Source organism: Cervus canadensis, chromosome 18, assembly GCF_019320065.1.
Source record: "Cervus canadensis isolate Bull #8, Minnesota chromosome 18, ASM1932006v1, whole genome shotgun sequence".
NCBI classification, from domain to species: Eukaryota; Metazoa; Chordata; class Mammalia; order Artiodactyla; family Cervidae; genus Cervus; species Cervus canadensis.
Window position 1 is genome coordinate 29,827,081 of NC_057403.1, and position 71,938 is coordinate 29,899,018.

The 71,938-nt window shown below is 40.5% G+C and overlaps 1 protein-coding gene across 2 annotated transcripts; it reads right to left on the bottom strand.

Annotated features, from left to right (window-relative positions):
- Positions 1-1,271: 1,271 nt before the first annotated feature.
- Positions 1,272-39,155, bottom strand: ZNF507 (zinc finger protein 507). Of its 2 annotated transcripts, XM_043436100.1 has the most exons (7): positions 38,983-39,136; positions 37,425-37,518; positions 28,533-30,664; positions 26,960-27,077; positions 23,271-23,385; positions 3,030-3,164; positions 1,272-2,902 (listed from the first exon to the last, which is right to left on the bottom strand). In XM_043436100.1, exons 3-7 carry the CDS (start codon positions 30,660-30,662, stop codon positions 2,533-2,535), a joined length of 2,868 nt encoding a protein of 955 aa, XP_043292035.1. In that variant the 5' UTR covers positions 30,663-30,664; positions 37,425-37,518; positions 38,983-39,136; the 3' UTR covers positions 1,272-2,532. The 2 variants fall into 2 exon arrangements, with proteins under 2 accessions (XP_043292035.1, XP_043292036.1); XM_043436101.1 differs by lacking the exon at positions 37,425-37,518 and having other exon boundaries at positions 38,983-39,155.
- Positions 39,156-71,938: the final 32,783 nt, after the last annotated feature.

Sequence of the window (71,938 nt, forward strand, 5' to 3'; positions counted from 1 at the left end):
GTGGAAAACAAATGCTGAGTTTTGTATAATAAAAGATCGAGTACCAGTAAATGTTATTCCTATATAAAGAGAATTCCTGCTGATTATTTTAATACCTATCTCTTCTAGAATTAAAATTGCATATTTAGTCTTCATCAGTACTTTTAGAAATACTCAATTGTTCTTGGTTGAGACAGTCAACTTAAGGCTTGTCACAAAACTAATGGGAAAGTACAGAACATTTTTGGTATATGGTTCCTCCTACAGGCCAGGAGAAAGCTTTTGGAGATATTTTAGGCTAGAGTCAGATGAATATTTAAAGACTTTTGAACTTCTGGGTTAATTTTTTTCCCATGAGCTAGGGAAATTTAAATTTGTGATTCCAAATGGAGAATTTAAGTAACAACCAATGGAAGTGGTTTAAGGAAATGAAGAAAGTTAATTCAAAAATTCACTGTTGAAATTTTGGGAATGTGTTTTAGTTATTAGTATTTTCCAAATGATTATTTAAAATTAAAGCCAAGGAAAATTTATGAAACAAAAAAAATTCTTCTAAGGTTGTCAGTTTTCAGAATAATAGATTTTTATAAAGAAACACTCAGCCAGAGCCACCAGTAATGAAAAAACTGAGTGAAAACAATATAGTAAGGATGGAACCGTTTAAAATATTTCATTTGAATTTGAAATAAAATTTCATTGTGTCTTAATCCTGAAAACAGGAGAAAATGAGAAAACCCATTGTATGGGCTCTTGGGTAATACAGTTTAGTATATATGAATTCATCTTCTTTCTTAAAACCAGATATCAGAAATGGATTAACTTTCACAAATAAAGCTACCTAAATGAAAGAGCTGCAAGGTTACAATGAACTCTGTTTGTTCAAATATCACCATCAAATGAGATTAAAAAAAAAAAATCAGACAATATTTCAAGTGCCTGGCCCCACTTAAATAGTTCCTAATGCTATCTGAAAAATGTTAATTCATTCAATTCATACCTGGACTTTGGGAAGAGAATTCTTTCCTAAAATGTGTCTATAGAGTATCCTATTCAAAAAATTCTCTTTTCGATGTTTTCTAAGCTTATGAGAGTCACAGACTTAGCTCTAAAGGATGAAAAGTCAAGTTCAGAAAGAGCACCGTGAAGGTGGCGCAATGCATGGTGCACCGGCCGCTTTTTGATTTGTAGGCAGAACTGACATTAACAGAACAATGCATACATAAATGATCAGGATTACAAAAGCAAAACCAAAAAACTCTTGTTCTCTTTACCCTTTGAAATATGCTGTAATACAAAATGTGTCTTTAATGAGAAGATTTCATCTATCTGATGGCGAGTTTTCACTGGCTTCGCATGTGTCCTATTGCACACCAAAAAAATTGCAATTTCCTGGATAGGAGAAACCCAAATGTTTTTTGTTATTTAAAGTTTTGGAAACACTCTGAATTTTTACTATATTTTAGCCACATTTGGTTATAGTTCGTATGCTAAGTATAACTAGATAAAAAACTAAAGGAAATAAAATCTCAATAGTAGTACTCATTTGAAGGGGCTTCTGAATTTCATCCCACTTCCCCTAAATTATTTTTATTTAACAGTTTAAACTATTTCCAAGGTCTCATGGCTAGATACAGGTTCCTACTTTGTTGTTTTAACAGACTTTTTAAGATAACAAGCATGGTCTAGTTTAGAAGAGTGGATTAGAAGGCCTATGTAACTACTGAGAAAACTGGTGTTTCTATCAACACTCTGAAAACAATCTCTGAGAAGTGCACTGTGCTCAACCAGGCACCATTTTTATGAATCTTAAGTTTTGATTTGAGGTTGGTAGGAATTCACCTTTCTCCTCTTTTGCTCACAAGACATTCACTGTAAATTTAAGACAATAATTTACTTTGTAAATGGTTACTTATAATCTAGATTTGGATCTAGAGATCTCTTTTCTTTCTAAAGAGTAAAGTATTAATAATATATCTCAGGTTGGGTATAGATTTATTCCTATCAATCTGGCAAAAGATTTCGATTGATCATCTCAAAGCCCTGTAATCATCTTATTTTTCTTGTTGATACCAAAAATCCCTTAGACACTTGCCTCCCATTTCTCACAAGAGGCCTGTCATTCATGTCAAAATTGAGAATGAAGAAAACTAACGTCTGCTCAAGACTGTGACACTTTAGTAACAGTACGTTTTGGAATAGTTCCTGAAAAGCCCCTTCTTAACTCTCTTGCTTGCATTTCTACACTATAATAAGCTTTTAATAATAAATACACCCAAACTAAGAGGTAACAGAAGGTTATTGTAAGGTTATATCTTGGCTGCCTCCTCAACCCATTTTCCCTCACTCAAAATGCTTAAATATTATTACCCCTTATCTATTTGGAATTTCTCTTATTACATTACAAATTTGGTTCCAAAGTCCCATCCGTCATTTCCTCAAGAATCACACCAACTATTTCTTCTATGTCTAGTAAGTTACTGGACAGCACAAAGGGCAAACTGCAGTTTAAAGGATTCTTCTTCGGCTGGTTTCCTCTTTGGATAACAATTCCATCTAATTTGTGTTTAGAGTTGTGTTGTGGTCCTTATTTAGGATGATGTTTACAATTTCGCCCTCATGCTCTTTCATATGATCCAAGAGATTCTCTTTGCTGGTAGATTCAAAACCACATATACAACAACAGAAGAGTAAAACGCAATACTCCACGCCAGGAGGGGCTAGACTGGAGTTTTTTTCTAAACTGCATGAGGTATTACTTGCAGGGCTTAGCTTCTCATTCTCGTTGGGACCTTTGACTTCACTGGGAGCCTGGGGAATCAGCTCTGAGGATGACACTAAATTTTCTGAACTTGCAGAAGTGAGAGAATCGGCTCTTTCTTCACTGCTGTTTAATACTGTCTTTCCAGAGGATTTCCCCCGAATCCTTAAAACAAAACACATCAAATCTTGAGTTGGTTATAATGCAGACTAGTAGATTTAACTCTAACTTTACAGAAAATGTATAAATATGTAGCCATAATTTATTTGTATGTAACAGTAAGATCAAATACCTGCCACTTTGTGAAATCGCATCATTGATAGCCTTGTTCACTTGCTCGTAGTTGTAATTTTGGTCGCTGGCATGTTTCCACATGTGAGACTTCAAAGAGGGAGGGTGGCTGCACACATAGCCACACAAGGAGCATCTGAAAACCGAGACGGAGGGGGTCAGACGATCCCACGGTTCCGGGACAACCATTACATCTGTCCTCCTGAGGGCTTCAGATACCACATTTCACTGAATCTAAGACGCCACTGATTATGAGACATACTGATATCAGCGGCTAACCCGTCCTAGTGCGGATCTCTCAGAATCAATGAAATAAAAGTATTTTACATTATAAAGAAATTATAACAGTCAGGACAAACATCCCATATTACTTTAGCTATCACAGTATTTGGGAAGATTTCTAATACACTAACATGCAAAATCTTTGCACTAAATTATTTAACCACACAGATACACAAATACACAAAATCAACTCTCTATACCACTCTATTTCATAAGAAAGCAAAATGGAATTAAACAATGTTCAACATTAACTCCATGCTTACTTATAAATTCACAGAAAATGTAAGTAGCAGTCCTGAAATGCTTCAATAATGTAGATTTCATAAGTAAAACAGATACTTAAAGTTTCTAGTCCAAGTAACAATTATTTGACATAATTGGGCACATTCAGTAAAATCTGAACAAATAAACTACTTAAAAAAAATTAACAGATTATTTTCAGAGCATGCTTATGTTTATCCTCTTTTCCCTCTGTACCCAATTCCTCCTATCATTAACATCTTGTATCAGTATGGAATATTTGTTACAACTGATGAACCAATATTGATACATTATTATTAACTAGTGTCTACAATTTATATTAGGGTTCACTATGTTGTACAGTTCCATGTATTCTGATAAATGCATAATGCCATGAACCCATCATAATATCATGCTGAATAATTTCCCAGCCTGAAACGTCCTCTGGCACTGCACCTACTTACCCCTCCTAAGCCCTAACCACGGCAGTCACCCATCCTTTTATTGTCTCCACAGTTCTGCCTTTGCTAGAATGTTGCACGTTTGGAATCACACTGTATTCAGCCTCTTCAGACTGCTTTCTGCCCCTTAGCCATTTGCATGTAAGTTCTTCCATGTCTTTTCAGAGCTTGAGAGGCCCCTCTCTCCATCACTGAATAATATTCCACCAAGCTACCATATTTGTTACTGTTTTCTATTTGTTGTTCTTGTTCTATTGTTTTCTTCTACTCTTTTGCTGCCTTTTGTGGTTTTCACTGAGCATACTATATGATTCAATTTTCTCCTTTCTTAGCATGTCAGTTATACTTATTTTTTTACTTTATATTATTGGTTTTCCTAGTATTTGGCAAATACATTTACAGCTAATCCAAACCCACCTTCAAGTAACACTATACTGGCTTCATGGATAGCTCAAGTACATTATGATAAAATAAAGACATCTAGTTGCTCCCTAATTTTGTCAATTATGAATAAAGCTTCTACTAAACATTCATGTGCAGGGTTTTCTGTGAATATAAGTTTTCATCATTTGTGTAAATACTTAAGAGCAGAATGTTTATCTTTTCAGGAAATTGCAAACACACTTTTAAAAAGTCATTTTTATTAAATAATTACCAATCTAACAAATCAGGTAACTTATCTGAACTCTTCACCACAACAAGAGAGTCAGTAGAGGGGTAAAAAGAACCACTGTGAGACATGCCAGAACATTCTGTTCTGAACAAGGTCTGCTCTCAGGAGAAATTATTTAACCAGAGTCTAACCTACTGGAGTTTTATCAGAGCATAACTGACCTGAGGGAAAGAAACACCCAACTCCAGGCCACTCCAGCTCCAGCTATCTTGTCCACCAAGGGCGGGGGACGGAGGGGCCTGAGAAGTACAGCTCACAGCTCAGAGGCACAGGCTCACTAAAAAACTGAGACCTAGTCGTGGACTACAGAACATTTTCCTTCCCTGTACTTCTAACCATCACATTTCTAAAGTCCTACTGACAGCAGACCCTTTTCTCCAGTACCTCATGCCTGGTCACCAAGAAAAAATTGTAAGACACACCAAAAGGCAAAAACCAAAGTTGGAGACAGAGCAAGCGCAGGAACAAGAGTCAGATACAGCAGGGTGCTGGAGTTATTGGACTGCTGATTTAAAACACCTATGACTAAGAATTCTAGGAGCACCAATGAATAAAATACATGGCATGGGAAAACAGATGAGTAACAAAGCAGAGAGATGGAAATTCCAAAAATGAACCAAGAAGAAATCAAAGAGGTCAGAACCCTACAAAATGAGATAAAAAAACAGATAACAGAAATGAGGAGTCCTGTAAGGGACTTATTAGTGGACTGGATACACCTGAGGAAAGAATCTCTGAGCCTGAGGATATCACAACAGATAGAAACCTCCAAACCAAAAAGCAAAATAAATAAATAAAAGAAAGGACTGGAAAAAACAGAACAGAATATACAACTACAAAAGGTGTAATCTATGTGTAATGGGAATACTAGAAGAGAGAAAGGAACAGAAGAAATTTATTTTAAACAATAATGACTGAGAAGTTCCCTAAATTAACATCAGATATCAAGCCATAGATATAAGCCTCTCAGAGAACATCAAACAGGGTAAATGGCAGAAAGACTACACGTAAGCCTATCAGGTTTGAATTACAGAACATAAAAGAAAAAGAAAAAAGGAGCCAGAGGGAAAGATAAGCAAAGAAGAATTAAATCAAACTTCTCAGAAACAATGCAAGAGAGTAGAGTGAACTATCCAAAGTGTTGAGAAAAATCAACCAATGCAGAGTTCTGTACCAGCAAACTTACTCTTCAAAAGTGAGCAGAAATACAGACTTCTCCAACAAACAAAGTTGTTGCTGGTAAATCTGTCTTGCAAGAAAGGTTAAAGAAGTTCGTTAGAAAGAAGGAAAATGGTAAAATTCAGAAATGTGGATCTCTACAAAGAAAGGAAAAACATCAGATAAGTTATGTTGCTGCTGTTGTTTAATTGCTAAGTTGTGTCTGAATTTTGGCCATGCCGTGAACTCTAGCCCATTCCTCTGTAGGAGGAGCTGTAGACAGGCTCCTCTGTCCACGAAAATTCCCCAGGCAAGAACACTGGCGGGGGTGCCATTGCTCCCTCCTGGGGATCTTCCTGATGCAGGGATCAAACCAGTGTTTCCTGCATAGGCAGGAGGATTCTTTACCACTGAGCCACCAGGAAGTCCCAGATAAGGTGTAAGAGAGGGTAAAATAAAAGTTTTTAATTTTAATTCATCTGAGAGATCACAGTTTGTTTAAAATAATAATAGCAACAATTATTCAATTATGTATGCTTATGTATGTGTGCACACAGGTGCGCACGTGCATGCACACACACACACACTCTATGTATAAGTGAAATGAAAGCAGTAATGCAGGTAATGGAACAGAAGAATTAAGTTATTTTATTATAATGTACCCAGGATACCCATGAAGCCAGTAATGTTACTTGAAGGTGGATTTGGATTAGCTGTATATGTGTATGCCAAACCCTAGGAATCCATTAATGAAAGTAAAAAAAAAAATGAAGTACAACTGATATGCTAAGGAGAGAAAATGGAATCATATAACATGCTCAATGAAAAGCACAAAAGGCAGAAAAAGAGAAAAAAATACAACAAGCGCAGCAAATAGAAAACAGTGACAAATATGCAGCTATGAATTCAACTATTATCAATCATCATTTAAACATCAATGGTCTAAATACACCAATTAAAAGACAGAGATTGGGACTTTCCTCATGGTTCAGGGGATAAGAGTCGCCTGCCAGTGCAGAGGACAAGGGCTCAATCCCTGTTCTGCGAAGAGACCCCACTGCACTGAGAAGCCCGCACCGCACAATGACGAGCAGCTCCCACTTGCTGCAACTAGAGAAAGCCCGAGCGCAGTCCCAGTGCAGAGCCCAGCGAAGACCCAGCGCAACTAAAAATAGAGAGAAGGACAGACTGTCAGGTTGGATCAAAAGCAAGACCCAGCTATATGCTGTCTATGAGAAACTCACTTTATAAAGACACCTATCAAATGGATAAAGAATATCTAGAGCAAACCTATAGGTAACATCATACTTAATAAGAAACTAAAAGCTTTCCTGATAAATTTAAGAACAAAGCACAGATCTTGTCTCACCACGCCTTTTCAACATCATAACTGAGTCCTAGTTAACACGATACACAGTTTGTTCACGTATCACCTGATTATCTACACAGAAAATCTTAAAGCATATACCAAATAACTCCTAGAGCTAATTAACTTTGTGTTAATATATAATTAACAGGGTTAATATATAAAGAAGGTTATTATAAAAGGTTAATATACAAAAAAAGTCAATTGCTTTCCTATATTCCAGCCATAAACAAGCAGTATTTGAAATTAAGAACATTTAATCCCACTTACCTTAGCAGTACTGAAAACAAAATATTTAGGTGTAAAACTAACAAAATATGTACAAGGTCTGTCTTTATGAAGAAAACTACAAAACTCTGATAAATCAAAGAGCTATAAATGTAGAGAGTGTCTATATTCATGGATAGGAAGACTCAATACTGTCAAGATGTTAGTTCTTCCCAACTTGATCTACAGATTCAGTATTATTCCAATAAAAGCCCCAGCAAGTTATTTTGTGGATACTGACAAACTGACTCTAAAGTTTGCATGGAAGGCAAAAGAACCAGAAGAGTCAATACCATATTGAAGGAAAAGGACAAAGTTGGGAGTGTGACACCACACATCCATGGAATCAATAAAAGATGAGTAGTCACCAAGGTCTGAGTCACTGAGGGGGACTAAATAGGTGGGATTCAGTCTGTTTTTTTAGGGCAGTGACACTTCTCTGTATGATACTGTAATGGCAGATACATGTCATTATAAATTTGCTCAAATGCAGAGTGTGCAGTATGAAGAGTGAACCCAAATATAAACTACAGACAGGATTACAATGATGCGTCAATACTGGCTCATCAATTGTCACAAATGTACTATTCTGGTGGGGAATGCTGATAATGGGGGAAGCTATGAATGAGTGGGGCAGACAGTACATGGGAAATCTTTGTGCTTCTGCTTGATACTGCTGTGAACCTAAACTGCCTCTAAAAATTAACCTATTGAAAATAAGCTGACAGTGGGGCTTCCCTGACGGTCCAGTGGTTAAAACTCTGCATTTCCACTGCAGGGGGCATCAGTTCAGTTCAGTCGCTCAGTTGTGTCCGACTCTTTGCGACCGCATGAATCACAGCACGCCAGGCCTCCCTGTCCATCACCAACTCCCACAGTCCACCCAAACCCATGTCCATCGAGTCAATGATGCCATCCAGCCATCTCATCCTCTGTCATCCCCTTCTCCTCCTGCCCGCAATCCCTCCCAGAATCAGGGTCTTTTCCAATGAGTCAACTCTTCGCATGAGGTGGCCAAAGTACCAGAGTTTCATCTTCAGCATCAGTCCTTCCAATGAACACCCAGGACTGATCTCCTTTAGGATGGACTGGTTGGATCTCCTTGCAGTCCAAGGGACTCTCAAGAGTTCTCTCCAACACCACAGTTCAAAAGCATCAATTTTTCAGCACTCAGTTTTCTTCACGGTCCCAACTCTCACATCCATACATGACCACTGGAAAAACCACAGCCTTGACTAGACGGACCTTTGTTGGCAAAGTAATGTCTCTGCTTTTTAATATGCTGTCTAGGTTGGTCATAACTTTCCTTCCAAGGAGTAAGCATCTTTTCATTTCATGGCTGTAATCACCATCTGCAGTGATTTTGGAGCCCAGAAAAATGCAGTCAGTCACTGTCTCCAGTTTCCCCATCTATTTGCCATGAAGTGACAGGACCAGATGCCATGATCTTAGTTTACTGAATGTTGAGCTTTAAGCCAACTTTTTCACTCTCCTCTTTCACTTTCATCAAGAGGCTCTTTAGTTCTTCTTCACTTTCTGTCATAAGGGTGGCGTCATCTGCATATCTGAAGTTATTGATATTTCTCCTGAAAATCTTGATTCTAGCTTGTGCTTCCTCGAGCCCAGCATTTCTCATGATGTACTCCGCATATAAGTTAAATAAGCAGGGTGACAATATATAGCGTTGACGTACTCCTTTTCCTATTTGGAACCAGTCTGTTGTTCCATGTCTAGTTCTAACTGTTGCTTTCTGACCTGCCTACAGGTTTCTCAAGAGTCAGGTCAGATAGTCTGGTATTCCCATCTCTTTCAGAATTTTCCACAGTTTATTGTGATCCACAGTCAACAGCTTTGGCATAGTCAATAAAGCAGAAATGATGAGATATTAATTTTTTTCCCTAAAGGTCTACTATTTCAGTGACTAAAGTCAATAGACTAGCCAGCTTCTTTGGATTTAACTTAGCTTGTACCTTTAAAGTTCCAAAGACCTTTATATCAAAGTTTTTTAAAATATAAAAAGCTTTTATAAAAAGAATATACATATATGCATGGCATTATTAAAATAATACTACTATTATTCTTTTAATTTACTACAGAAGTCTGTTTTCCAGCATTTTATTCATTATACCTGCATTGATAGTCGTGAGTGAGATTGGTGTATAGTTTTCTTTCTGTTGCCCTTGCCAAATTTTAGTATCAATATTATTCTAATTTTATAAAAAGACTTTGAAAGCCTTTTTATAAAGGCTTTAAAGAAAAAAGAAAAAAACTTAAAGGTGAAGGGCTTCCCAGGTGGCGCTAGTGGTAAAGAACCTGCCTTCCAATGCAGGAGACATACGAGATGCAGGTTCAATCCCTGGGGTGGGAAGATCCTCTGGAGGAGGGCATGGCAACCCACTCCAGTATTCTTGCCTAGAGAATTCCATGGACAGAGGAAACTGGAGGGCTACAGTCCATAGGGTCTCTCAAGAGTCAGACACAACTGAAGCAGGCAATGCCATGTTCTTTATGGGAGGCTTATTTTAGGAACACAGAGAATTTAATGTTAGGAAATATATTAGTATAAATTATTATAATATTTAATATATTATATATAATTAATATAAAATATCATAATATTATTATAATATAAACATATTATTATAAATCACTATTTGAAAGGATCAGAAAGAGGCAAGTCATTTTCACTGATGTTATTGAAACTTAATCCAAAGAAATTCAATATCCATTATGGACAACTGAAGCAAAAACTAAAGTAGTAAAGTACAATGAATCTCCATTTCCCAACTCCAGTAATTACTGACATTTTGCTAGTCTTGTTTCATGTATTCCCTCAAATTCCCCTGATTTCTGCAGAAATATTTGAATGAGGATCCAAGTAAGATCTACACAGTCATCCTTGGGTATTTGCAGGGAACTGGTTCTAGGACCTCCCATAGATACTGAAATCTGAGATGCTCAAGTCGCTCCTGTGAAATGGTATATATAGTACTATACTGCATTTGGTTGGCATGTATCTTGAACTCTTTTAACACGTGATAATTCTTTCTTTTCCCCATCCCCCTCACGCCATTTGTATGCTGAAGAAACCAGTCATCTGCCTTCTAGAATATTTCACAAGCTGTCCTGATTCCTTTCTGTTACTGTCAAAAGTCTATATTCCCCACATCTTTTTTTTTTTGGACTGGTTCTAACCATTGCTTCTTGACCTGCATACAGGTTTCTCAGGAGGGAGGTAACATGGGCTGGTATTCCCATCTCTTGAAGAATTTTCCACTGCTTGTTGTGATCCACATAGTCAATGAAGCAGAAGTAGATATTTTTCTGGAATTCCCTTGCTTTTTCTATGATTCAACGGATGTTGGCAATTTGATCTCTAGTTCCTCTGCCTCTTTGAATCCAGCTTGTACATCTGGAAGATCTCAGTGCTGACATATTGAGTACAGCACTTTAACAGCATCATCTTTTAGGATTTAAAACAGCTTAGCTGGAATTCCATCACCTCCACTAGCTTTGTTCTTAGTAATGCTTCCTAAGATGCACTTGACTTCACACTCCAGGATGTATGGCTCTAGGTGAGTGATCACACCACTGTGGTCATCCGGGTCACTAAGACCTTTTTTTGTACAGTTCTTCTGTGTATTCTTGCCACCTCTTCTTTATCTCTTCTGCTTCTTTAGGTTCATACCATTTCTGTCCTTTATTGTGTCCATCTTTGTAAGAAATGTTTCCTTGATATTTACAATTTCCTTGAAGAGATTTCTAGTCTTTCCCATTCTATTGTTTCCTTCTATTTCTTTGCACTGTTCACTTAAGAAGGCTTTCTTCTCTCTCCTTGATATTCTTTGGAACTCTGCATACAGATGGGTTTATCTTTCCTTTATTCCTTTGCCTTTTGTTTCTCTTCTTTTCTCAGCTATTTGTAAGACAACCATCTTGCCTTCTTGCGTTTCTTTTTCTTGGTGATTGTTTTGGTTACCACCTCCTGTACAATGTTTTGAACCTCTGTCGACAGCTCTTCAGGCACTCTATCAGATCTAATCCCTTGAATCTATTTGTCACTTCCACTGTATAATCGTAAGGGATATGATTTAGGTTATACCTGAATGGTCCAGTGGTTTCCCCTACTTTAAGTATGAATTTGGCAATAAGGAGTTCATGATCTGAGCCACAGTCAGCTCCTGGTCTTGTTTTTGCTGACTGTATAGAGCTTCTCCATCTTCGGCTGCAAAGAATACAAACAATCTGATTTTGGTATTGACCGTCTGGGGACGTTCATGTGTAGAGTCTTCTCTTGTGTTGTTGGAAGAGGGTGTTTGCTGTGACCAGTGCATTCTCTTGGCAAAACCCTGTTAGCCTTTGCCCTGCTTCATTCTGTACTCCAAGGCCAAACTTGCCTGTTACTCCAGGTGTTTCTTGACTTCCTACTTTTGCATTCTAGTCCTCTGTGATGCAAAGGACATCTTTTTTTGGTGTTAGTTCTAGAAGGCCTTGTAGGTCTTTACAGAACCGTTCAACTTCATCTTCTTTGGCATTAGTGGTTGGGGCATAGACTTGGATCACTGTGATACTGAATGGTCGGCCTTGGAAATGAACTGAGATCATCCTGTTGTTTTTGAGACTGCACCCAAGTACTGCATTTAGGACTCTTTGGTTGACTATGAGGACTACTCCATTTCTTCTAAGGGACTCTTGCCCATAGTAACAGATAAAATGGTCATCTGAATTAAATTTGTCCATTTCCGTCCAATTTATTTCACTGATTCCTAAGATGTTGATGTTCACTCTTTCCATCTCCCATTTGACCACTTCCAATTTACCTTGGTTGATGGACCTAACATTCCAGGAATATTGCAATATTGTTCTTTATTGCATCTGACTTTCCTTTCAGTTACTAGTCAGTACAATCAGATAACAGAAAGAATACATGTAAATACCATAAAGGCATGATTGAGAAAATTATTTGCAGATAATACAATTATGAACCTGGCAATCCAACAGGAATTAAAAACTTTTACAAGTAATAAGATAATTCAGTAAGTGTATAAAGCTAACATGCTGTATACATCAATAGTTTCCCCACATAACAATACTGAAAAGTAGGAAAGGAAGGAAAGGATCCAAGTTACAAGAGCAACAGGGAAGAAAAAAGGAATAAGCCTAACAACAAGTGTGTGTGTGTAGGCAGTCCTTGCCTTGTAATATTTCTGACACGAATGGGTTTTAGTTACTATGGCATAGTTAGATGAGTCTTCTAACAACACTGCTCAAATTTCAAAGTATTATTAACTGTGAGTAACTGTAGTGTACAAACTTCACCAGGAGTTCTTTGGTCCACTCTGAAGACAGTTAAAAAATATATATAATCAGTGACTAATTTATGTCATTTCTTTCAAAGTCTGTCAGTGGTTAGTCAGTCGCTTCTATTAATTTAGTCACAGACAGCAAAGTGTGTAGTTATGTTGCCTCCTTGTATCCCAGTGATAAATTCATGTAACAATTTACAAAAATGGATGATCCAAAAAGAGAACTGGCCAACAAAATGGAAGAACACACAGCAAGAAACCCAAAAGTGGTAATGCTGGAAGTGAACTTAGACACAAATGTAAATGCAGTTAGGGAACCAACAGCTGACCAGAGGAAAGCTGATGCTGCCACTGCTGAAGCAGCTCTGGGTATGCAGCCAGAGCATCTCCATGACATAAATAAGGAAAGCTGTTCCCAGGGAAAGTTACACCCGTGAAAAATTTCATATAACAGAAACTCTTGGAGATGTTTCATGACATTTAAAGAGCAAAGGATAAAATGTTCAAAGTTGATCCCTACTTAGAAAGGAGTATGGCCACTGGCCAGGGCACAGAAGAGCTGCTCATCCTGTGCTGTAAGGCATACAGTGAGAACACAAGCACTGTGCAGACTATTCTTGAGAAGTTTCTTGCAAAGAAATAAAACACTCATTTTCTGTGTTTCTAAGTTTTAAGCTATAGTGTACTAAGTTACTATTACTTTTAGTATTTTTCATTTTCTTATACATTGTAACTAACAGTAAAAGAGCTTTTAATTTTTAATTTAAAAAATAATAGAACAATTGTAGTTTTCACCATTAATTAAGATGGCTTTGCATAATTTCAGCTTGCCAATCATTTTTATGGTCCCATACTATTGCACAAACTGAGAACTATCTGTATACTTAATGCATACATATATGTATGCATGGATATATATACATACAAAACAAGAAACATTCACAATAATATATATGGAGAAAACTCTGCATGCTTAAGAAGGGACAACAGATGACTTGAAAAAAATGGAAGAGCCCAAACCTTGTTTGTATAAAGTTGTCAATTCTTTCTAAATTAATCTAGAAGTTTACCATGATCCCAGTACAAACAGCAACAGAATTATTTTTAAGAGGAAACTATGACAAGCTGATTCTAAAGTTCATCTGTGCATGTATGTATTACCCAATCAAAACCTCAAACAAGAAACTGAATTATCCACAAAATCTACATACTTCACTTCCTTATCACCATTTCTCCCACAGAATTTGGGATACTTTGCATATACAATTGGAAAAATGATTTTTTCGTTTGTGAAATGTAAAATAGTGGTATAAAGTGTCCATGCAATTCTACAAAATGATAAACACTGGGTTCACAATAATTGCTTAAGGAGAAGACTACCTCTATCTTAAGACCTCTTTGTGGGTTCCTCCAAGATCTAGTACTTGTTCCTCCTGAAAGAGGCATCACTTCTCTGAATTTTGTATATGATTTGTTTACTTTTTCTTAGTTTTACCTTTATGTATCCCAAAAATCTAAAAAGAAATGATACAAATGAACTTACTTACAAAACAGAAACAGACTCACAGAATTCCCGAAGTTTATGGTTGTCAGGGGGAAGGATGGAGGGAAGGGATAGTTACAGAGTTTGGGATGGACAGTGCACACTGCTGTATTTAAAATGGATAACCGATAAGGACCTACTGTCGAGCACAGGGAACTCTGCTCAATGTTATGTGGCATCCTGGATGGAAGGGCAGTGTGGGGGAGAATGGATCCATGAACATGTGTGGCTGAGTCCCTTCCCTGTTCACCTGAAACTATCACAACATTGTTACTCCGCTATACTCCAACACAAAATAAAAAGTCTTTTTTTTTTTTTTTAAAAGAGGAACTAAAGAGCCTCTTGATGGGGATAAAAGAGGAGAATGAAAAAGCTGGCTTGAATGTCAACATTAAAAAAACTAAGATCATGGCATCCAGTCCCATCACTTCATGGCAAATAGAAGAGGAAAAAGTGGATGCATTTTCCTGGGCTCCAAAATCACTGTGGATGGTGACTGCAGCCATGAAATTAAAAGATGCTCGCTCCTTGGGAAAAAAGCTGTGACAATCCTAGACAGCGTATAGAAGCAGAAACATCACTTTGCTGACAAAAGTTCAGAGTCAAAGCTATGGTTTTTCTAGTAGTCATGTATAGATGTGAAGTTGGACCATAAAGAAGGCTGAGCACCAAAGAATTGATGCCTTCGAACTGTGGTGCTGGAGAAGACTCCTTAGAGTCCTCTGGACTGCAAGGAGATAAAACCAGTCAATCTTAAATCAACCCTGAATATTCATTGGAAGGACTGATGCTGAAGCTCCAATACTTCAGCCACCTGATGCCAAGAGCCAACTCCCTGGAAAACACCTTGAGGCTGGCAAAGATTGAAGACAAAAGGAGAAGTGGGCAGCAGAGGATGAGATGGTTGGATGGCATCACTGACTCAATGGACATGAGTTTGAGCAAACTCCAGGAGATAACGGAGGACAGGAGCCTGGCGTGCTGCAGTCCACGGGGTCGCAGAGTCAGACCCGACTCAGCAAATGAACAGCAATCCCAAAATATTGTTTATTCACATATTTTTCAAGCATATAATCACTCTTTATATATTCTTGTGTGACTTGCTTCTTTGTCTTAGCTCAATGTTTCTGAGATTCATTCATGTTGCTAGGATTATTTACCTTACAGGTTATGTGCTTTACTTTGATTTTTATCTCTGTAGTTTCCAAGTTTCCCTGATAGATAAAATATACATGTAAACATTGTTTTAAATATTCACCCAGAATTTTAGTCATCTTCATTGGGACGGTTGTTCAATTTTATCTAGTTCACTATATTGTCTGAAATGAGAGTCTCTGCTTTTGGATGTTTAGTTAAAATTGCGAAGCCAATTCCTGTCCTAACTCAACTGGTCAGCAAGTGTGGTCTTTATTTAAACGTTTACCTGATTATATAATCTATATCCCTTACACTGTTGATGTAGTTGAGGATGAGTATCTCTCAGAGCTGGAGAAAAGCTAAAATTTACTGTGAAATATTGTTCATGGTCAGAAATGCTCTTTTCTAACAATTCAGTGTAATCTATCAGGTAACCTAGGGTCTATCACTTTCATTAACTTTCCTATGTAAACAAGGCATATAGATGAAGCCTTTTTTACTTTTCAAATTTCTCTCTCATTCTACTGGATAAAGATTTATTTCTGTAAATTTTGCTGTTGTTCAATATTCCTTAATATGAGGTCCTTAAAATCTTTTTTAAGAAGAGGAGAGATAAAGCAAGAGCAATGTGCTGAGCAACTAAGTCCTAATTCTATGAATACCTACCTTAGCCTGGTACAAAGGTTATTCTGAAGGAACACTTACAATGGTGAATACTCATTTAAAGATCTAAGTATGAGAAAAAAATGCAGGAACAATCTGAAAATGGTAAGCATTTACTAAAATGATTTTTAACTGATTAGAGGAGGACGAATATGATAAGAGAACCTTAACTTCAAAGTTACGTAAAGGTGGGTTTAATCTATTTTTACTCCCTTTTAAAGAAAATATTTCTATCAGCTAAAATATTTTCTTATTTTCATTCCTTCTCTGCTTTTACTGTATGATTTCATAGGGCAAACCAAATTCTCTTAGTTAAAAAAACAAGTAGAATGAACCAGTATTAATTATTGTCTTGTTTTATTCACTTCACTGCACTTATTTTCTGAAATTCTAGTTTACTTTTTTATTATCTGTATTCTTTCATGAAGGTGTAAATTCCATACTATGCATTTTGCTGAGTCAGAAAAGAACAGAACGTTAATGCATCAATAGAAATCTGTGATATCATGATTTATAACTATATATTTGGTCTTCGTCCCAGTTCTTGGCACAGAGCTCCTATAACCTTTGAATTCCCCAAGAGATAGAGCGATAAGGGTCTTCTGTATGTTAATGAGGTGATTCTCTGGAAAAGTTCCTAGGTCAATGGTCCCCAGCTTTTCTGGCACCAGGGACTGGTTTCATGAAAGACAATTATTCCATGGATAGGGGATGAGGGAGATGGTTTCCAGATGATTCAAGCGCATTACATTTATTGTACACTTTATTTCTATTATCATTACATCAGATCATCAGACATTGGGTCTCAGAGGTTGGGGATCCCTGCCCTAGGTAACCTAAGGATGGAGGCTGATTGCCAGAGGAACCAACCATGTGATTCGAGGGTTGGAACGTCCAGTCTCAGAGGACAGACTACTGAGATTCAGTCAACCATCAATGGCCAATGATTTAATCAATTGTGCTTATGTAATGAAGCCTCCATTAAACCCTGAAGGACGGTTCAGAGAGTTCCCAGGCTGGTGAACACACGAAGGGCTGGGAGAGTGCACACCCAGAGAAGGCACGGAAACTCCACCTCTCCTGGACTTTGCCCTCTGTATCTCTTCATCTGATTGTCCAACCGTATCCTTTCTAGCCAATTAATCAAACCTGAGGAGGCAATCACAAGAATCTTAATTACAGCTGATTTAATACCTGATTTATGGCCAGCCAGTAGAAGCACAGGTAACAACCTAGACTTGTGATTGGCATCTGAAGTGAGGGCAGTCTTGTGGGACTGAGCCCTTCACTGGTGGGATCTGATGCTATCTCTGGGTAGACAATGTCAAGATTGAATTAAATTTGCAGGACATGCAGCTAATGCTGCCGAGAACTGAGTTGTTTGGTGGTATGGAAAACATTTGACATCAGAAAACCCAAGGTTTCTGAACCTGGCTAAAAACCTGAATGGAATTTTTCTACAGGCTTTCTCCCATTGCTAATAGGTCAGTTACTTTAATCCCCAAAGAGCTAAGAATGTGGTTAAACTACCCTATTTCCCCGGCCTGGGGCTTTGCTTGGACATTACTCCAAATCTGATTTAATTAGGAACAACTGTCTTGAGGGGTTAGGCAGAGGAAAGCAGAACCAGAGGTCCTGCACTACTGGAGGTATGACTTGAACATATGTGAAAAGACTGAAGTAGAAACCGTGCAATAGGATTTGTCTTACCACATTCAATTTTCTACGCTTCTAAAGGAATACATAAACTAAGGCCCAGAGAAGAACCACTTCAAATTTTGTGATGAACCCAAGAACTCTTTGTGCCACTGTAAGAAACAAAGTCCATCGGTTCATTCCTTCTTAACGAAACACATTTCTTTTCCCTCCAAATTAAACCATAAGCTAAACTGTTTTCCTTAAAACAAATTCAGGGTTTTGAAAGACTTGAGATTTTTCCCAAGCTAATACAACTCACTAACAATTCAACATGGTTTCAGATTTAAAAAATTTCAGAGATTTAAGAAATCTGTAGAGTGGAAGGTGGGCTTCGCAGAAGGTACCAGTGGTAAAGAGCCTGTCTGCCAATGCAGGAGACATAAGAGATGCGGGTTCGAACCCTGGGTCGGGAAGATGCCCTAGAGGAGGGCATGGCAACCTATTCCAGTATTCTCGCCTGGAGAATCCCACAGAGAGAGAAGCCTGGAGGGTTACAGTCCATAGGGTCACACAGAGTTGGACACAACTGAAGCGAATAAGTATAGCATGCATAGGGTGGAAGGTGGGAGGGAGGTTCAAGAGTGATGGGACATATATTAATATATATCTATGGCTGATTCATGTTGATGCATGGCAGAAGCGAACACAATATTGTAAAACAATTATCCTCCAATTAAAAATAAATAAATTAAAAAAAAAGAAGTCTAAGTTGGTGGAAGTGATGACATGTGACTTCCATGGGTATGTCATAAAAGGTAATACTGCTTTCATCTACTTCTCACCTAAGCATTCACTTCTGGAACCAGCACACTTGGAAAAGTCCATGCGGAGAAATCATGTATGTGTTCCAGCTGAGAGGTCCAGCTGAGGCCCCAGTCGACAGTCCAACTGGTGAGGGAGCCCTCAGATGCCTGCAACCCCTGTCATCTCAGTTATCTCCAGACTTTAAGTCCTCCCTCTTGAGTCCCAGACCTCACGGAACAGAGACAGGCCACCCTTATAATGCCCTTTCTGAAATCCTGAGCTACAGAATCCCTGAGTCGAATAAAAGAGCTGCTGTTTTACACCATTAAGTTGGGGGTGGTTTGGCAGCACACCTCATGAAGAGTTCTCTCTGGCAAAGCAGATACAAGAAGAGTGGCACAGTTGACAGGAGCAACGGTTCAAGGCCTGGCTCTGCCACTTGGGGAGATCGTGGGAGATCGTTTCATCTACCCAGCCTCCTTTCCATATCTATTAATACAACATTAATAGTAGTAACATTCCTAAGTACTGGCTGTCATGAGGATCAAGTAGGCTGACACAGATTGAGTATTCAGCACATTGCCTGGCCCATGAAAAATGTTTTTACAAAAAAATGTTAGATATTATTATTGTGTGTTAGTCACTCAGTCGTGTCCAACTCTCTGTGACCCCATGGATGGCAGCCCGTCAGGCTCCTCTGCCCATGGAATTCTCCAGGCAAGAACACTGGAGTGGGTTGCCATTTCCTTCTCCAGCCATTATTATTACCATTTGTAATATAGCTATATAAAGACCAGACTTTTTACAATGACTGATCACACATGGGAGGCAACTCTGTCATTCCAAATGTCATTTCTGTTGCTTAAAACCTTTCTGGTTTTGTTTTTTTTTTGGAGATTTCTCTTTTACTTTTTGTGTCATATTACAAAACCAGGGTCATTAATACATAAGCACACAGAATTTTTGACCCAGTTAATGTGAATCCCTGAAAATCAGGCTCATTATTTTATAAGCACACATTTTTACCTCTCCTTTCATCATCTATCTTAATTGCATGACTATTTAGAAAAATTGGCATCAGTTTCAGAGTATAAAGATATATAAGGCCTAAGCACAAAGAAAAAGATTAATACATCTGATTACAGTAAAACTAGAAAGTTCTTTTCTTCAAAAGATACCACTGACAGTAGCATTAAGTATAGAAGATATGTGCAATACACATAATAGACCAAAAAAAAAAACCCAACAAACAAAAAACTTGTATTCAGAACACATAAAGAATAGCTGCAAAATCAGTCAGAAAAAAGCAGACCACCAATAAAGAAATGCACAGTTAACACATGAAAAGATGCTCAACTACATAAATCATCAGGAAATGCAAATGAGAACCACCACAACATATGTACCTACCAGAATGATCAAAAGTCAAGACTGATAAAAACAAAGTATTGATGAGGGAATGAACTGGTACAACCACTGTAAATTGGTATAACCATTCTGGGTAACTGTTGACAATATCCACCACACCTCAATGTAGCATGTTCTATTACCCCCATATTCCACTCCTAGGTATACACCCATGGAAAATAACCCGTTTCATGAAAAAATATGTAAAAGAATATTTGCATTATTCATAATGGGGGAAGTCTGGCAATAATACAAATATCCATCAAAAGTAAATAAAAAATAAATTGTGGTATAATCTTAAAATGGAATACTATACAGTAATGAAAAGGAACACATTAATTCTACACTGAATTACACACAATGGTGCTGAATGAAAGAAGCTAGACATAAAAGAATATGTGCTGTATGACTTCACTCGTATTAAGTTCAAAAACAGGCAAAACTAATTTATGATGTTAGAAGTCAAGATGGTGGCTACCTGGTGGGGGACAGGGGTAGTGAGTGGAAGGGCCAAGAAGAGGGTGCTGCTGGGAAACGGGCAATGGTTTATTTCCTGGTCTGAGGAATTACAATGATGGGTTTAATTTGTGACCATTCATCAAGCTGTATGCTTTTTTTAATTTATTTTTATTAGTTGGAGGCTAATTACTTTACAAGTGTATGCTTTTGATTTATGTAATTTTCAGGATATATGCTGCATTAAGTTGTAAAATCTATTTCAAAATTTTAAAAAAGAGAGAGAGAGACTTAAGAAACACATCAATCAAATGCAATGTTTGGACCTCCTGATATAAACAAAATAACTCTAAAAAAAGATACTTCTGAAACATTTAAGGAAATACTGGGTATTTTTAGACTGGGTATTAAAATAGGGTTGGCACTAAAAAATCAACATATAGTAATGTATCTGGGTGACTCTTCTACTTAAGGAAGAATATTACCACATATTTATTTTCAAAACATAATAAATATATAGAACCAGAACCATTTTATAGATGAGAAAAACTAAGGTATACAGATAACTATCAGTCATTAGAGCTCAACACTGGGCTTCCTGGGTGGTGCAAGTGGTAAAAAACCTACCTGTCAATGCAGGAGACCTAAGAGATGCAGGTTCGATCCTTGAGTCAGGGAGATATCCTGGAGGAGAGCATGGCAACCCACTCTAGTATCCTTGCCTGGAGAATCCCACGGACAGAGGAGTCTGACGGTTACAGTCTATACAGCTCAAAGAGTTGGACACAACTGAAGTGACTTAGTACACAAGCACATCAGTCATTTACTAAGTACCTACTATGTGTCAGGTAGTACTTCAGTCCAAAGCCCATGTATGTCCCTCTTTGTCAGGTTGTTCCTCCTACTCTCCGTCTCGTCATGTAGTTTTGGAACCCGAGTACTGATATAATTATGTTTCTAAAGGAAAATGGGCTCAAAGCCACAATCAGGAGGAACCTTGGGGACACGAGGAAAGTGTTTTGTTGTTCCCTCTCTAGCTAGTCATTCATGAAAGTGGGAGGAAGGAAAGCAGCAGTAACTCTAGTACCGCAATATTAAGCTAAGCCAGAGACAATCTAATATCTGAAAATTTTGAATACACCTTTTACTAATTTGGGGGTCAATGTTATAATTATCATAACTGGTATGTGGTTTACTTAGAATGTTCCTTAATAAAGCACTGAAAAGAACAAAGTTTGCTACATTTGGTAGGTCTGGGACAGGATGAGGCCTTTTTCATCTTTGCCTGTCCTAACATGGGAATGGAAAATAGCTCTCTTCTTTCTGCAGTGAGGACAGGGTTTCTGAGATGACCTCATAAGCCAGACCCTTTAGCGCTCCAAGTAACATGCTGTCAGAAATGCATGGTGTATGCGCTCTGAAAAAGCAAGCCTCAACTCTGACCATAAATGTGCTAGGCAGCAAAACCGAATGAAGCATACATGAAATAAGCCAGGAAAACTATGATAACTCAATATTAAATTAGATATCAAGAAGACTATGCTTTCTAACAGAAAGTCCTAGAAACATACTGGAAAAGAATATGGTAACCCATAATGCTCTGTAGAGTGCAAATCTCATGAAGACAAAGGGCAAGTATTTAAAGAAGGTTAAAAGAAGAGTCACAGGATTTGAAAGTTTGAAAACAAGTGTTACGTGAAAGGTAATAATTACATGGAGGGGTTGGCATGACAACATTTTTTCTAAGGCACTCAGGTCAAACCCAGTGAAAGAGTACTGTGTGAACAAGTTTGGAAGATAACCTACTAAGACTTCTCTGATGTAACAGGAAGAAGATTCTCACTACATTTATTAATTATTTAAAACCATATACAATTATTTCAAACCACATATATATACTCTCTATATTAAAACCATATATATATATATTTATATATATATAAAGAGAGCGAGAGAGAGAGTGCCACAGTATGGGATCAAGCAATGGCAATTGAAGGTACAGTCTGCCAGGTTCTCATTTGGATATTAATATAGTAACTTTCCCACAGTGACCTGTGTCACACCTATAAAACCTGGGGAGAGAGCTAAAACAGGAACCAAGTTTTGTCAAGGGGACAGAAAAGCCCAGGGCACTTCCGAGCACGATCAGTCACGGTGACTGGCTTAGTTCCAACTGGAAACCTGATGTTCCCTGATGGCTACCAGTAGAACACACTGCTCTGTAACAGCTGGACAGCCTTTGCAAAAATATCTGTATCTTGACTATACATAAACAACAAGTAGTTTATTCTCCAGAGGCAAAGTTTATTTAAGAAGTAATTATTTCTATTTATCAGCCTATCTGAACTGAGAACACCTATATTTTCTGAATACACATTAGAATGAGCTTTTGTAAAAAATCAAGTAACAAAATTAAATGATCTTACTCTACACATGGTAAGATTTATTTTCAAAAATAGAATCTTTCATGGGGAATTTTATTGCTTTTAAGTTTTAGGAGTCTTCTGCTGGAATACTGAATACTTAACTACCAAATTATTGAAATGTACTCTAAGCAGTGAAAATTGCTATGCTAATTTATACCCACATGAAACTGACAGATATAGGCATCTTCTTTTGTTGCTACTAGGCAAAATCTAGTCAAAAATAAGCCTATCATCCTGAGACTAAAACTTAATAGTCAAATTCTTTAACAAACTACACAATACTCGTGAAACCAGGAAGTGAAAGTTTCCTAGTGTTTAACCTATGCTTAAACAACTACGAATTTTTAATTACTTCCATTTTTTTCTTTACAGTATTGTAACACAAGTATTAAGACGCCAGGACCATCACACTTACCTGTAAGGCTTCTCAGCGTTATGGATCCGTCTGTGGTTTCTGACACCAACGTATGTTGTACTTGTATAATCACACACATCACATCTATACTGTTTCTGGGCTGAAGACTTATTCCCTGGACAAAGCATTTCAGTTTTAGTGATGTGGTTGGATTAGATTAAAACAACAATATTTACATTCCACTGCAAATGAGAATTTATACCACACAGTATTAACATTTCAATGCAGGCTTTCTCACTGGTTAATAAAGTCAACAAGCTCAAATCTAGCTTTACGGGTTTTCCTGCATCTGCACTTTCTGTGGATATAAAGTGAGTATCATCTGACCTGTAAAAATACATTGGGTTAGCTTCTACATAACCTTGTATAAAATTCTAAACTATAATGAACCTGATGCCAGCTGCCCTGCTGACTGAGTTGCAACTGATTTAACCAGAGATAAACTGTGAATCTGAAAGGTGTTGATTTCATCCATATACGATATAGCCGTCAGGAAACACTGATTTACTAACCAGTTGTAATTTAATACTATAATCCAGTACTATAAAGTACAGCTACAAAGCATCTATAACAAACTCAATATATAAAGTCCAAAGCTTTTTCACTCTGTAGGTTTCCTTTGTTTATAACTTACAACAGAGGGAAAAGCAAAGGCAAATTATTAAGTGCTATGTAATGCAGTATAAGTATACCCCGTAAGCTGACAGTTTACAAGGACTAAGGTGAACATGCAGCTCTCTGAAATCCAGGAAACACAGACCCATGGAATTAGGCCCTGTTACTAAATTCACACTGCAACAAGGGGCAAGGTGTGGGGGGTGGGCAGGATTCAAATCGGGGTAAGCTTGAGGCAATACAAGCAGAATGACTTGATCATAGAAAACTTTTTGTTCCTGAAGATATTCAACAATTTATTTACTCTTCTGTCAGCACAGAGTTCACAGGCCACTCATAGCCTGAATGCTTTATATTCAGAAACAGAGCGAGCATAGAAATTGCAGAACAAGGCAGAACAGGAAGAAAGCTTAGGTAGAATACCAGCACACGCTGCAGAAAAGTAAAATTGGTGATACAAAAGAACTCCCATATGGAAATTTTAGCAAAACAAAGAAAATCCTTAGGTTAAATTTAAGCTTTCTAAAATTGCAATTTTCTTTGGCTAATAATTACTTTTGCCAGGCAGAACAAAATGTCCTAATTTCCTGGTATAAATCTGTAACATTAATATACACACTAATCATAATTATAATCTAAGTACTGCTCTTAATTGGTGGGTTAAAAACTTGGACTTGATTGTAAGTGGCACTACTCCAGATAAGAGTTTAAAAAAAAAACCCTGAAAAAAAGAAGTGTGAAATATTGTATAATGGTTCTGTGTGAGAAATATTACAGATCAATGACAACTAATAAAAATGACAGATGGGAAAACTTAATATAGCACAGAATGAGAGGCTGTGCTACTTCAAGCAACTGTTTCCAACGGAAGGAATACTGGATTTAAATTTCAAAAACCTGGGCTCAGTCCCTGCTCTGCCACTTCGTATGAGTGTGATCACGGGCAAATTATTTCCCCTCTTGAGGACCTGTTTCCTCATCTACAAAATGGAAATACTGGAACTTCCCGGCATGGTTTGTAAGCCCAGGAGCATGCTGTACCTCACACCAGTCTGTCTGTTACCTGTGTGCTGGTGTCAACTCTGACCCGTCACTAGCTGGAGCCTCCCTGTGGGCAGGGATCTGCTTGTTCTGCTTACATAAAATCCCCAGGGCTTGGCAAATTGTAGGTTTACAATAAAGAACAATTAATTAAGTTTCATTAAGAAACTCCATATGAAAGCGCTCTGTCCACAGCTCTCTGAGCACCTGTGGTGTTTGTTAATGTACTCGTTAACACTGTTATGTGTTCCTCACTAGGCTGGGCCCCTCAAGGGCACTGACAGCTCTCCTGCATTGCAAGCACTTTGCAGAGTATCCAGCTCACGATGGGCACTCCATGCCTTCTGGCAGAACAAATGTCTGTGGTGCTATTACCCTGGGCCTCTGAGTCAAAAATGAGCTACAAGTTACCTGGGCTATCGTGACAGAGACTCGAAGCCACAGAAGTATACATCTCCCCTCTTGTTTAATAAGTTTATTAAATGGTTAAAAATGTGAATCATTTTCACCTTCTTTGTGAGCTAAAAACTCGTTCAGCCCAACCACCAGATTCTAAAATATCTAATACTGAATCAATAAAGTATCAGTGCAGATTAAGCAAGCAGGAATTCTCAGTCAACTGTTATCCTACCAGCAAACAGAATTGAATGGGGGGAGTAGGCATGAGAAGCAATTTAAAATCTATATATGTCACTCTAAGAAACAAGAGTTTGAGCCACAAAAGAAAGATGCTTGAAAACGGAATGTGGTGGAGAGATGTAATGCTATGAAGCCCAAACTGGTTACTTTAATTTTGAGTTGACATTTCAATCTTTTTAATTCAAATTGTGGGTTTTAATTTGTTAACCCATTTGGACAGTTTTAAATTACTGCTTTTGGAGATGGTGCTAGAAAAGACATATTCCACCGCTGGTAGTAACCGCAGGTGGTACCAGTGAGTAGTACTTACTTTATTCCTTCATTAGGGATTTATGGTCCAAAGATATCAAATGTTTTAATGTCTCCTTTAAAGGGGATATGGAAACATAATGAATTAAAATAAAAGGAGGCAGTTAGGGCTATTTTGTATAAAGGAAACAAAACAGTTTTAGCTCAGCCATCTATCGCAGGAACAGATGCTATGTCATAAACTCCTTTTGTTTTGGATAGTTTTACAGGGATGACATCTGTTTGACAAGGGAATTTTGGTGCTACAGTGGTGTCAAAATCAGTTCTTTCAGAAACATTCTAGGATCAGTTATGCTTTCTGGGGTATAATTTAATGAAACATTATGGCAAAACATTTTACTCTGCAGTTGTTTCTAACTTTAATTCTGAGGAAATCTAAAAAGGAAAGTCACCCCAATATGTTTTATTTCCCATAAACGCTATGTACCACAATTGAGACATTTAAAGTATATCAATTTAAGTGAGCTGATGCAAGGAAGCACAGCTTATTACACTTTATCCCTAATTCTCCGGATGTGGCATCCGCCTTTTCATGGAACTCTAATTAAATCTTTTGATTCTAATATTCCTATTAGCAGAAACTCGGCTGACTGGCACCTAACTGGTACATAAAAAGAGCCTGTGTTTTTTTTTTTTTAAATAATGCAGATGAAATCTGGCAGTCACACTTGGATAAGAATAAGATCACAGCAGGAAGCCTCAGTTAAAGTTTGAGGTAGGGGCCTACCATCTGCAAAAGCTCCGTTCTCAGTGGGTCAGCCGGCACTGAGAGAGGGAGAGGCTTTCCTTCCGTGCTGCAGCTCCCCCGGCTTGCTGGCGTGTCACCTCAGGGCTTCTGCTGAACCTGGCTCTTACAGGAGGGCAAAAATTTCAGAGCACATCTACCTAGACGGTTGAGCCTGAGTACTTACCAACAATATTCACTTAGTACTCAAGAGATAAGATTCACTCACATAGTATAAAAACAGAGGAGAAGAGACACAGCCTTAGCCCTGAAAATAACCCACATGACAACAAAGGGCATTTTTTCACTCCGTATGCTAGTCAATCTCATCTATATATATATTTAAAAAATGCACAGATACCTTCCTGAACACATTTTCCATCAGTTTTATCATTGGATATTCTGGACTCATTACAAGTTGCTATTGACAAGGTATCTGGAAGACTGTGTTGCTCCCTCTCATGGTTCCTCAGTTGACTCTAAAAAATTGAGAGAAATTAATATGTAGTTTTCAATAAACACACTTGCACAGTTACTAGAAGGCTACAGAAAGGAATTAACTGCTTTCATGGCCTAGTACCTAGAACACACTACCAGTATTTAAAAACCAAATGTGCTAAAAGATAACTTGACACATTTGACAACTTACAGGAAGAAATACACTAGAGAAAACACAACCTTATCAAAAAGGCAGCTAGTTCCTCTTTCCACGCTCTCTGAAAGGAAGCCACGGCTGTCTTAGAGGCGGCGCTTGTGCAGAGTGTGTGTACGCCTCCTGAACTACTGCTGAGCCCAGAGGAGGAAGAGAGTGTTCAGAATAACTCAATACCTTCACGAAAATCAATCCAATCAGTTAACTTCTGCACTTCTGCCTTTAAATATCAACTAAATGTGTAAAAGAGACTTAACTGGAACTGTGACTCCAATGACCTCTTCCTCCTCACCCCTAGCCCCATGAATCAAGTGTATCAGCAGAAGAAACTCCTGGAACTTGCCTCTGCAGATCATCCGTATGGACTGCTTGTCCAAGGCCAGAGGCCGTTTCAGAATTACATGAGAGCAATCCAAGTGACGGCGAAAATCTTTTTGACTCAGAGGCTTTTTAAAAAACTCTTGATTACCTATTTATTCAGTGGACCTGGACCCCAACACCGGCTAATCTAAGAGCAAAAATCTACACCTCAGTTACCTGTTTAGGGATACACTCCCTCCCTCACCCCCGCCACAGTCAACTGGCACAGTGAAGAAAAGTTCTAAACCTGTGATTCAATGAATGCGAATTTCCTTTACCAAAATGCTGTTTCATACTGGTTGCTGGTTTTAGGTAGCACACAAAATGAAAATCAGTCAAGGTAATCCTTGGAAGTCCTGCGAACTTCCCATGAAATATAACACACATGGCTCTGTCTCCACTGCACTATCTTTCATTGTATCTCATACAGCCCATTTCTCCCTGTGCAAAGGTATAAATCACCCGTGGCTCGTTGTGTAGCATCTGAAGTGAATGACTTGCATTTAGGGGCCATGTAAGATTAAAAATAGGTATTTTTGTGCATTCATGACATAAGGCTAAATGTGAGTCAGATGCGTGCACGATGTCCCTCCACAGTACATCCCCTTGCAATTTCCTTGCACTTTAAAATCAACACAATTTAAAAAAGATATACACATGAAAACACTAAAGCAATAAACACAGGGTCTGTTAAAGATGGGGCATGCGGGGAAAAAGAATCCTATGCCAGACATCCTGACGACCCAGATTCCAGTCCCAACTTTAACCCCAAGTAATAGGGGTCCCCTGGGCACATTACCGAACTATTCTGGGCCTCAGTTTCCATATCTATAAAATGAGGTGGGTGGACTGTATCTAGAAAGCTCCCTCTTTGCTCTAAACCTCTACGGCTTTCTGAAGGACTTCATGAGCCCATGCTCACCTTATAATGGAAGGAGTCCTCACACTGCTTGCACTGGTATATTCTTGTTTTGCAGTGGTTGATCATGTGGCTCTCCAGGTCTTTGCTGTTGTCAGCAATGTGCTCGCAGATGGGACACTGGTAGGGCTGTCTCTGCCGATGGACCCGCAGGTGCTGCTTGATGTAACCCTTGTTACCGCTGCTGTAGTGGCACAGCCGGCAGCGGTAGGGCCGCTCGGCGTTAGGGATGTACTCCACCACGCTGCTTCCCGACAGACTCGCATCGCTGCTGGGTTGGCACTGGGCGTTATCCTGCAACTCTTTCAAAATATCATCATCGGAAGCATTTTGGTCTGTCCTTTCCCGTAACTTTTCAATCACAGTGAGGAGGGACATGCTGATGCCCGTCTTAACCTGCCCGTCTGCCAGCTCCTGCCTACCCTCTGGGAGTGCTACTAAGGTAGAGTTGCTTTGGTTGAAACTAGCTAACCCCTCAGGAGAGTTTTTCAGTGGGGATATCATTTTAGAATATGCTGCCACTGTCCCATCTACTTGCCTTTGTCCGGTGTCCGGGTCTAAAAGGTTTATGTTCCCATAGTGCCCAAGGTTGGTTCGTGTTAGTTCTGCAGCTCTTATGGGCATTGTAACCAGGGCTTCTGCAGCTAGTGAGTGTAGTCTAAGAGACTCAGAATTTGTCCTTCTTCGGCCCGGTGGGGCATTCTCATCAGTAGCCAGTCCTTTGTTTATTAACTCGCCGTCTTTCTTCTCTGAGTTGCCCCAGCCTATGATCAGCCCCCCGATATCAACAGTGCATTTATCAGCACGATAGACTTCCTCTCTTCCTTCGCACCCAATCTTGGCTTCTGTTGGGCTCAGGCTTTTCCCCTCTTCGATCTCGGCATTTATGAGGAAATGTTTCTGTGAAAGCGTTTCTTCAGCACTTGGCAGACGCTCCACTATCACGTTAACGTGACCTTTTTTATTTGGGCTGCTGCTAATGATTTTCTGTGCTGATGAAAGGAGACTATCAGCAACCAGGTTCTCCTCGGCATCAGAAATCACCTCGAGCATTTCTTCCTCGTTAGTGTCAAGGGTAACTGACTGACTGAGATGAACCCCACCTTCTGCACTCTGTTCTAACGGAGAGGAAGATAACGGCTCTGAGCTGCAAATCTGCACCTGCACTGACGGCCCGTTGTGGATACTCAGCTCATTGTCTCCAATCGCAATGACTACTGCGTGGACGCCGCTGGGTGCAGCAGTCACGGAAGAATCCAGCAGGCCTAGGGGCTCATTCTCATTTTCAAAGATCGGGTAGGAGCAGTCGACCTCCCCGGCATGTTTCCAAGCATGTGTTTTCAACATCCTCTGCTGGCCACAGGTGTAACTGCAAAACAAGCACCGATACATGCCGTACTGCTCGTAGGCGTACCATTTCCTCTTTCCCATTTCTGCCACGGACGCTGTCTGGACGGGATGAGCCTGCGGGTTGTCCACACTTGCTGGGATGTCAGGAATGGTTTCACTGTTTCTTTCTGAGGTTCGGTGACACAAGGGGTTGGTGGGGCTTACGCACTGTTGGCCTTTGGATTGAGTGTGACTGTTGGCATCATTTTCATGGTCATTTACCACGTGAGCTTCAAGTTCCTCTTGGCTCTTTGATGTAATATGGCACTCTGCGCACATTAATATCACTTCGTTCTGCTGACCATGCTGCTTGATATGATCTTTTAACACAGAAAAAGACGATGACAGAAACTTACAAAGGCTACACTGGTAAGACATAGCCTTCCCATCACTCTGGGCAGGAGAGTCAGGGGTAAAATGTATTTGAGACATCTCAGCCCTTCTAACATCAGTAGCAGGTGACTGGGTTACTTTAGCTGGAATCTCACAAGATTCTTGACTTTCAAGAGAGTGCGCTGCAGCACTGGAACGTGACCGTTTTTTGCCAATCAAAAGACATTTTTGTGACTTTTCATGTTCCACTATCTTGCTTAACTTCTGGATAACATGGATTAATGGATCCGTTTTAGCTTTTCTTTGTTCATCAATTTCCAATGATGAACTGATGACAGTTTTGGCAGTCAACATAGCTTCCTGTTCCCCAATATCTGGCACCAACATGGCGACACTGCTGCTTTCTTCCATATCTAAAAAAACAGAATATATGACAGAAAGAAACACCAGGTTACAGGATCATTATAGGCATATAATTCAGGAAATCTAAACTACTCTTTAAGCTGATCTAAGTATTTTCTAACCTGGGAGCTCCATATTGATATACCTGGCTATCCTCAGTAGAGACTTAAATTGCTTAGAATTTTTCTTTGGAGTGTTGTCCCCTATTGAGACTGATGATCAAGGTCTTTCAATGCTTCATTTCTTTCTTTGGAAATGAGTTAACTACATCTCCTCTTTTCTTGACTTTCCCCTAAACATCTAGCTGGACGTAATCAGTACTCCTCTTTTGTACAATGCCAGAAAGGAAAAAAAAAAAAGACTGCTATTCCATTATTAAAGGGCTACCGTCATTCTCAGGGCACGTGGAATCACCTCAAGGATTATGAAACACCATTCTGTAAATTCAACACATGATTGATGCAGTTCTCAGGAGACAATTTCTTGCACAAAGTGAAATTGTGATTTATTACTAAAATCATAAACTTTTTTTTCCTCCCCCATATCTTTAGAATTGTGAAAATATGGGCATGTAACTTTATGTAAAGGGCATAGAGAATTTTGAGAAGTATTATACAAATGAAACTAAATAAAAGCAATGATCCAGTTCCTCCTTTTATTTATTCTCCTGACAATAAACCACAAACTACGCTGTGGTTTTTTTAGAGGTCATATTAGTGGTCAACTATTACTCATACACACACACACTCATATACATATATATACATGTTTTTTTTTTTTTTTTCTGAAAGGGAAAGGGGCCGCAGAGAAGGTAAAAATTGATATCCTAGTTGTGTTTTAGGTCTAAAAAAGCACAGAGGCCTTAAAAGGGGTTATCTGTAGGTTCAAGTAATGTGTCATGGCCAAGGAAGGCATTAATATGAAATGCTTTATCTTTTAGCCTAAATCTTGACTACTTTATTTTCTGGCAGAACTTTCAAGCATTTCCTTTGGCTTAAAGTGAGATTAACTTGTTGACTTGGAACACATTTTTAAGTTTAGGCTTTCTTCCAGCACCAAGTTTTGTTTTTCCACATTTTAGGTGCATTCTGGAATCTTACTCACAACATTCAGTAAATGCCAGAAAAATTACTAGTAGAACTAGCTATAGGCCAAAGATCATATTCTTAAACCTCAGTACAGGCTCTGAATTCATTTCAGGAGGTGAAGCAAGGCTCCTCTTCCTGCAGGTGGCTGAATCACCTTTTAGGGGCCCATTAGCTGCTGCCAAGATGGTACCTGAACTCCTGTAGGGCCTCCCCAGTCCTCTGATCAGTTTCAGGCCCTTTTCTCCCCCATCAGCTGACAGCAGTCACGGTGCTCCCGCTCTTCTTTTCTACTCTTTGTGGCACCCTAACTTTCCATAGCCAGATCCATATCGTGCAAAAAGGCAAGCATTTCACTCTCGGTTTCTTCAGTACCACTTCTCCCCTCCGTCCTGACACAGTGCCTTGCGGTTTTTCTCTCTTCTACTTCTAGCTGCACTCCCAGCAGGGAATGCATTCCACAGCCGTTACAGCAAAGACAGCTCTGCCAGCTCCCCAAGGCCAGTGGCCCTTGGGTCACTGTCCCCCCCCAAACAAACTGAGGGCATTACCTCTCAAAAGACTATTTCCTTTATATCTCTCTCAAGCAGGAAGAACAGAAGTGTTTTTAAATCTCTACAGTCAATCTCAAGTCACTAAAGAAGGGACCAGTGGGGAGAACAATTTGTTTCTTTAGAAAAATCCTTTGTGGCTTCACAGTGAAAATGAAAGTGTTGGTCGCTTAGTCATGTCCAACTTTTTTGTGATCCTATGGACTGCAGCCCACCAGGTTCCTCTGTCCATGGGATTCTCTAGGCAGGAATACTGGAGTGGGTTGCCATGCCCTCCTCCAGGGGATCTTCCCCATCCCGAATCTCTTGTCTCTTGCATTGGCAGGTGGGTTCTTTACCACTAGCACCGCCTGGGAAGCCCACACTGCCTGAGAATTCCACATTTGTAGGCTAAGGGAAGCTTTGGCTCTTCAAGTGATTACTGATTTCCCTATAGGGTCATTCACTTAAGGCTTTATTTCTTTCAGTTCAATTGATTAATGCAAATTTCTTCAATAATAGTTACTAGGACTCCTTGAACATTCAATTTCTTACATAAGATTTGGTGCCCTACTACAGATGGAAGGTCTCCTTCCCAAGAAATGAGACAGCTATGTAGGCTGATTGATAATCTGGAGGTTAACAAGTGAATATTTGCTCACAGACTCTACACACCCACAGGGTTACAAAGGTGACTTGTATTATCCTTCTACTATTTAATGACATAATAGGAGGGAGACAGAGCAGTGCAAATTGCTCCCTGAGGATATTTCAGCATGTACCTTAAAAGAAAGTGAAATGAAGAAGAGGAGGAGCTCATCTCATCGCAAGAAAAAGACTAATACAAAAGAATCTGACAACACATTCAGATTTTAAAGCTGTGTCTGCTCAGGCATTAAGAGCTAATGGAAATTTGCAGCAGATGCTCCAATTTTCCGTGAACATTTATGCAAGTATCTCATTTTAGAGACTGCATACATTTGGGGATAAGTACAGAAATGGCACCTATAAAACAGATATCACAACATAAAGTACATCAAGAAACACCTGAAAAACCAGTTTGGGTCCACATGGCAAAGTCGACGCACAAGTCTCATTATAACAAAAGCCTTGGTTAAAAAAGGTTAGATAAACAGCTCATAATAAAGTATACTAAGAGAGGAAGTTAAGTTGAATACTGGCCAACTCTTAAAATTTTCACAGAAATTTCACTTAGGCCACCAATGTGCATGTGCGTTTGAGATCACATGTCCTGAGGTAAAATCTGCGTAATTAAGGAGATTAAAAATAAGGAGTACAAAAAAAAAAAAAAAAAATGAGTACAAATACAATCCTAGTGGCCCAAGAATGCTGACAACCTGGATTAAGATAATCCGCATACTATCCATGGCCTCCAAGAGATCAAGGTAAATGCAACTTAAAAAAAAAACATTACCAAGGGTGGAGGAGCAGGGGACCTCCGAGGGGGTGACAAACCAAGAACAGCAAATTTTCTAACTGGAATGATGAGTACCTTGGAGTTCATTACAGTATTCTTTCTACTTGTGTAAACTTTAAAGAATTTTAAAACTAAAAAGCTAAAAAAAAAAAAAAGTTATGTACAAGGCATGGAGCTAGGTATAAAGAAAAATGGAAAAAAATTTTACTCACAGTTTAAAACTGAGTTGAGTGGGAAAGACTCAGAAGTTAAAAAGAATTAACCACTTTTAAATAATCCAGCAGTACCCAAGGTGAGAAGGTCAGTTTTCATTCCAATCCCAAAGAAAGCTCAAACGACTGTACAACTGTGCTCATTTCACATGTTAGCAAAGCCATGTTAAATATTCTTCAAGACAGGCTTCAGCAGTAGGCGTACCAAGAACACCCATATGTACAAGCTGGGTTGAGAAAAGGCAGAGGAACAGGAGATCAAATTGCCAACATTCCTTGAATCTGGAGAAAGCAAGAGAATTCCAGAAAAACATCTACTTTTGCCTCACTGACTACAGTAAAGCCTTTACCTGTATGGATCACAACAAACTGAAAAACTCTTAGAGATGGGAGTACCAGACCACCTTACCTGTCTCTTGAGAAACCTGTGTGTGGGTTAATAAGCAACATTTACAACTACACATGCAGTAACTGTTTACAATTGGGAAAGCAATACAAGACTGTATATTGTCACCCTGCTTATTTAACTTCTATGCAGAGTACATTATGCAAAATACTGGGCTGGATGAATCACAAGCTGGAATTAAGTCTGCTGGGAAAAAAAAACAAAAACCCCAGATATGCAGATGATAGCACTCTAATGGCAGAAAATAAAGAGGAACTAAAGAGCCTCTTTATGAGGGAGAAAGAAGAGAGTGACAAAGCTGGCTTGAAACTTAATATTCAAAACACTAAGATCATGGTATCCAGTCCCACCACTTCATAGTAAACAGAAGGAGAAACGTGGAAGCAGTGACTGATTTTATTATCCTGGGCTCCAAAATCACTATGGACAGTGACCACAGCCATCAAGTTAAAAGACACTTGCTCCTTGAAAGGAAAGCTATGACAAACCTAGACAGTATATTAAAAAGCAGAGACATCATTTTCCTGATAAAGGTCCATATAATCAAAGCTATGGTTTTTCCAGTGGTCATGAATGGATCTGAGAGTTGAAGCATAAAGAAAGCTGAGCGCCGAAGAATTGATGCTTCTGAACTGTGGTGTTGGAGAAGACTCTTGAGAGTCCCTTGGACTGCAAGGAGATCCAACCTGTCAATCCTAAAGGAAATCAGTCCTGAATATTCATTAGAAGGACTGGAGCTGAAGCTGAAGCTCCAATACTTTGGCCATCTTATTCGAGGAGCCGATTCATTAGAAAAGACCCTGATGCTGGGAAAGACTGAAGGCAAAAAGAGAAGGAGGTGTCAGAGGATGAGATGGTTAGACAGTATCACCAACTCAATGGACACGAATCTGAGCAAACTCCAGGAGGAGAGAGGAACCTGACATGCTGCAGTCCATGGACTCATGACTTGGTGACTGAACAACAATCACCCAAGGTGAAACAGTTAGAAGGCAACAGTCAATGACCAAATCCTAACAGAGACTGAAAAGCCAATTTCGGTCAGGAAGGGAAACAAAGGCTTCCTGAAGAGGTAAGATGCATACTGCATTCCGAAAGAAGAGCCTTCTGGATGTCATCCATCTGCCCCTGTGGGCTCAATGACTGATTCTCCACTCTGCTCTCTGTTCCAGGAGGAATTACATCATTAGGCTCCGATGACCTCTGGTTGAGTTATACCAACCGGGAGCCATAACAGGAAATCAGGAGGAGGCAGCAAAGGGAGATCAAGACACTCATTTTCTCGGTTCCCTCCCTCGAGGTCACCTTGAACCGGCTGTGATCCTCAACAGAAGGCCATTCTCTCCAGGCAGGCTGTTCTACAGGCCTTTCCTTTCTCCTGATGCTGCTAGCTCCTTGTAACTGAATGATTCCTGGGGCTTGACTATATAGGTCCTACAGCTTTATAATTATCTTTCAAAATACATCCTCCCTGAATTGTCCTAATCTGAGTGTGCCTGCCATTTGCTTTCTTGGAATCTGGTGACAAGAAAGCAACCATAACATCAATAGATTTCAGAAGAGAGAATAAGAATAAGTATGCTATCTAGAGATTAGAGAAAAGACCAGTATGGCTGAACAGTAAGGTTTATGAGAATGAGGAAAGACTACAGACATCAGCAAAACAGGGTGTTTCTCATTTGAAATCTTTAGACATAACATTCGACCAAATATATCAAATTGCTATAAGTAAATAAAAGTTGTATCCCAAACCAGAAATGTTCGACAACCTTCTCCACTTTCCTACACAATAGACGCCCACAGGCAAAAGCTTGTAATTAAAGTCTTTCCCAGGAAAAGAGCCAACTTATATCAGCTGTCTTTATTTCCTTACAATTTGCTATTTGGCTTATTTGTACATCTAATTAGTTCCTTTCACTTATAGCAGTATGGTTATCATAAGTAAAATCAAGTTGAACAATTCATGCGGGCCTGGGTGGGACTGCATAAAAGCTGTAATTTTCTGTGGAAGAAGACGGTTCAGTATGTTATATAAAGCATCTTTTCTTTCAGATTAAGATTGTTCTTCCAATTAGAAAAAAAAATTGTGTTACAGAAGTAATGGTCAATTCCTCCTTCTTCCACATCATTGTAATTCTGAAAGAGAAAAATATTTATTTTGCTCTAGCTAAAAGGTGGCAGGGGGCATAGCTCATGGGTTCCTCTGCTAGAGGAACCTCAGTTGTGTGACCTTAGGCAAGTCATTGTTTCTGAGCGTTTTACATTCTGTAGCTATAAAACTCCAGAGTTGTGCTGGACAAATTTTCATGTTTCTGGGATATAAACTGAAAGTTACTTTGAAAATGCTTACATGTTATTTGTAGATTTAACTTACTAATGCCAGCTTTAACAAACTTGAGTTAAAATCTCCTTAGCTTAATGTAATTAACTGCCCACCAAGAAAAAAATGAGTGTAAATATTACAGTATGTCTAATATTTCTTAGCTGGCATCTAGCCTGAGAGAATATTCGAAGTTGGCAGCTGCAATTAAGACATAAGGTGAAACTAATGTTAACCAGAGATTTAACATTCTCTGAGCACCTATAACGTGCCAAGCAATGTGCTGGAGACTACCAAAATAAGTAAGAGGGAATCTGTGCCCTTGAGGTGCTCACAGACCAGAGAACAATGTCAATACAGATTCTTGTATTGCTAATGAACCTGGTAATACTGGCCTCTTTATTTGCAGATGAGGAAACTGAGGCTCACAGAGGTAAAGTAATAGCTAGCTTAAGAATTAGAATACAGGTCTATCTTATTCTAAATCCATCCTTTCTCAGTTCAGCCACTCAGTCGTGTCCAATTCTTTGCGACCCATGGACTGCAGCACGCCAGGCCTCTCCACACACCAATCTTCCTCTTAATTCTCAGCTTGAACAAAAAATGTAAAGTATAAATACTGAAAACAGCAATTGCCCCTTACAGCTAGGCAGTATCAAACGCATGTTTGAGCTTCATTAAGTCTTTGGGACAGGTTACCTGGTGTTACACAATTGTAACATACTATTTGTACATAATTGTACAAGTAAGGGAACACTCAGTGCAGTTTAAGTGACTTACCCAAGGTTACATGGCTGTTAAGTGGCAGAGCCAGTGTCTTTCAAATCAATTCCTGAAATTAATACAGTCCCTTGGATCAATCTTCAAAATCCAGCTGTAGCCAAGAATGAAAGTATATAGTATCAAACATTTCTCTTTCTTGGTGAAACCAAGTAGTAATTTTTTTTGGGGGGGGGGAGAGGACAGTGAAAAATTACCCAATATTTCCTGTCAAAAGTAATTCAGAGGAATGTTCATTGAACCCAATTATGTGATGCAAATTTACATAATTTACCTAACAAGCAGACTTCAGGATTTGGCACAAGTTGGAAAAAAACAGCTCTGGAAATTTCTCCAATAATCGTATATTTCATGTTTTAGCTCAAAATTTATCTAACTGACTCAAAATACTATTGGCTTTACTGATGTAACTTTCTAATGAATAAAAAGCAATAAGCTGTACACCGCCATGTTAATCTTAATCACAAATACGGTCTAAATGGTTGATTCTGCAAACTTCCAACAGTTCTACAACTGAAAGGCAGCATGAACTGGTAAGTCACAGTCAACTGACCTACCTATATCATCTAAGGCACTTTCCTGCTCCAGTCCTACATTTCTTTGCTATTTTTTATACTAGCGAGAATGAATTTAAAAGATCAAAGAATGGTGTTCATTTCACCTATAATGCAACTTCATCGACGATGGTTAAGTAAACAGTTCATTGCCAGGGCAGAAAGCACATATTTGGCTCTCCCCTGAAATTAATTTTAAAGGAGTTAGTGGGGTAAAGAACGCAGGGCCAGACTTTCTCTTTTAATCAATAATGCAACCCATACACTGAGTCACAGCAGAGAAGAAAGTACAGACTGAAAGAGGTGATAAATCCAGTAATTGCCGGATAAGAGAGATGCAGACCGAAAGCAAATTACAGCCCACTGCGGTAACTAAAAAGATCGCCTGCGGGTTGGGATGGTGGCCTCGGCCTAATTAATCATCCTGGCCTTCCACACACAAACCGTTCACTCCGGATGCCCCCAGGTCTTAACGGTGGGGAGCTTTTCCCAGTGATTTCAGTGACTGATCATTAGGGAGACCACTTACTTCATCGAAGTGGTTCGAAATAGGTGCAGAGACCAGAATTGCTTTTCTACTAGCTCTTCCTACACCAAGCAGTGGCTGAAGCGCAGGGGAGATAGGGGTTGAAAAAAGTAATCAAGAGACGCGGGGAGGACACCGTTTTCGCTCCATCCGGTCTAGGCGAAGCGGTTTCACCTGTGCAAAGGGAGGGACGCGACGGCCGGTGGGCCTGCCTGCGGGCCAGGCCGGTGAGAGTTAAGCCGGGAGGTGCAGGTTCCCCCCACCCGCAACTGCAGGGCAAGCCCGGGGTCTCCCAGTTCTTGCTGTGGACGGGACAAAGGATTGAAAAGGGACACGGAACTTGGGGCATGTGGCGAACACCGGGAGAGTGTCGACCGGCTGAGCAGGAAGCCGGCGCCGGTAGAGGCCTGAGGGGAGGACGCACATGGCCGGCGGCGGCGCTAACAGCGGGCGGAGGGACGGCCCCGGGACGCGGTACCTGCGGTCGGGCGGCAGCTGCTGCTTCCGCGAACCTCCTTTGCCGGCCAGAAGCCGGCCGTGCCCTCGCCCTCGTCCTCGCCCACCTCTATCACGGCTCTTTTCCCTCTTTTACCCCGCTTTCCCCATCCTCATCAGGAGCTCCAAAATGGCGGCGCTGGGGACAGATCACGTGAGCTGCGGGCAGGTCAGGTGACCCGAGTGGCGGGCGACGAGGGCGGGGCGATGTTCAGGCCCCGCCCATGGGCATCCCGGGTCCTGGGGCTGGGCGGGCGCGAAGGCGATGCCACTCCCACTCACTGCCATCCCCGGCTTTTGGGTGGGTTTAAGGCGCGAGTTGTCGGGCTCCTGAGGTCCCATGGCGAGGCCTTGTCAGCGGTGTTTGGTTCTTGAAGTCAGTGAGTCTTCACTTTGGAGTCTCCACACGTCGCCCAAACCCTCTGTGGGCTTTATCAGCCCATCCTCTCCCTCACTGGCTTTCAGCAGTGGGCCTTGACATTCTTTTCAACCCTATACTTCTGAGCTTGTTAGTGCTTTTGGCTGGGCTATACTTTTTTGTGGTGTTCTTGGCTAAAATGTAGAGATCATACCTAGGTTCATGGCTGGACTTGAGTTGTGCCTGGTGAGGAGCAGAGCTGGCCCTGGGAAATCTATTTGCTGGTGAGATTGAAGATTTTCAGGAAAATCCCAGGGGTTGTAGGACCAGACTTGGTAGCTTGCTTAACCCAGTAGCACAGCTGCAGTCCTCTGAGGACAACATGGTGTTGGTCATTTGGATCTGTTTTATGGCATAGCCACCAGCTTTATAAGCAGTCCTGTTTTGTCCCTGGCTAACAGAGTAAAATGCAGTGTGATGAAGCTTTCCACCCAGCTTCAGGAATGCTGGACAGGTTGAGTGTCTTAGCAACTGCACAGCAGGGTGCTTGGATCCAGACTGAGAAAGAGGGCCATGAATAGTAGGAAGGGAGTGAAACTGAAGATTCCAGTCATAGTAATGCACTTTCTCATTGAGATACAGGTGTACCTGGAAGACTGTGGATTTGACCATTGCACTAAAGTGAGTCACATGAATTTGACATGGATTGGTTTCCCAGAGTATGTAGAAGTTATATTCACACTCTACTGTGGTCTGTTAAGTGTGCAATAGCATTGTACCTAAAAAACATTATTTATTGTTGTTGTTTAGTCGCTAAGTTGTGTCTGATTCTTTTGTGACACCCCCCCCCCCCCAGGTTCCTCTGTCCACAGTATTGCCTAGGCAAGAATGCTGGAGTGGGTTGCTTGTTCCTTCTGGCGGGAGAGGGAGAGTCTTCCTGACCCAGGGATGGAACTCATATCTCCTTCATTGCAGATGGAGCAAACGCTGTTGAACAAATGGCACTGACAGACTGACTTGATGGCAGGGTTGCCATAAACTTTCAGTTAGCAGAAGATGCAGTATCTGCAAAGCTCATTGAAAGGAAAAAATAAATGAAGTGCAATAAAATGAGTTATATCTGTATCTCTTGGGGACTTCCAGGTGTATACAGAGACATTTGCAACAGGCTGGGCCCTCAATTATCAAGTGGGAGAAAGGTCCAGAAAAACCTAGTCATTGTTCAGAGAGATCAGTGATTCTGAGATGAGGTATCTGGGGATACAAATTCACCTGAATTGAGGTGGCGGCGGGAGGCGGGGGGGGAGGTTGGGAAACCAGCAAAGTTAGAATTCTTCTGTTCCACAGAATTCTTTGCTAGTTGGACTAAATAGCTAAGAAGATAGAAAGATAAAGGGGTGAGTAATTTTTTTCAATAAAAGAGATTGAGCAGGAGACTAGCATGGAAGGGTGTGGAAGGAAAAATAATTGAGGTAAACCAGAATGCATAAAAGGAAGAAAGTGAGAACAAACAATTAACGGGCAAATTTCTTTTTATTTTTCTTCTAGAGCTACTGACAGGAGGTACCCTTGTTTGTAACTATTGGAATAGAGGCTTTTCTTCAGTACTGTCTTAACTGTGATGTCCATGAATCTAAAAATGGACAGAACAGAAATCAGAGTTGTTTTATCAGAGTATGAATAAAAGGGGAGAAACTAATCGAGGGAAAATAAGGGAATTCTAAAGCAAGTGAGAGGGTAAAGTTCCTGTGGTTGTCTTTTCTCACATTCACAAGCTATTTCCCAATGTCCCCCTTCCAGCACAAAGTACACTTCTGGGCTCAGAGGTGTGGCCTGTGACTAGTGTTGGCTAAAGAATTGTGTTGCAGAAGTGAGGGCCACCTCTTCTGTGCTGGAGCATTTATTGCTGGGGCAGTTCCCTCCAGAGTGCCCGTTCCCTGCTGGCTTTATGACAAGCCAAATAATGAAATGGTTTGAAATGGTGGCCACCCTGTCAGCCCACATTTTATGTTTTTTGGTCATGCCGCACAGGATGCAGGATCTTAGTTGCCTGAGCAGGAATAGAATCAGTGCCCCCCGCAGTGGACATGTGGTGTCTTAACCACTCGGGGGACTGCCATTGAAGTCCCCCAGCCCACATTTTAGAGTGGTGTTGATGAGCTAAGCTTCTAGTTGACCCACAGCGTATATGTAGAATGAAGAAGTCACTGAGGTTTTGGAGCTGTTTGTTACTAGAGCACCACAGAGTCACTGCTGATTGACACTCCTCTTCTCTACACTGAAGCAACTGGAAGAGACAGAATCAATAAGAAGAAACCATTGCAGGCAGATAGGAATGTGAATAAAAGAATTAGGACCTTAATTCCTGAATGCAGAGAAGGTATGAGACATAGAGTCCAATAGAAAAACCTAGGCAACTTCAAAAACTCAGTGGAGCAAAATTCAGTGTTTTGCTTTCCTACCCAAAAGCTCTCCAGAAAATTGCAGTAAACATTTTTAGGTAGAGGAACACAAAGACATTCAGGTGTAGTTCAACTGAACTTGTGGACGTCTCACTGAAATCTCTTCTAGGCACCTTCTGCTTGCCATAGAATATCATTTGTCATAATTTAATTAACCAATCCTAGTAAGATTTAGGGTTATAGATAGGAAAGTTGCTTACCCGGTTATCTAGTACCTTCTCAGTGGAATCCTATGTTGTCTCCAGATGAGAGATGACCCAGATAACTGAATCCTATCTCCACACATCTCATTATTCTACTTTGGGGTCATTAATTAGCTGATCAGCTTAAAGGTTTCACTTCTACAATTGTCACCAGTCTGTGTCTTTTAAAGTGACTAGTTTGTCTGATAATGCGTTATGTGTGCTTGACAACTTAAGCCAGAGCACAGTTTAAATTTGGGGAACATTCACAGCAGTGCAGCGAGCGAGTTGCCAAGGTGATGACTGGTTGTAAACTGAATGAGACTGGGAACCGGTTGAAACTTGTGGAGAAGACCAACTTGTTTCCGGCCATGATATTCATGAAGGACACCTTGTCTTTGGTGTAATAGGATTAGGTTAGATTTCTTTTGAAGGGATGATTATGTAAGTCTTTGGCACAGCACAGAGAGTTACAGGAGACATGTTAGCCTGCGTTTCTTTTAGTTGTCATTTTCATCATGACCTTTAAAAAAATATACTTTGGATGTACTGACTCAAAAAAAAAGGAAAGATTAATAGACCCACAGACATAGAAAACACACTTATGGTTCCCAAAGGTGGGATGTGAAAAAGTGAAAGTGTTAAATCACTCAATCGTGTCTGACTCTTTGCAACTCTGTGGACTGTGCCAGGTTCCTCTGTCCATGGAGTTTTCTAGGCAAGATTACTGGCATGGATTGCCATTCCCTTCTCTGGGGGGATCTTCCCAACCCAGGGATCAAACCCAGGTGTCCTGCACTTCAGGCAGATTCTTTACCATTTGAGTCACCAGATCAGGGGAAGGTGGGGGGACTGGTAAATTAGGAGGATGGGATTAATATATACATGTTAGTATATATAAAACAGGTAACCAACAAGGACCTACTGCATAGCACAGGAAACTATACTGAATATTTTATAATACTTATAAGGGAAAGATTCTGAAAAAATAATGTACATATGCATATATATCTAATTGAATAGCTGTGCCATACACCTAAAACTAACATGATGCTGTAAATCAACTATACTCCAATAAAAAAAGGGAAGATCGTGGAAGGGTCAGAGATGGCAGGGGACTAAATGTGAAGGGAGAAGGATGTGATGGTGTGAGTGGAGAAGGTACACACACAATTTTTCCTTGACTTTCTATTTAGCCATTGTGGGCTGTGAGCAGGTGGGCTGTGTCTTTCTGGCGTTTCCATCCTGTCTGTAAAAGAAGAAGTGCAATTTATCCTCTTTTTTCGCTTCAAATGTCTGGTATATGGAAGTACAGAGTTTAATTATAGGAATCCTCTGGGTTCAAAATGGGACTTCATCATTAAGAATAATGGCAAGGCTTGATTTTATTAATGAATGAAAAGATTGCTTGATGTAAGTCAGAAGGAATGTAAGATTAAAAGACATGATATATTATTATATATACAGCTGTCAGTAATAAATTAACATTAGCACTAGGTTCCTTACACTTTGCATCCTGAATGTACACCTAGAAATACTTCATAATTATAGTTCAGGTCTCAAGAATCATCATAAATTATCCATCTGTCATTCATTCTCTCCTAAAAGCCACAGACCTACATCATTTCAATAGCAGACTGACATCTAAAATCTCTGGTGCTACGAGGCACACATATTAATTTATTTCTTATTGAGGACTGGATTAAACTAGAAGGATACACAACTGATCATGACCAGGAAGAAACTGAGGAGGAGCAGGGGGCATCTGTTTGTGAGAGTGAGGATTTGTTCTTGCTTAACTTTCAACTCAGCGATTTGGGGTCTGAGCTGTTAACTGGTTTAGAAGAGGCCCCCGAGGAGCTCAGACTGTCACAGCATCTGAAGCAGCACTGTAGTGCAAATGGTGATGGAATTCTGTATGGAGTGCCCTTAACCCTGGACTGTCTTATACCAGCATCTGTGAGTAAGGACAGGCATCAATGGTGGTGACCTCTAGTGGCTTACCGGGGATGTTGCAGTCAAGCCACAGAGCCCTCCAGTGGGAAGCAGGGAGTTTGCCTTCTCCAGCTCACCCAGGCCTGACCCCTGGGGCTCTGAATCAGTCTAAGAGTTTGCTTTCTGACAGAGCTGCCCTGCATTCATTTTGATTAATGGTTGGGGTCCCGGAGAGGCACCGGCAGGCTGAGAGTGGAGGTGGAGCGGGGCTATTCAGGAGGGTGTCAGGAGGCTCCCTTCAGTCTGGTCTGCATACGCCTTGGACCGTGGGCTGGGCGGAGCTGCGTGGAGGAGCAGGGAGCTGGTCTCCGCCAGACTGTCTCTCTGCTTCAGTGCAGACTGGTTATTGGACCGCTCAGGCAATTTTCAGTCGTCTTTTGTCAATAAAGTCTTTTCCACCAGGGGAATGAAAATGAGATTTTGAGGCCTCTGGAGGGCTGTCTCCTTTGGCCACTTTATCTGCCCAGGAACCTAAGCTGAGCTGGGTGGCAGCTATTCGCTGTGTCCACAACCCTGTTGACAGGTAATACCACCTGCTTCTGAATGAGACAGCATGATTTTAATAGGGTGCTGTTAAATTCTTCTCACAGAAGTGGTTTCCTTAACGCAGTGACCTTTATTGATGAGAGGGGTAGAGGAAGAAAATGAAAAGAAGGAGATGAAGAAGGACACTAAGAGGAAAAGTAGCTGCTAATCAAACCAAGAGGGCCTCGCTAAAGGATAATCCCATGACCTCCAGATTTGTTATTTTGACAGGTCCTCTCGAGGTGATAGACTGGGAGAAACCAGCTGGGAGTGCCACCTCTTGCTTCCTTAAGACATTAGCAACTGGATAACCACAGACAGTAAGTAGATGACCTTCTGTGCTCCTCCAGTCTGAGCTCTTCATATACTATGGGAGACCAGGCATAAGGAATGTTATTTGATCTTCTGGGAAGATCTTTTGAGAAAAAGACACGAGTGAGAAAGGGAAGGGAAAATGCATATAGCACTCAGAGATGTTCTACAATCTAACTGTCATACCTTTCCTGGCAATGAGGCCAGAACTGGTTATCAATGGCTCCAGCAAGCTGTAAGATTGGGAGGACCCACCAGAAGTTTATTGTGAGATGGGAGTGGGTATATCCAGGGTCAGGCATGTGTGAGTTGCAGGGCACGTGTGAGTTTCATGAGCAAGTTTCCATGTCATCTTCACGCAGGGCACAGATGAGCTTCATGAGCCAGGTTTCCATGTCATCCACCTCTCTTGCACCAACATCTCTCCCTCAGCTTACTACTCTGGGCCCCAGAGAGGGGGATCCCTGTGCCCAGATGATGGGAAAGGAGAAGCTTGAGCTAAGGCCTTGGTATGTGGAAGAACATAGACCAACACGAATGGAAGTGTGAGGTGAGGGTGAACATCAGGCATCTGTCTGCATTGTGAAGACACCTCTGCCTGACCTAGAGGGAGTGGAGTGGGGAGTAGGGAGATCTTTGGTCTGAAAGGCACACTGGGGTTGAGGCTGACCTAGGCAAAGACGAGGGGACCTCGTCGAGGGGTTGGGGGACCTCGTGGTGTAGGGCCCTGCGTTAGGGGCTCTGCTTCTCTTGTTTCACACGTCTTTGTGGACTTAGCTCAGCGATCATTAATTACTTACATAATCTCTGCCTCAGCATCTGTCTACCTTGGCAGGGAATGAGTTCCAAGAGCCCAGGGAGCTTGCCAGTCTTGGGTATCAATATTCCTTGTGGCCTAGAATAAGACCCTGAATGTAGTTATACTCAGTAAACACTCGTTGATTGAATGAAAAAGTGATTTCATTCAGCAGATGTGCTCCCAGACCTGAGCTTCATTTGAGGAGCTACTTGAAAGCTGTGTTTGGGGAGCTCAAGCATTCAGTTGAGAACTAGGGGCTTGGGAGGGACCGGGAGTTGGCCTGAGCAAGGTTCTAAGAATCCAGGCTGTGGACTGGGTATCATCCTGAGCTTCCTGTTAGCACTCACTGGCTGTGTGATCTGGGGCAAGGAACTTAACCTCTCTCTACCTCTGCTACTTCATCTGTAAAATGAGGATAGGGACACCTATCTGGCGAAGTTGTTGAAAAATTTTAAAGGACATAATGTATAGGAACCACTGATGTGCTCGATTGATGAACAAGTATTATTATTGCAAAGGTTTAGATTGGAATAATATGAAGTGAACGGAAGAGATGGAGGTGGGCCTGTGATCAGAGAACATGTAGCATTTGAGGTTAATTGCAGCTAGGGTATGAAGTGGTGGGCAGGTGATCACCTCTGTTCTTTCACTGTGCCCTGAGTGGGAAGGACAGACAGCTCTGGGCTCCAAGACCAATGACAGAGTCAAGCACAGAAGTCAGAGGACGCACAGAAAAGAGGCCAGAATCACCCAGCTGCTCTACAATCAACTCATCAGCCCTTAGCCCTGTTTGCCATGTCACATATGACTACATGGGTTTCCAGCCTAGTTTTCCTACACGCGGATTTTATTGGCAACAGAATGTGTGCTGACACCCTAAGATTTAGTTACATTATGGTTAAGAAGTCCAGAAGACTTTGGACTTGGCTTTGAAAAATTGAAAGTGAATTGAATTTGCATTATTTAAGTGGCTTATTCAGATTAACACTGCCATCTCTTCAGATTTAGAATTTCAAAGACTCAAGATTTGATATTTGAGCCGCAACAATGACATCTAGGGGTTGGTTTGTACAGGTTTAATCTTAGATATATGTCCTCTACATTTTGAAAAAAAGGGGTGCTCACACACTGATTCCATCCAAAATGTCTGGACTGTGTGAACTTGGTTGGTGGCCAGCGCGACACTGATGTATCAGTGAGGAAAGAGCCAGAAGCGGCTTCTGCTTCATTTAAGAAAACGAGTTTCCTTCTGAAACTGCAGCACCTCTCGGCTTGCTGAAAATGCTCGTTTCCCCCATGACCTTTTAACCAATGATATAATAGCATCCTTCTCAGTTCTCCTGCTTGAGCCCTGACCGCTCTTCCTGGGGGTGACAGAACTGCTTTCCCTGCTTGGAGAGGGGCTGGGACCACAGGTTCTAGCTCCTTCCAGTTTTTTCCATTCTTTGATTGTTCACCTGTTTCTACCCTATGATTTTACCAGATTCTTTTTAATGCATCAGTCTGTTGACTTTGGGGCTTTGACTGTCAGACTCAGAGTGAGCTTTTGGTCTGTTGTCAGGGAGTCGGTCAGCTAACTATTGATTGAGCACCTTCTGGGTGGTCTTATCTGTGTGCACACCTGTGTGTGTGTGTGTGTGTGTGTGTGTGTGTGTGTCCCCTGGGGTTCATGTGGGACTGATAGTGGCCCAAAAAGCAATCCTCCTAGATTAAACCCATGAAAAACATAGTTTGTTTAGAGGACACCAAGCATACATGTTAATAGGAAATAAATTATACATGAAAACATCTATGAACATACTGGAAAAATTCACAAATATTCAGATGATGTTTAAAGTTCCTCTCAGCCTGAAAATTCTGTGATTTTGTACAGATTAAAATTAGTACCCTGTTACACTGATGCATAATAATGTTGGTAGCAACACAAGAATTATAGATTTTTCTTTTTATGTTCTAGTGAAAGCAATGCAAAATTGGATCCATCTCTGTAGGTGAATATGAGCTGGCCTTCATTGTTATCAAGCTGTGAGGCTCACTTCTGATTTGCAGACCTGTACAAGGTGAACTGAGGCTTCCCCGGTGACTCAGTGGTAAAGAATCTGCCTGCCAATGCAGGAGACGCAAGAAATGTGGATTTAGTCCTTGGGTCAGGAAGATCTCCTGAGTAGGAAATGGCAACCCTCTCCAGGATTCTTGCCTGGCATGGACAGAGGAGCCTGGTGGGCAACAGTCCATGGGGTCTCAAAGAGTCAGACACGACTGAGATGCATGCAAGGACAGGGTGAGCTGAGGGTTGGGAGACCTGGCCCAAGTGTACCACCCTGGAAATGCACACCCTGATTGTTTTAACTTTCTGATTATCTTAAGATGGGCCGGGAAATCCTTTCTTACCAACCTTTGCTGTTGAACTTTTGTCTCTTTAGCTTATTTGTCCAGTTTCCTGCCATAGCCAGCAGAATGTATAGAACTGACTGTTAGGCTGTCCATTTCACCTTCCCAAGAGTCCTCAAATATTTCCCTTTCTGATGGTGCCTCAAAATCTCCAGTGGCTCCTAACAGAGATCCAAACCTTTCTCCTGTCTTCGAGGCCTGGCCTGATGCCCCTGGCCACTGCCCCAGCCACGGTCCCTCACACCTGCCCATCCTCAGGTGTACTTTTTGGTTTCCTAGCTACACCTGGTATCCTCCAGCCTCTTCCCACTACTCTTCACATGGTTACCTCTTACTCTTCCTTAGGTCTGAGCAAACAGCCATGTTCTCAGGGAGGCCTTCCCTAACTTTCACAACCAGGTTAAATCCTTTTACCCTCTCTTAGAGCCTGTTCCCTTCCTTTGATCACAACTCTCGGTGTTGCTGTAGTTTATCTGTATGTCTATTGCATCCGTGTCAATCCCCCTTCATAAACATTGGATTCTGTGGCATCAGCCAACATGTGTTAGTGTAGTGCCTGGCACTAGTAGATGCTAATGAAGAAATAAACAGTGAATGAATGAATGATGAATATGGTGGAGTTTGTTGTAAATGACTGAGATTCTTATAGTGCTTCAGTTTCTTCAATCCAATATCAAATCACTCTGATTTAGTTCATTCCGGCTGCTATAACAGAAAGCTATAGACTAGGGGCTTATAAACAACAGAAATTTATTTCTCACAGTTCTGGAAGTTGGAAGGTCAAAGATCAAGGTGCCAGCAGATTTGGTGACCAGTGAGGACCCACTTCCTGGTTTATAGACAGCTATCCTCTTGCTATGTCCTCACACGGCAGAAGGAGCAAGGACGCTTTCTGGAATCTCTTTTATAAGGGCACTAATTCCATCCACAAGGGTCCCACCCACATAATCTAAGTTCCTCCCAAGAATCCCACCTCCAAATACCATCACACTGGGGATAGGTTTCAACATGTGAATTTTGGGGGAACACAAAATTCAGTGTACAGCACTCCATTTGATTGTACAAAATAGAAAACTAGATGGTAGATAATGTGGGTTGTATGTATGTGAGTTCTAAGACCCAGTGAGGAAAATTTGATTTGAATGACTATTTCACCATGTCTCAGTGCTGATATAGAAAATCATAGTCACTTGTGTAGTCTCATTGATCAAAGGTCCTCCTGAATATTATCAGTGAGATGCTGTAGAATAAAGAGGCACTGAGGACTTCCCTGGAGGTCCAGGGGTTAATACTTTACCTTCCAATGTAGAGGGAGTGGGTTCAGTCCCTTGTCAGCGAGTTAAGATCCCACATGCCTTGGGCCAAAAAATCAAAACATAAAACAGAACCAGTGTTGTAACAAATTCAATAAAGACTGAATATAGTCCACGTTAAAAAAAAAGATATTAAAAGGGGATACCCTAGGCTTCCCTGGTGGTCTAGAGGTTAAGAATCCACTTGCCAATGCAGGGGACACATGTTTGATCCATGGTCTGGGAAGAACCCACATGCCAAGGAGCAACTAAACCCATGTACCACAACTGCTGAGCCCAAGTGCTGCAACTACAGAGCGTGTGCTCTAGAGCCCATGCTCTGCAACAAGAGAAGCCATCACAATGAGACGCCTACACACTGCAACTAGAGAGGAACCGCTGCTTACTACAACTAGAGAAAGCCCTTGCAGCAATGAAGACTTAGTGCAGCCGTAAATTAAAAAAAAAAAAATCTTTTTTTAAAGAGGCACCTGGTATAACTAGTTTTGCTTTGATGAAGTTCATCAATGTTTTGTTGTTCAGTCACTAAGATGTGTCCAACTTTTTGCAACCCTGTGGACTGCTGCACACCAGGCTTCCCTAGCCTTCACTGTCTCCTGGAGTTTGCTCAAATTCGTGTCCATTGAGTCAGTGATGCCATCTTTGTTATCAGGTGGCCAAAGTACTGGAGCTTCAGCTTCAGCATCAGTCTCACTGATGTTAGTTGAGAATTCTTGTGATCCAAACCCAGGTGGAGTCCAAGAATGGGAGTTGCATTCTCACATCTTGAGGGAAGAACTCCTTCCACTCTCTCTTGGAAAGAATTTTCTAAAATTCTTTTGCCTCACTAACCTCAGGTTGGAATCTCACTAGCCTCGGGTTGGTATTGTCTTAATGTTTTATCTATAAGGGAAAGATGATCAGGTAACATCTTAATTTGGAGCAGAGATTTGTCATTTGTTATCTATTTTGGTAAAAATAAGAGTAAACTCAAGGTGGCATAGTGTTAGCACCCAAAGGCTTTTCTCAGGGTATTTTCCTAATTGTTTGTGTATTTATCCTAGATTTCAAAGTCAAGAAAAAATGGCATGCATAGAGTTTAAGGGCACAGAGTTCGGGCCTTGCCTGGGTCTATATCCTGGCTTCATCACTCACTAGCTCTCTAATCTTGGGCACATCACGCTGACTCATTGTGTCCTGATTCCTTGCTTTCAACATTCAGAGAACAACATTCCAGACCTCACAGTCATATCATGTGGGTTTTATGACTGAATACCCTGGAGAGTGCTTTAAACATGCCCCTGTAGAAAACCTATTTCAGCCTTAGCTACTACTCTGTATGAGAAGTGGAGGGAGTGTGCTTTTACCTTTTCCAATGCATGGATGGAATTTGTGGTTTGCAATTTCTCACCCACTTGTTTTCTTTTAAAGCACCTAAGGTATGCATGGTGCTAAATAAGATGCTATTTCAGGGAAGTTATCATCTAATTGGAGAGAGAAAGGCCCTGTAAGCACAATTGCAGAATGTACTGAATCCATTTATTCAGTCAACAAATATTTCTTGGGACTTCCCTAGTGGTGTAGTGGTTAAGGATCTGCCTTCCAGTGCTGGAGACACAAGTTCGATCCCTGGTCAAGGAACTAAGATCCCACATGCCCTGGAGCAACTAAACCTGCAAGCTGCAATTACTGAACCTGCACAGCCTAGAGCCCGCATGCCACAACTAGAGGAAGCCTGAACTCCACAAGGAAAGATCCTGCAACAAAGTTCACCTGTACTTCAACTAAGATCTCACACAGCCAATAAAAAGTAAATAAAACACAAATATTTCTTGAGCATCTGCTGTGTGCCGGGTGTTATTTGAGGCATGAGGATTATGGCAGTGGAAATAACTGATGAAGTCTCTGCCTTTGTGGACCTTATAATCTAGTGTCATTCAGTCTCTAAGTCATGTCCGACTCTGCGACCCCATGGACTGCAGCACACCATCATCCTCTGTCCTGCACTATCTCCTGGAGTTTACTCGAATTCATGCCCATTGAGTCAGTGATGCTATCTAATCATCTCATCCTCTGTCACCCCCTTCTCCTCCTGCCTTAATCTTTCCCAGCATCAGGGTCTTTTCCAGTGAGTCAGCTCTTCGCATAAGGTGGCCAAAGTATTGGAGCTTCAGTTTCCGCAACAGTCCTTCCAGTGAATATACAGGTAAACAGGCAGACCAGTCATAGCATGGCTGCAATCTAAGGAGAAATAAGAGCAGAATGAGAGGTTAGAAAGTACAGAGGAGGTGAGAGTCAGTCACTCTTAGAAACAGATGAGGTGTTCGGAAGAGGCTGCCCAGAGGGAAGACCAGAGGGATGAAATCTGGGAACGGATTGTTTTGGGCTTGGGGGACCACAAGGTGGACAGAGCCTGGACTGAGCTCCACCAAGCCCAGGAAGGCCAAGAGGAGACCCAGACAATCCTGAAGAAAATGACAGGCCTGGACCGGCAGAGTGAAGGAGGAAGGCATTTCTGTGTTCTGTTGGTGGGACCCAGAGAAGGGGCTCCCTCAGGACACTGCCGCTTATTCCTCCCTGCCTGCTGGGAAGGACATTGTTGGGACTCTGAGGTTCCTAGAGCTCATGCCCCAGTGCCCAGCACTTGCCATTTTCTGCGGCTGGTGCCAGGTCCATCTGAACCCTTTCTCCTCTCCCTCCCAGTACTGGGAAGCTGAGGCAGGTGCAGCGACGCCAGCCGGGAGCCCAAGAGCAAATGGGATTTTAAAGTTGTTAGGGCATTTTGGCATCCAGTTCCCTGAGATGAACAAAGTGTCTTGTCTGGTAATTGCAATTAATGGCTCTGCTATTCAAGCATATCCGTCAATAAATCTCCTCTAATAACCGATTGGGCACAGTCGTTGCCATAGTTATGTCTCTAAATTGAGCCCAGGGTAGTTGGCCATGACACTGACCTTACAGGGGTCAGGTCTGCTTCCTGACTGTATGACTCCATATCCCAGGAATTAAAGTTACCCGCCGAATGATTGGCTTCGGGCCAGCTGAGAGACAAGCTCAGCCCCTTGCCTTAACTGCCTGGAGATTTCCTGTAAATCTCTTAAATGCAGAATAAAAATCTTCGAAACCCTATAATGTCAACAGCTGTAGTCATTAATGCCATCCGACCCACTTTTGTACAATGCTGGGATGTAGTTAGTGGGAGACCACCCATCAGATCTGTGATCACCGGTGTTATTCACGGCAGGCCCTCACCTCAGCATCCCTGCCGTTGAGGTCAGCACCCCGCCATGGAGTCCTTGTCTTCAGGGCCTCTCTTCTAGAGAATTCCTTCCCCCAGCCTCAGGTTCTATCTTCAGGAGCCTTCCCTTTCTGTGGGCCGTTATTCTGCAGCCTCCTGGGTTGGCTTGTTCGGCTAAGGGCTTGAATTTCTGAGGCTCCTGCCATTACTTTCAGAGACCAAATCTGGTCCTTCTTCCTCTTTGACTTATGGCACTCCTTGTGTCTTCAGGAGGTCTTGGATTTCTGGAGCGCCATCTCAAAACTGAATTGGGAACACCTAATGAGGTGGGGGTATTTTTAAATGTGTCTATTTATATGTTTGAGATGATTGCTGTTGATTGCACAGAAGGTGAAAGAAGGGACCTGGAGGCAAAAGTACTCAGTAAAATAGTCTCTCTTAATTCCTATCTGTGTAAAAACCCTGGGTGAGGGAAAGGAAAGACAAAAGAAAGGTATTTTCTGACTCTGGCTGGAGTCAGATTTAAGTATGTCTTGATTAAATGTTCAAAGCTCCATCTTCATTGTTCCTGATTTTTGCTTTCTTTCTCTTTTTTGTTTGTTTATTTCTGGCTGTGCTGGGTCTTCACTGCTGTTCAAAGGCTTTCTCTAGTTGCAGCAAGCGGGGGCTGCTCTTTCGTTGTGGTGCAGGGGCTTCTCACTGCAGTTAGTTCTCTTGTTGAGGAGCGCCGGCTCTAGGGTGTGTGGGCTTCAGTAGTTGTAGCACGCTGGCTTAGTTGCTCTATAGCATGTGGGCCGTTCCCAGACCAGGGATCAGACCTGTGTCCTCTGAGTTGGCAGGTGGATTCTTACCCACTGGACCACCAGGGAAGTCCCTGTTTTCTTTCTCTTCCATCACTGTTAATTTCAGAAAGAATGGTATAGGATTTTAGGGCTGGAAGGATCTCCAAGATGGGACGAGTAGTGAGGTCATGTGACCATGGGGCCCAGAGAGCAGCGGCGGGGTCTCACTGGTCCTGCCATGGGCCCCGTTTCTACACCACCCTCCTTTCTGAGGGATCCCCCTCACTTGATGAGGCAGAGTTTAGTATGGTACCTTCCCTTGGCACCTCTGAGGAAAAGGGAGAGGAATTTATCTATACCAACAATCTACAGAGGTAGTCCCTCTAAGATAAAATAGTCCCAGTCTATTGTTTTGCCTCTAACTTCAAATATAATAAAAATAATGGTGTGTTCAAAGTGGACAAATTTTGTAACATTTCATGGGTTAGTGCAGGAACACTCCTAATCTTTTGAACCATGACACTTCAAATTAATAACTGAAAGAAAATCACACAGCCCAAGTGTGGATTCAGTGGGAAATGCAAGGACTTTTATTTTCTAGTTATTTATTTACTTAAATTTTTTATAATTGAATGAAAGATTCTTTGAAAACTAGAGTGTTCTAGAGTTTTCAAAAGTTTCAAAATGTATGTGCTTTTAAGATGCTGCCTATCAGTATATCAGTGGCTTAGTATTTTGGTAGATATTTGATGGAGTTTGAATTATTAAGCAATGTCAAACAGAATTTTGGCTTCGCTGTTAATGATGTGTCATTGAAAGGAGCTACAGAAATAGCACAAGATTTGCTTTAATAAAAGGGAAAAGGGAAAGGCAAATGAAATCCAGTAAACGAATGGAGCTGAGCAGGTGGAGGCACTCACTTCCTTTCTTCACCTCTCTTTTCTGTCTGCTGGGTTTTCTTTACCACCTCGACTGAGATATTTCACAGACAGCCAATGAGTGCCCAGTGACCCTGATCTTTATTTAAGAAATGCTGGGTGGACTCCCTACCCATGCCTCCTCCTAAACTTCGATACGTCCCCAAGTTTCTAGATTCTGTTCCAAATGCATTTCATCTGCATCCTGGCCAGTACTGTTCAGTGGGCAGATATAGTGGTCATCCTCGTGGTGTCTGGGCTGAGAGAAGAATCAAAATACACACAGCCTCTGCTGTGCTTTGAGTTCCAGTTGAGGGCAGATGGCCAATGGAGCTGTCCACTGCCATGCTGCCTCTTCACGTTGTGTATGTCCAGAGTGCACGTGGCATGTCGCTGGCAAGCCTGGCCACATACTGGCACAATGAGCAGGAGGGCTGACTCTTGTCCTCCTCATCCTGGGGGCTATAGGGAGTGAGGATCCCGAGAGAGAGAGACCAAACACAAGGAAGTGCAGAGAAATTGAAATGAGAATTGACAGCTGGGAGAAGAATCGGAGGAGAATGAAAAGAATGGGGAGACTAGAAAAGAAATGCTTCCCTGGTGGTGAAGAATCTGCCTGCCAATACAGGAGATGCAGCTTTGATCCCTGGGTTGGGAAGATCCCCTAGAGAAGGAAATGGCAACCCACTTCAGTATTCTTGCCTGGGAAATCCCGTGGATGGAGGAGCCTGGCAGGCTACAGTTCATGGGATCACAAAAGAGTGGGACATGACTTAGCAACTAAACAACGAAAACAACACAGAAAAGAAACGCCAGTTCAAGCTGGATCAGAGCAGAGGAAGAGTCCAGGGGAAGGCGGTACCTCCAGCAGGCCCTGACCCCAGCACCCCTTCCCTTAACCCCACTCCTTCCTCTGTCCTTCCTCCCTCTTCCCTTCAGGCCCTTCTTTATCTCCTCTTCATAATTTTGGCTTTCACCTTGAATTACAGCCTAATGTTTTATTTTTATTTATATACTTCAAGTAGTTAACACATATATACAGTATAAAATTCAAGACAAAAAGGGTATACAGGGAAAACTGTCTCCCCCACATCTGTTGCTAGTCCCCCAGTTCTTCTACAAAGGAACCATTGTTAAATTTATTGTGTTTTTTTTGCAAAGAGATTCTATGCAAATACATACATACAAAGCATACTATATACATTCTTTTGCACATTGCTTTTTTTTTTTTTCCTACTTCCCCACATGATCTTGGAAATTGTGCCATATTGGTACGTAGAGAGCTGCCTTGTTGATTTCAAAGGCTGCACAGTATTCCACTTTATGCATTTACTGTAATTTACTTTACAAGTCTTCTGTTGATGGACATTTAGTTTGTTTCCAATCTTTGGCTGTAATAAATTTCCTTGTACAGACATCTTGGTGCACATGTATGTATATATCTGAAAAACAAATCTTTAGAAATGGGATTGTTGGTCAGAGGGTATATGCATTTTAAAATTTGAAAAATATCACCACATTTCCCTCTTTTCTAATTTACAGTACCACCTTGCCAAACCAGTGGGATCAAAAGTTGATCTTTGACAATCTGTTAGGCAAAACATGTATCTCTCTGAGTGAGTCGGCGCCTTGGCATTTCCTCTTCTGTAAACTGTTCGTTCATGTTAAGGGTAGTTTTGATAAATCCATTTGGAAGAGAGTCAGGTTCAGAGAGGTCACCAACTGGGAAAGATTTAAGAAGGAGAGGAAAAGAGCCAAGTGAGCTTTATGGAAGAAAAATAAACTCAAGGACTATTTCTTCTCCTAAAGAAACCACTGTATCTGGATTATGCCCTGTCAATATGCCAGTTACGCACAGATGGCTCTTCAGCTTGATGAATTGACATTTCTTCCCCTGGACTATGATAATAAGAGCCTTTCTTCTTGCAGACCTGGCACTCACCATGCCGTCCTAGCATTACTGGAGTATGTTTTCATTTCCAGTCGCATATAAAACCCATTGTTTCACTGCAAGTAAAAGTTTAGATTTACTGTGACGTGACCGCAAATGTGATATTTTCATCCATGAAGCCCTCAGTTACTCAGGCGCTTTAGTGCATTAGACGGAAGTGAGCCATCTCATTTTCAGTGAGTGACCTTGAGGTGGCAGCAACATTACATTCAATTCTGTTGAGGCACCGAGTCCATTACCAAGTGAAAGTAAAAATTGCAATAAATCAGAATAATACTGATTGTTATAATTTTATTATCAGAGCATTAAGTCAATAAAACTTATCTGAAATGTCATTTGCATTGTATACAATTTTTACTAGTTAGCCAGTTTGTCTTAAAAGCATGTTTCAAACAACAAAATGAAGAAATTGGTGATAAGTTGTGCAAAAGCTGACGTTTGTCTCGCGCTGTAGTAAAACTAGATTCTCTTTTGATTCTTTGCTTTGTAAAATATTCTTTTTGCAGACTTTTAACTATACCATAATGCCTTATAATCTGCCCAACTGTATTTAGTGCCCTATTGTCTGATTACTTATTTTCCGGCAAGTTATCTGGCCCTTGTACACTTACGATTTTATATAGGAGGGTCATCTAATATATGGTATCCTTTCAGAAAAGGAGAATGTGGTTGTTTTTTTTTTATAATGAGGAATAATGAAACATATTTATGAAAGAAGTCAGAAAAATTTATTGAAGAATCACTATAAGAGAAACATGCAAATTTAAAAAACCCTGCTTAATAGCATATTCATTACTAGGGAGCTTCCAAGTAATGAAATAGTTGTGTAAAAGGCAGGATATTAGGTGATGTAATATTGCTTGTGTCAGGTACAATACATGATTACTGTGCATATTTGTCTTGTCAATTGCTATTAGATTATCATAGTATTGCTGTATAATTACTTAAGATGCAAGACACAAAAAGTGTTTAGACCTATATTTTTACAACTGTTTTTTTTAAAAAAAATTTGTATAATGGAGTGCTGACATGTAACTTATAGGAAGTTGGAAAAATAGATTCTGAATGTGTCCCTAGTTTGATAATAGTAATGATGTTCTGGTGATCACTTTGACCTTGGTCTTTTTAAAAAAATATTTATTTGCACATTTATTTTTTTATTTGGCTGCACCAAGTCTTAACTGTGGCATGCAGGATCTTCAGTCTTCATTGTGGCATGCAAAATATTTAATTGCAGCATGTGGGGTCTAGTTCTACCCAGTCAGGATTTGAACCCAGGCCCCCTTCATTGGGAGCATTAGCCACTGGACAACCAGGGAAGTCCCTGGCCTTGGTCTTTTTTAAGAAAATACAAAGTTAAGACTCTCTGCGGTGGTGTGCAGATGTTGGACTGGAAGTCAGGAAACTTGGATCCCTCTTCCAGCTCTGCCACCATCCAGTTCTCTGGCCTCAGTTAGTAGCTTGGCAACTGTGAGCTTCGTTTGGTTCTTTTGTCTTTTCAGTGAGCTGGCCTTGGAAGAAGTGCATGTATGCAATCATTCACTCGCTCAGCAGACACCCATGAGTGCCAGCCTTGGGCTGGAAACTGTTGAGGGCTAGGGGTCCTGAGATGAATGAAGACAACCCAGAGCATGAGGGAATCCATGCAGTGGAGAAGGAAGGTGTGTATAAACAAAGTCTCAGAGCAGGCGCCACGCAGGGTGTAGTGGTGTGGGTCCTGGCAGGTGATCATGACTCATATAACAGAAGTGAACACATACTCTGTACCAGGCATGTGGCAACTGCTTCATATGCACTTTTAAAAAATATTTATTAAAAAATTAGTTATGTATTTATTTGTCTGCTCCAGGTCTTCATTGTGGCATGCAAGGCCTTTTAGGCATGTGAACTTTTAGTTGCAGCATGTGGGATCTAGTTCCCTGACCAGAGATCGAACATGGGCCCCCAGCATTGGGAGCGTGGAATCTTAGCCACTGGACCACCAGGGAAGTCCTCACATGCACTGTTTCTTATAACCCTCTCCCTAACCTCATATTTCAGAGGAATGATGACCATCCCCACATATCAGTTCAGTTTAGTCACTCAGTCATGTTCGACTCTTTGCGATCCCATGGGCTGCAATACGCCAGCCTTCCCTGTCCATCACCAACTCCTGAAGCTTGCTCAAACTCAAGTCCATTGAGTCAGTGATGCCATCCAACCATCTTATCCTCTGTCGTCCCCTTCTCTTCCTGCCTTCAATCTTTTCCAGCATCAGGGTCTTTTCCAATGAGTCAGTTCTCTGTGATCAGTATTCTGATCCCCATATTACAAATGAAAAACAGAGGTACAGAGACCTGACCCTTATCAGGACCTTTATCAGTTAACAGATGATGGGCTGGGAGTTTTGCACAGGCACTCTTCATCCACATGCTGTACATAGCCACATGTTCCTTTCCTCCCCTTTTATTCTTACTCAGAAAATGCCCTTTGTCTAAAGAATGTAATGGACTGTTGCTCCATCTCTTGTACGACACCTAGGGAAGGGGCAAATACTCTAGAAGGAAACCACAGCACAGAGAACAGTAAACAAGTGACTTGGGCCTTACTCAGGGCCTGGGTCATCTGTTAGTTGTGTGGCATCTGAGTGACTCTCTGATTATTGATTATTATAACTCACAGTAGAAAGGAATCTTGGGCATCTCCTTTTGGAATGACTCAGCCCACTAAGAAGTAGAGCCATGCAGTGGTTAGGAGCAGGCCTCTCAAGACAGACTGCCTGGGTCAAATCCCAGGAATGAGATACATAATGTCTCAGCCCTGGGTCGTCAGCCCTAAAATGGGAATACCGATCATGACTTCCTTGTAGACTTGCCTGAAGATTAGACAATCCTGGTGATGGTTTGAACCCAGAGTCTGCATGGTAAAAGTGCCCAATAAGTATTTTCCATAACTGTTCTTATTCTTGATGGTCTTTTCCTCCTGGGCAATTGGCATCAATAGACATGTCAAAGGAAATCTGAAACAAAATTAAATTAGAAGCTCATATTTTATCTCAATGCAACTACAAAGATCAAAGTAATGTATAGTTAAATGTAAATAATCTAGAAATGCCTTTTGGTAATAGCAACCAGCACTGCGAATCTCAGATAAGTTGATTATTAGATAAAATACTTATTCTTATCTCACAAGAAGTATTGATTGAATTTTGGTGACAGTGTCAGTTTGAGGGGGCTGATTGAATATGTTTGGCAGTGCTTGAGTAAAATGGTCTAACAAGACAAGTTCTTGAACTGCACAAACAACTGCATGTATTTATGTAGTTCAGAATGGACCTGCCTCCTGACTGCTCCTTCGTGTGCTGACGTGTGTTTCAAACTCTTGGAGCTGAGTTTGAGCATAACCCAGAGAATTGACCCTTATCAGGCCCTCTCTGTATTGGATTCTAGAGCAACTCTTGTCTACCTGGTCACATATTGCCTTGATAAAGCTTATTTACTTTTTTTTTTTTTTTAATTTTTTTATTAGTTGGAGGCTAATTACTTCACAACATTTCAGTGGGTTTTGTCATACATTGATATGAATCAGCCATAGATTTACACTTATTCCCCATCCCGATCCCCTCTGGCATCTCCCTCTCCACCCGATTCCTCTGGGTCTTCCCAGTGTACCAGGCCCAAGCACTTGTCTCATGCATCCCACCTGGGCTGGTGATCTGTTTCACCATAGATAGTATACATGCTGTTCTTTTGAAACATCCCACCCTCACCTTCTCCCACAGAGTTCAAAAGTCTGTTCTGTATTTCTGTGTCTCTTTTTCTGTTTTGCATATAGGGTTATCGTTACCATCTTTCTAAATTCCATATATATGTGTTAGTATGCTGTAATGTTCTTTATCTTTCTGGCTTACTTCACTCTGTACAATGGGCTCCAGTTTCATCCATCTCATTAGAACTGATTCAAATGAATTCTTTTTAATGGCTGAGTAATATTCCATGGTGTATATGTACCACAGCTTCCTTATCCATTCATCTGCTGATGGGCATCTAGGTTGCTTCCATGTCCTGGCTATTATAAACAGTGCTGCGATGAACATTGGGGTGCACGTGTCTCTTTCAGATCTGGTTTCCTCAGTGTGTATGCCCAGAAGTGGTATTGCTGGGTCATATGGCAGTTCTATTTCCAGTTTTTTAAGGAATCTCACACTGTTTTCCATAGTGGCTGTACTAGTTTGCATTCCCACCAACAGTGTAAGAGGGTTCCCTTTTCTCCACACCCTCTCCAGCATTTACTGCTTGTAGACTTTCGGATAGCAGCCATCCTGACTGGCGTGTAATGGTACCTCATTGTGGTTTTGATTTGCATTTCTCTAATAATGAGTGATGTTGAGCATCTTTTCATGTGTTTGTTAGCCATCTGTATGTCTTCTTTGGAGAAATGTCTGTTTAGTTCTTTGGCCCATTTTTTGATGGGTCATTTATTTTTCTGGAATTGAGCTGCAGGAGTTGCTGTAATTTGAGATTAACCTTTGTCTTTCTCATTTGCTATTATTTTCTTCCCAATCTGACGGCTGTTTTTTCACCTTACTTATAGTTTCTTTGTAGTGCAAAAGCTTTTATTTCATTAGATCCCATTTGTTTATTTTTGCTTTTATTTCCAATATTCTGGGAGGTGGTTCATAGAGGATCTTGCTGTGATTTATGTCGGAGAGTGTTTTGCCTATGTTCTCCTCTAGGAGTTTTATAGTTTCTGGTCTTACATTTAGATCTTTAATCCATTTTTGAGTTTATTTTTGTGTATGGTGTTAGAAAGTGTTCTAGTTTCATTCTTTTACAAGTGGTTGACCAGTTTTCCCAGCACCACTTGTTAAAGAGGTTGTCTTTTTTCCATTGTATATCCTTGCCTCCTTTGTCGAAGATAAGGTGTCCATAGTTCGTGGATTTATCTCTGGGCTTTCTATTCTGTTCCATTGATCTATATTTCTGTCTTTGTGCCAGTACCATACTGTCTTGATGACTGTGGCTTTGTAGTAGAGTCTGAAGTCAGGCAGGTTGATTCCTCCAGTTCCATTCTTCTTTCTCAAGATTACTTTGCCTATTCGAGGTTTTTTGTATTTCCATACAAATTGTGAAATTCTTTGGTCTAGTTCTGTGAAAAATACCGTTGGTAGCTTGATAGGGATTGCATTGAATCTATAGATTGCTTTGGGTAGAATAGCCATTTTGACAATATTGATTCTTCCAATCCATGAACACGGTATGTTTCTCCATCTGTTTGTTTCCTCTTTGATTTCTTTCATCAGTGTTTTATAGTTTTCTATGTATAGGTCTTTTGTTTCTTTAGGTAGATATACTCCTAAGTATCTTATTCTTTTTGTTGCAATGGTGAATGGTATTGTTTCCTTAATTTCTCTTTCTGTTTTTTCATTGTTAGTATATAGGAATGCAAGGGATTTCTGTGTGTTAATTTTATATCCTGCCTAAGAACATTCTTAAGCTTTTCTATTAGCATGATTCATGGTGATTTGATCCACACAGATATGTAATGGGCACATATGAGTTCTGAAATATCACCAAGAATACAATAATATATAAAATGGTATACTATAGCCTGCCCTGAGAAGAATAATTTTAATTTGTGCTTTGTTTAAAAAACTTCTTCAAAGCCTTATGACATGAACTACTTCTTTGTATATGTTAAATTTACTTATGAAGAATATTTCTCACAACTAGTAGGGAGAATTTTGGAGTAAAAGATGAAGAATTCTCAATCATGAATTCAGTGGTTCAAATTACACAAGAGAAAGGTACTTACAGATAAATAAGCCTTGAGAACTAAGAATACATGAAATTATGATTAATGCATAGCACAGGGAACTATATTCAATATATGTGATAAACTACAATGGAAAAGAATGTAAAAAAAGAATGTCTTTATGTGTATAACTGAATCACTTTGCTGTATAGCAGAAATTGAAACAACATTGTAAATCAACTATACTTCAATTTAAAAAAAGAATACATGAGATTAGTGTACATATTCACCTATAGAGAAAAATATAAGACTTAATCTTCATAGGCTTAAAAAAAAGTGGTTATGTGGCACTTTAAATTACAGTATGTTTATATTACTTTAAAAGGACAGAAATATATAGGGACACTGGAGCAAAGAGCTGGAAGGAATCACACCCCTGGCTGATTTCAGATGGGCCTTACCAGCTCTGCAGTGCATTTCTTTATTTCTATTTTCACATGAGAGAGAAGTATATGGACATTTGTGTACATCACTGTTCGAGATTTCCTGTTATATGCAGCCATGCCTAATCACAAAAAATATATACGCACAGAAAATTTTCAGGAACTCAAATATAGTATCAGTAACATGGTCTTGTTCTCAAGTTTCTCAAATATCATAAGCATGAAAAGTACATTTAAGGAGAGATGAGTGTTGTGAATTTACCCTAATCTCACTATTGTGAATTTCTAGAATGTGCTGATAAAGAAACATTTGCCTTGCAGGTTTTTGATTTCTTTCTAAAAGAACAAACAACCTCCCCCAGAATACGGTCTAATAGTGTAAATTGTCATCATAATTCTGAGATATGCACTCATAATATGCCAATCAGCACTGGCAGAATTTGAGCCTAGTAAAATCTTTATATAAAAGTCATCAGTGGTGAATGAAAATGGCTTTGCAATGCCTTCAAATTCAGACCAAACCAAACTAAGACACAGGAGGTCACATTTTACATGTTCAACTCTGGGGACAAGAGCTAAAATTAGGATGAAAATATCTCCACCCTGTTCTCTCTGTTCTTTTTTTTTTTTCCTTAACAAAACACATGACACTGGATTTATAATATCTATAAGCCTGCTACACAAAAGCAAAATATGTGCTATCAAGCAAAACAGGAAGAAAATTCTGTGTGTAGGGGGGGACTAACTTGCTCTAAGTATTATGTAAATCTTTCTTCATAACAAGTCTATTTAAGACACATAGAAAGGGAGGTAGAAAGAAGGAAAATACCAGATGCTTTAATATTAAAACTACTATCTGTCACCAGTGCTGATATAAACACCACTCACCTAAACTCCCGTTCATTTTTAGACTGAGAATTTAAGTAGAAATATCCTACCAGGCATGAGATGGGCAATTTTAACTTCTGCTTTTCATCTTCACACTAAGTAAAGCTCATTTATAGGATTAAAAGATTTAAAAATTAGAAGGTTCATCAAGTATCCTGTATGCTGAAAACAGACAAGAAGGATAACTGTGAAGCAGAAAAGGATACAGGATTGCTCTGAAAGTAATTTTCTGCCACTATTTAGATTACAACAAGATATTCTGGGTATTACAATAAGACAGTTTTCCACACTTTCTGTTCACCCATACGTACCAATTGTCTCATTTTATATTTATTTCTGGGATTTGGGGGGAGGACTGCCAGCCAAACAGCAGCCTTAAGCACAAGGCAAAAAAGCAGCAAACAGAATGAAAAGAATGGTTTCGATTGTAGAGCAAGAAAGCCCCAAGGGCAGAAAATGAGGATAATGGGAAGTGGGAGGGAAAGGTTATAATGAGAAAGACTGCAGAGAGAAATGAGGAAAAGCTCAATTATAGGTGTGTTAAAGACAAAAATTCTCTCACTTGAAGAATATCCCTTTTAGACATGTGCTTGTCAATTACAACAATTCCGTGGCTTTGTACTCTTTACCTAAAGCCGTAATTTGATAGAAACACAGTGAGAGACTTTAACATGCAGTGATTATAATCAACAGACTGCCATCCACTAGCATTCCTTCCTCACACTTATAAGACTATCTGAAATACACACTCTTGTACAGAAAAATCACTTTTTTTCCTCCATTTTCTGACAGGACCCTAAAATTTTTGACTGAGGATGATGTCACAGAATTTAAAAACATGGACAAGAACATCTGATGATCTCACATTAATTCCATCAATAGTAAAGATGACACACAAGATCTCTGAGGGAGAGAGGGGAACACAGGGAAAGAGCTTCTTTATCCACTGAATTGCCTTAAACACAGTCTCGAGTAATTTCATTTGCTGATGTTACATTAAAACTATGGTTCTGCTAAAATTAAACACACTTTTGAGACAGTATCACATCTCCAGAAATTTTAGAATCTGCTGCTCCAAAAATACCTGACTCACATCACACATTTAAACAAGTTTCTGGAAATATAGCTGGACACTCACAAAATCCCAAGTGTTTCTACTAAAGTACAGTATTAAGTATGCCAATATACCCCAAATTCACTGAGAAAATGCGGTCATTTTTAAAACTTTAAGACTTGAGAAAAGCATTTTCTTTTTAAGGAAATAAAAATTCACTTTCCTTTTAAAAAGAACTCCCCCCATCCCGAAAAAAAAAGTTTATTAAGAAAAAAAAATCAGCACAAATTAACTGAGAAACTGCTACAGAGATTATAGATTATAGATAGAAAAACAGAAGTAACTGTCTTTATTTTTAAAAGATATATATTAGGGAGACAAAATATAAAGGGAAATCTAAACAAAGCTTTTCTCAAACGCATCTTTATAAGAAAAACTACAAGTAATACTGGGTTTGTCTTTAAAAAGCAACCTTCACCCTATGTCAAAGAGACTATACAGATTTAAGTCAATATCTTATTCACATGATTATAAAACCAAAGATATTCTATATACTTTCTGACTTATTAGAGAGGGCCTTTATGCTTTATATTTAAAAACAGATGGTAATTTTATACATTTTGATTCATTGAAATTTGGTAATTTATGCACATATGTATGGCAACTCTCAGTGTACCACAGTATTTTATTATTTGTAATAATTTATCCACTAGCCATTCTAGGAAATTAGAATTTACTGAGCTGCAAAGAAGAAATACCTAAGGTTCCCCACAGTTGTCTGTCAAAAGAGATGAGGACCACATTGAGCATCTGAGGCAGAGGGAAAGCATTTCAGGGAAAGCAAAGAAAATGGAAATAAGGGGAATAAAGCAAATACAAAGTGCAAAGGTGAATAAAGGAGGAACTCCATTCATTTCTGAGTCTTTTGCTCTGGCTACAGTTTACAAAGGGAAACCCTTGTGGTTTGGGGGGTTGAGGACACACCACCAGGACAGACTTCACAGAAACAAGCAGTCACATGTGTATTTCGTTTAGAGCATAATGTGCGGAGGAAACCTTCAAAGATCCTCTCCCTCACTTCCTGTGTCCAGGACCTGGCCTTCACTCTAACCCATCATAAAGCTGTTAATATTTTCCTTAAAATATTGAAGATGTATTCAAAGAAGAAAATCCAAAAACTCTTGTGAAGATGCACAAGTTTTTCAAAATTCTTATAGTCAGGAGACTAAAGGTCTACTTTCTAAGGTAATTCTTGCCCATTTTGTGCTTCATTTTCCATTTCCTATCTTCAGATCCTCCTGAAATTAATTTCCCACAGCCCTACAATGTTATACCTTGTTTCTATGTGCTCTAGACTTATACTTGAACTTAAAGTACTAGAAGAGATCATGTGGTACAAACATGAAAATGATGTGATTTAAAAAAATGTACTCCACTGATCCAATCTGTTCTAAACAGGAATAGCTTCCCTGAAAAGTATCTGTACTCCTGCCTATATCCTTATCCAATAAACATCTCCTTTTCCCATTGCTCATGTTGTAATGAAAACTTCCACATTTCCATTATTAATCAGCCTACATTAATGACCTTATGCCTCAGCTCTGTCTCACTTCATTTCACCTTGCTTCATTACCAACAGGAGTATTAATTAACCCACAATCTACTGGCAGCGTAAAAGCATCAATTCCCTTGCTATTATTCATAATATCACTTGTTCAAAGGTGGTGTGAATAGATGAGTTCAGAAGATGAACACCTCAAACAAAATTCAGTCAAAATCTGATTTTTAATCATTTCTCATGTGAGTGGTCTGATATAGCATCAGCTGATAATTAGGACTGCTTCCCTCACACTCTCTGTCTTGTGAAACCTTCTGGAAGCAGTCAGACAATCCAGTGGCCACTTTGCTCACAGCTGGAGACCAAGAAGCAAGTCTTTTGTGCTGGAGAGTAGTTCTCCCTAAAGTGACGACTAAAGGGCTTGATTTGAGGTTTATAGCTAGAGCTGAATGCTAGATTTTTTTCCTTCAATTCTGCCTCTTATCCATGATTCCAGTAACTAGACAAAAAAGATGTCTGGGATAAAGCTACGAATACAGCTGGGTTCATTTCCAGATTCAAATGATCCCTCTATCTCTGAAGCACCTTAGTTAACGTCTTCTGCCTTAGTGTCTCTGTTCATTAGCTGGAGATAATCATCCTATACAGGTATCATTCTAAGGAAGCAGACGTTTGTATAAATGGAGTGGTGTCAAAACCTGGCTCTCAAAACTGGAGGGGGCCTCAGACATCATGTGATCTAAGTTCTTTGCTTTCATAAATGAAGCAACCGAGAAAGAAATTTCTATACAATTCTAATTATCTCGTCACTTTGTCAATATTAATTTATAAAGCCTTTCAATACTTCGATTGCAACCAGCAAAAACAATACATTCTCCATATTAGCAATTAGGAGAGAAGCTAAGGGAACTGCCAAGAAACCAAACCAAATGCACAAAGATTATAGAGCAGAACAGAAACCAGACCCTTATATGAGCACTTTTATTCCTAGAGCTCTCTCGACAGCACTTTCAGGATTTTCACTGTCACTGTGGATTGCTGTTTCAAGCCTTTGCTTTATCTGGAAAAACAAGTCTTTGCTGAACAGTGGGTCTCTCATCTGCATCTGAGGCACACCCAGGGTAGCTGGAGTTAGGGCTAATGAATTTCTTCAGTCTTTCCTTGATTTTTTTCATTAGCATGTATGCAAACAGAATTAACCTAATATTTAAAATTGACAGCTCCATAAAGCTGAAAAAGACCCCAAGTGGCAACCTAGTCCAGTTATGAGTCTCTGAGAAAGTTATTTGCACAGGTCAGGAAAGTAAACGGCTGATACCAAGCAACTACAGCGATACAAAGCCTACAACTTCTAGCTAAAGCAAGTACCATCCGGGGATACCCATGGCTACATCAAATTCCTTTTATGTCTTGTATCTATTTATTTTCTCAACTATTTCCTTAGGTTCTGAACTTTGCTGAATAGGACCAGAAACTTCATGTTAATTCTCTATACTACTTTAGATATGCTAAGATATAGCTTCTTTATCTTCAATGACATATAGATACAGTTCTCCCACACTAGTGCCTGTAATGAGATTGGTTATTTAGCACCCATTCATTTCACATCCACTGGTTCTCTCTTTGTTTTTTGGCTGACTCCCCCCATTAAAATGTAAGCCCCACAGAGGAGTTGGGAGTAGTCTGTTTACAGCTGTGTCCCCATGGCTACAAGAGTGCCTACATAATAGCAGAGGTTAAAGATAATTGTGGAAGGAAGGAATTAAAATTTTCTTTGGCATTCATCACATGTATATTGGCTTCCCTGATAGCTCAGTTGGTAAAGAATCTGCCTGCAATGCAGGAGACCCCAGTTTGATCCCTGGGTTGGAAAGATCCCCTGAAGAAGGGAAAGGCTACCCACTCCAGTATTCTGGCCTGGAGAGTTCCATGGACTGTATAGTCCATGGGGTCACAAAGAGTCAGACATGACTGAGCGACTTTTACTTTCACACGTATATATAAACTGGACACTCAAAAATACACTGTTGTATTTTATTATAGGAGCAGCGTGTAAAGTTAAAAGTAGAGGAATTACAGAGGGAGCGTTAGTCTGAGAGCCAGGATGCAGTACATTTCATCACGGGGGCAGCGGGAGGGGGGGAAACCCACTGCTTTTCTCTGGCAAGAGACTGTTTCTGAATATCCCCAAATGGCCTGGTAATAAAACTCTCTGCAAATGTATTTTACTAGTTGGTGATAAATCAAAGCTGTTCTTTGTAAACGTTATAGCATAATTTCTGAAAGGAACTTAAGCAGTTTCCCACTGGAAACTTGTGTTCTACACAAACATGCATAAATCATCACCAGATAGGGCCACTGGGCCTTGAATTCCAAGTCTGCTACCCCATCAACATTCTAACTGCTCTCTGAGTGAGGCTGAAGAGACACAGCAGGAAGACAGAGCAACACGAAATCAGGCCAAATGACCTAAGTCCTTGTGCCATGCCTAAGTGATGGTGAGGTAAGCATAAAATGATGGTGAGGTTCTGGCAGGTGTCTACATGAACATTAAGGGCTCCAGAGCTAGAATTCTACAGTTCTGTGACATATTTTGAAAGGAAAGGGTTGATATAAATCTCTTTGGACCAAAGCATTTTAGTGATGAAAGACACTTCAGAAATCACTTCATGTATAACTGCTCAAAGTCTCAGGCTGGTTTACTAACAGAGTTCAGAGCCAGGACCCAACACTTCAGAATCTCATCTGAGTACCCTTTCTACTCTGCTAGCTGTGTGTTCTCCTTTCTCAGAAGGTCATTTCTTACAGAACTAAGTGTTCTTGGCTGTAAGACTGAAGGACCACCCAGAGATCCGTGGGGCATGACAGAACCCTGGCAAAAATCCAAATGGGTTCTGCCCACTATACCATCGACTCCTCATTCCAAGAATTGACAGCAAAGAGCTGTGTGACCAACACCACTGTTTCCTTGGATTATCTCCTCTTTTCGAAACTGTTTTAGAGGCTTGACCAACAATGCAGGTTTGTGATTCTGAACTTCTCAGGCTGCAGAGGCTCTGGGGCAGGAAAACAGTGGATACAAGGCCAGATATGAGCCGAGGAGAGGGAGTGGAGAGGGCGGTGGAGGAAAGTAGAAATGACCCCCCTAGCTCCCAGGGGCAAATATATAACTATTCGACACGTGGAATTTGTCCTTGAAGAAAGTGGGGAGACAAAGTCATCATCCTAGCTCTGTGGCTCTCAGACCTGGCTACGCACAGAATCACCTGTGGAGCTTTCAAAGACCATAAGGCTTAGGTCTCAACTTAGGTCAACTGAATCAGCATCTCTGTGGTGGGACTCAGATATCAGTATTTTGAAAAATGTCCCGTGTGCTGCTAATGATGCAGCCACAGATAAGATCTATGACTGGTCTATGACGTGTCACATGATACCACAAAAATAAAAAGACAAATCCAAGATAATGTTATATGCATGTTAACGGCATAAAACCATGGGGAGCCTCCCAACCATCTAAAAGCTCTGTGCCAGCCCCCAAAAGTTCTAGTCCTCCACAGCCATGCGGACACAGTCTTAAAAAGATCTGGTCACCTGCAAAAGAAAGCCTGGAACAGAAGGACCAAACAGCTTTTCAGAAATCCTAAAATATAAGGAAATTAAGGAAGAAGTTCACCTAGATTGTCTTCTGTATTTCCAATGATCAGGAAAAAAGGCATTCTTAATTTTCCTTCAAAAGAAGTATGTATCATGTATTCAGGACAGGCTTGCTGTTAGCAGGGTGAAGAAGGTTAAAAAAGTCAGTGAAAAACTGTCATGCCTGTTCTAGCTCCACTCAAGGTCCCATTGGTACAGTGCTCCAAAAACACTACTAAGCTGGAGATGGAGAAGAGCTGTGGCACCCCATCGATTAAGTGAGACACTCCTAAGACATAAACCAGGTGTCAACTTTCACAGAGGTGGCTGCCTCGCTACACAGGTAAGGGACTCACTTTCTCCATGACGCAAGGAGCCTTGTAGATGCTACTGAAGGCACACCAGTCGCATGGACTAAACTGTGGTCAACACACATTGAGTACTGGATATCCTGAATGGTAACCTCATGAACTAAGAATAGCCATTCCTGGAAGAAAGCAGGTCAAGCCTAGTAAGCATGACAGGATTTACCCGTTTCCACTATCCTAGTCTCTGTTTTTCTTGAAAACCTGTTCACACAAGCATATTTGCTTTGAAAAGATGAAAAAAAAACCTAAGACACAGAAGAAACAGGACAGCAAATCATGTCCTCTTCTCTGTTTCCCCTAATTACTCATCGTAATGCAGACGTAGGAAAAGAAATCAGTAGGAAGGATTTCCTCTGGGGAATCCATCTGATACATAGAGTGTCGCCCCCATCCTCCCCACTTTGAAACAGAAATCGTTATTCCTGACAGAAGCATCTCAAGACAAAACATACTGCATCCCCTCCAGGGAGGGGAAGGGGTTAAATAGGAGCAGCCATCACCACTGACCAGGGAAGTGGTGCAGACTTACACCTCCAGCCCCCAGCTCCTCCACTCACAGCAAACTGGTTTTCTTGCTTCTTGCCTTCCATGTAATTCTCCTGGGCTAGGAATGCCCAATGATATCTGTCCTATTTCTGGGAAGATGGAAGACAGAGCTGCTTGATTTTCCCCTAACATTCCAAATGCTTCAAGTCAGAACCTGAACCTTGAAGGAAAAGGAACTCTTTGCAAACAGCTTCAGGCTTTGCCTGTTCACCAACAGATATCCAGTTACCAGACTCAAATAGTTTTTCAATTTTAAACAATGAAGGATTATGCATTCATTCATTTATCCATTCATTCCACAGATAATCAAAGGATGGGCTTTTGTGCCTGGTGCTACCAGAGAGGAAAGGTAGGCACACAGAAGACTATGATATGAAAATAAGCATAGTAAGTGTCGTGTGGATCAAATCATTTAGGAAAATCATTAGCAGGTTGCTTGTAAGCATCTCCAACATTTTTTGCTTTTTAAAACTCAGTTTGATATGGTGATAGAATACTATATGAATTGTTTTCTATTCCATTCTTAATTCAGGTAATAACAAAAATACATTATCTCATATTTCTGTTCCACTTAATTAAGTAAACTTTTTTTTCTGCTTGCATCTTAACATCAATTAGTAATCACTTGAACCTGTCTCATCTATTGGGTCATGCACCTACACTTTAACAATGAAGTGACTTTTGTGCAAAAAGATGGGGAATAGCTTGCATCTCTTGCTTAGTTAACTTCCCCAGCCTCTGGCAGGTACAGGAATGTAAGAATCAAGATCAGGCTCATCCCAACCCGCACCATTTATTTCCTCCCATGTCCCTTTCTCTCTCACTGCCACTGGGGCCATGTGGACGACCACCATATGGCTCCACCCGGCTCCATACGGCTCCAGCTCCCTAAAAGGGGTGCTCAAGAACATAAAAACGCTGCTGTATACTTTTATTGCAGCCCCTTCTCATTTTCCTCCATCTGTCTTCCATATGTTTACGAGACTCTATTAGACCCCTGAATACATAGGCCTTTTATAATAAGGGTTGCCAGCCTGAGCGAGATAAAGAACTGAAATTCACTTCTATCAGTGACAAGAGGCCACAGCTACTTTAAAATATGTGATTCATTTGGTATTCAAACTAGAACAAACTCATAATCACTTTTCTCCCATTTTTACATGAAACTGATATTATATTTATGAGATTTCTTTTAGTTTTATCAACAAAAGCCACATATGGGTCTTTCTGTTGTATTTTCTCCAAGTGCTGTTCATGAAGTTTGGAAGAACTGTGTGTGACTTCTACTTAGGTGTCCCTATGATATTACACATCCATCTCTCTCTAAAGTTGATTTTTTCATTTTCATAAAACTCCTTTGATCAGAGCAAGTATTGTTACCATTTTTCCCCTCAGGTGTCTCTGCAAACACATAAAGTTTCACATGTGTCCTCTGCAAATGTTAAGGAAATGAGGAGGAGTGAGGAGGGGCTGACCCCAGCAGGACTGAGGCCACCCCACTGAGTCCTGGTC

Bases quoted from the DNA above. Each gene is read 5' to 3' on its own strand.
- ZNF507 (XM_043436101.1), bottom strand. From the start codon at position 30,662: ATGGAAGAAAGCAGCAGTGTCGCCATGTTGGTGCCAGATATTGGGGAA. The intron at 27,078-28,532 runs GTGAGCATGGGC...TCAATTTTTTAG, and splicing joins AGGACTCCTTCCATTATAAG to AGTCAACTGAGGAACCATGA. The intron at 3,165-23,270 runs GTAAGTGTGATG...CTCGGTTTTCAG, and splicing joins AACGCTGAGAAGCCTTACAG to ATGCTCCTTGTGTGGCTATG.